At 36.4% G+C, this 72089-nt stretch overlaps 3 protein-coding genes across 8 annotated transcripts; all 3 read left to right on the top strand.

Moving 5' to 3' along the window:
* The first annotated feature begins 30049 nt into the window (after window positions 1–30049).
* Window positions 30050–32646, top strand: LOC149266351 (histone H2A variant 1-like). Its single transcript, XM_089430354.1, has 2 exons — window positions 30050–30316; window positions 31382–32646. The coding sequence occupies exons 1-2, from the start codon at window positions 30305–30307 to the stop codon at window positions 31679–31681; spliced, it is 312 nt and encodes a 103-aa protein (XP_089286480.1). The 5' UTR covers window positions 30050–30304; the 3' UTR covers window positions 31682–32646.
* Window positions 31855–32379, top strand: LOC149266352 (brassinosteroid LRR receptor kinase BRL1-like). Its single transcript, XM_089407984.1, has one exon. It carries the CDS (start codon window positions 31855–31857, stop codon window positions 32377–32379), a length of 525 nt encoding a protein of 174 aa, XP_089264110.1.
* Window positions 32647–37672: 5026 nt separating the features above from the next.
* On the top strand, window positions 37673–41774 carry LOC149266353 (putative protein phosphatase 2C 14). 6 transcript variants are annotated; one of them, XM_089430364.1, is made up of 6 exons: window positions 37886–38155; window positions 38419–38545; window positions 39201–39374; window positions 39679–39849; window positions 39939–40118; window positions 41160–41774. In XM_089430364.1, exons 2-6 carry the CDS (start codon window positions 38519–38521, stop codon window positions 41541–41543), a joined length of 936 nt encoding a protein of 311 aa, XP_089286490.1. In that variant the 5' UTR covers window positions 37886–38155; window positions 38419–38518; the 3' UTR covers window positions 41544–41774. The 6 variants fall into 6 exon arrangements, with proteins under 6 accessions (XP_089286495.1, XP_089286490.1, XP_089286485.1 ...); XM_089430361.1 differs by lacking the exon at window positions 37886–38155 and adding an exon at window positions 38192–38209; XM_089430369.1 differs by lacking the exons at window positions 37886–38155; window positions 38419–38545 and adding an exon at window positions 37673–37879.
* Window positions 41775–72089: the final 30315 nt, after the last annotated feature.

Genomic DNA, 72089 nt, shown 5'->3' on the forward strand with positions numbered 1-72089 from the left:
GACAGATTTGCCATGCCATAGTATAGCATTCACGTAGGAGAGCGTATCAAGAAATGACAAGGTAAGAACCTATTGTTTTGGAGTAAAAAACTCCGGGCAAACGATTTCTGGTGCCGCCCTGAGGTAATCTACCTGCACCCTGAAAGAGGGAAAGCACACCGGTCGCAGATTACTTTGGTTTGAACCATAAAAAACCTTCTCCTCAGCAGATCCGGCCCAGGACCAAAGGGAGATAGCGAGTTCAGAGTATCCAGCGGCCAGGCGTCTAGCCAATCCATAGCAAGTTAGATCTTTTGGGGTCGCGGCGGCGCAGAAGCTCTCCTCTGAAACCCTAAGTCCATGAAACGCCTCCATCGCTCCTGTCCCACGGTTTCAAATTCATTTTTTAATCTTATTAATGAACTAGGATTAATTATTAAAATATAATTATGTATTATTTGTATAATTTGAATGGATAATAAATTATCTCATGCGTTTAATAGTTCCTTTATCATATACTTGAATTTGAATGGATCATAAATTTACTTTTAACAAAAAAAAATTCCACATTAAAATCCCAAATTAGGCAAAATTTTAAACATCTTTACTCTTTACTAAAGTCAATACATTTTCTTAAATCAAAGGAAACATGTTAATTTGACACAATGAATAAAAAATCTCCAAAATCTTTTAATGTTTCTTTTAATTAAATATTTTCAAAATGAATCTTAAAAGGAAAAACCATATCCTATGGATATAATTAAATCTTTAAAGACATAAATATTTTCACGTCAATGTTAACATGTTTGAAAATATTAATTTGATATAGTTTTATTATAAATTTTGTTATCATGCTATATAAAAACATCATTAAATCTAATATCAATATTAAAAATATTAATATTAATATTAAATATAAATTTAGTATTATTAAAGTTGAAAACTTTGTATTAATACAATATTAAAGTTAATATAACATTCAATTTGTTATGTTATAATATATATTAATATATCATGATATATTAACTCTAAATATATATGGAGGGAAGAACAAAGACATATAGTGATAGAGATGGAGAGATAGAGGTAGTGAAAGGGAGAGATGGCGATAAAATGAAGGAGACAGGAGAAGGGGAATGAAGAGAGAGAGAGAGAGGAGGAGAAGGGCAAGAGAGAGAGAGAGAGAGATAGAGAGAGAGAGAGGGAGAGGGAGACACAAATATGGAGAGGGGAGAGAGAAAAGGAGAGAAAGAGGGAGATAGTGGCAAGGTTAGAGGGCATAGAGAGAGAGCAAGAGAGAGAGAGAGATGGGGGGAGATAGAGGGATGTAGGAAAGGGGAAGGGCTAGAGAGAGGACTTGAGAGAGAAGAGGATAAAGGGAGGGACAAAGAGGTAGTGACATGGAGATGGATTTGGGGTGGGGAGAGAGGGATTGGAGAAAAAAGACATAGAGAGAGAAAGGGAGGGAGTGACAAGGGAGAGATGAAGAGAGAGTGCGCATGTTTTTGGGTCAGATAGGGAGAAAAACAAAGAGATATGGAAGGAATGGGGAGAGAAGGAGAGAGGGAGGGAGATAGTGACAAAGTTGGAGGGCGAAGTGAGGGAAAGAGAAGGGGGAGACAAAGGGAGGTGGGAGAGAAAGGGAGAGAGAGGAAGGAAGAGAGAGGAAGGAAGAGAGAGGAAGGAAGAGAGAGAGCACGCGAGGGAGAGAAAGAGAGAGGGAGGGAGAGAAAGATGGAGTTGGAGGGGGAGAGAGAGGAGGTAAGAAGAAGGATGTAGAGAGAGAAAGGTTGAGAGAGAGAGGGAGTGATAAGGGAGATAGATAGAGGGAGAGAGGAAAGCATGAGGGAAGAGAGATAGAAGGGGGAGAGCGGGAGAGAAGGGGAAGAGAGAGGGAGAGAGAGATAGATATGGAGAAAGAGTGTGTATGCTTGGTGATATCGAGAGACAAAAGAGATGCAGAGGGAGATAGAGATATAGATGAGAGGTGAAGATAGGCAAGAAGAAAGAGATAGAGGGAGGGAGGGAGGGAAGGAGAGATAGATAGATATGGAGAGAGAATGTGTGTGTGTTTTGGGGGGTGTGAGATAAAGAGACAAGGAAGGAGAGATGGAGGGAGATATAAATATAGATGGAGGGGGGACAAAGGGGAGAATATTTCTTGGACTAGATGCATTGATTTCATAGTGGATGAAGGTTTATAATACTATTTGATTTCTTGCACTAGATACATTGATTTCAGTGTAGATGTTGATTTCTAATTATATTTGATTGCTTGTGCTAGATGCACTGATTTCAGTGTATATGTTGATTTCTAATTATATTTGATTGCTTGCATTATATGCAGTTGATTTCTAATCTTATTTGATTGCTTGCTCTACATGCATTGATTTCAATGTAGATGGTCATTTCTAATCCTATTTAATTTCTTACACTAGATGTATTTATTTCAATGTATATGTTGATTTATAATATTATTTGATTGCTTGCATTAGATGCATTGATTCAATGTAGATGTTGTTTTCAAATCCTACTTGATTGCTTGCATTAGATGGATTAGATACATTGTTGCTCTTGAGGCTGTAAATTATTAAAATTATTTTTTAGATTAGATGTAGAGGGGAGAGAGGGAAGAAGATTTCTTTCACTAGAATAATTGATTTCAGTGTAGATGAAGATTTATAATCATATTTGATTGCTTGCGCTAAATGCATTGATTTCAGTGCAAATGTTGATTTCTAATTATATTTGATTCCTTACACTCGATGCATTGATTTCAATATAGATGTTGATTTCTTATTATATTTGATTTCTAGCACTATATGCAGTTGATTTCTAATCCTATTTGATTGTGTGCTCTAGATGCATTGATTTCAGTGTAGATGGTGATTTCTAATCTTATTTGATTGCTTGCACTAGATGCATTAATTTTAGTGTAGATGTTGATTTATAATCCTATTTGATTGTTTGCACTAGATGCATTGATTTTAGTGTAGATGTTGATTTCTTATTTGATTACTTGCATTAGATGTAGTGATTCAATGTAGATGTTATTTTCTAATCATATTTAATTGCTTGCATTAGATGGATTAAATGTTGTTAATCTTGAAGCTGTAATTTTTTTTCAAGATTAGATGGAGGGGAGAGAAGGAATAAGATTTCTTGCACTAGATGCATTGAATTCGATGTAGATGATGATTTCTAGTCCTATTTGATTTCTTGCACTAAATGCATTGATTTTAGTGTAGATGTTAATGTCTAATTATATTTGATTGCTTGCACTAGATGTATTGATTTCAGTATAGATCTTGATTTCTAATCCTATTTGATTGCTTGCACTAGATGCATTGATTTCAGTGTAGATGTAGATTTCCAATCCTATTTGATTTCTTGCACTAGATGCATTTATTTCAATATAGATGTTGATTTCTAATCTCATTTGATTGCTTGCATTAGATGAATTGATTTAGTGTAGATATTGTTCTCTAATCCTATTTGATTACTTGCATTATATGCATTAAATGTTGTTAATCTTGAGGCTGTAAATTATTCAAAAAAATAATTGAAGATGTATTTAGTAATAACCAGAGGGACACTATTACGAATTAATTATCTATCAAAATTTGTGATACCTAGAGTTAAAATAAAATAGATGTGTAAAATCAATCCACTTGGAAAGTGAAACTTAATCATTGACAACATCGAAATCTCTCTTCTTCACCACCAGCTAATTACTAATAGACAATTACATATATTCAAAATATATTCAATTTGGTATATTCAAAATTTCTAATAGATAATCGCATACAATAGTGTAGTCAAAATATTGATAAGAGGAAAACATATATTTATAAACATTCAAAACAAATCAAAATATTCTTGAAGGAAATAAATTATTTCAAACATTAACAAAGAAACAAATTATTTCAAGAATAATATTGACACAATAAATTATTAAAACTACTCTTCAAGATATATTTAGTAATACCCAAAGAGACACTATTAAGAATTAATTAGTTGTGAGAAGTTGTGATACGTAAAATTAAATGAAATAGATGTACACTATGAATCCTCCCGAAAAATATTGACAAGATTGTCTCCCTTCTTCATCACCAATTAATTACTAATAGAGAATTTCATACACATATAAAAATATAACACAACAAATGTAACATTCACAAACATTACCGTCCAAATCCAAACACATAAACACACAAACCACCCAAAGCCTCCAAACACAGATGTACAAACCATTCAAGGCAAACAACAAAGACTAAATTAGAGAAGAGAATGACATGGTCATGTCAAACAAAGAAAACATAATGTGAATTTTGAAGTTTATCTCAACCATATAAATAATAATGATAATCTAAAAATGTGACATTGCTTCCCTCAACTGGAACCAGCTTAAATCCATCTAACACCAGATCTATCATGCGCCGAGAGGGATCAAATACCTCGAAGTTCAAGCCTTTGCTCAAGCTCTAAAATCCAAAAATAAAGTTTGCACCTCAAGGGATTTGATCCCTCGAAGTGCAAGCATTTCCTCAAGCTCTAAAATCCAAAAAGAAGGTTTGCACCTAGAGGGATTTGATCCCTCTGGACGCATGATAGATCCAGTGATAGATGGATATAAGCTGGTGTTATAACAAAGGACAAAATCTTTATGAAAATCCAAAAGTATTGGTTTTAGCATTATCACAAAATAACTCTTCATAGTTGAAAGTCTATATTATCTTAGAAGAATAAATGAGATAATAAAGAATTCGAGTGGATGGGGGATCAAATTTGAAGAGAAAGCTTATATTTAATATTGAAGGATTAAATTTATTCAACATTTCTATGATTACAAGTTAAAATTAATTATTTTTTTCATTTGAAGTTTAAAAATAATTTAAAATTTCAATATAAAATGATTAATTTACAACTTATTAATTGTAAAATATTTAACAACATCATTTTCAAAAAATAATTCAAATAATTCAAATGAATTTAAAACTTAATGATTCAATTTTAACCATTACGATTTGGGAATGTCTATAAATAAAAAAATAAAAAATAAATTAATTTAATTTCCAATTTTATCTAAATAAACAAATTATTTTAAATCAATTGACATAGACCTATTTTTTACAACTTTTCTATTGCAAAAAATTAGAAAAAAAAAGAAGGCGCAAACATGTAACAATAACATAAAATCATTATCATGAGAAATGTGTTAGGTGATGGTTGCAAATGCAGGTGATGGAAGCATAAATAGTGCTCTATCGGCCACCTTTATTGCGTTAATTCCCAAAAAAGACAAATCTACATCTTTTGGGGACTTCAGGCCGATCGCTTTGTGCAATTCGCTTTACAAGATCATCTCCAAAATTATTGCAGAAAGAATGAAGAAAGCCCTTAGCTCATTCATAACAAAGGATCAGCACGCATTCCTAAAGGATAGGCTCATCCTGGACGCTGTCGCCATGGCTCAGGAATGCCTCTTCTCTATCTGCACCAAGAATATTGATGCTGCAGCTCTTAAAATTGATCTAAAAAAGGCTTTTGACTGCGTGGATTGGAGCTTCCTCAGAATCCTCCTTGCAAAAATTGGTTTAAGGCCTCTGGCAATAAGCTGGATCATGGCGTGCGTCGAAAGTGTTCACTTCTCAGTGATCATTAATGGAATCCCATCTACATTCTTTCAAGCCGAGAGAGGGCTCCGCCAGGGATGCCCTCTCTCCCCCCTCCTTTTTATTTTGGTGATGAATTGTCTTAGTTCTCAGATCAATCATGCTGTTGCTGAAGAAAGATGCAAACCAGTCAAGATTTGCAGAGACATCTCTCTTTCCCACAATCTTTTCGTCGATGATATCTTAATCTTTGCAATGCTGTGCAAATCCACTTGGGTGTGTCTTTTTGTGCTCTTTCAGAAGTTTCAATCCGCCACAGGCCTCAAGATTAATAACGGGAAATCAGTGCTATATCATAATGATACAAACCCTGTAATAGCACAGTGGATTGCAGATCGTTTTGGGATTAATCTTGCTCTGATAAAGGACGGTTTCACATATTTGGGGTTCCGCCTAAAAGCGAAGGGATATCGCTGCCAGGACTGGTTTTGGTTGATAGACCGTTTCTACAATAAGATCTCAAGATGGGAAATGCGTTTTCTGTCCCTTGCTGGCAGATTCATCTTGGTACAGGCGGTGCTCTCCCAACTTGCGGTGTATTGGGGCCACCTTTTCCTTCTTCCGGCTACTGTCATGAAGAAAATGAAGTCCATTGCAGCTAATTTCATGTGGGGTGGTCGATCGTATCAGACTAAATTTCACCTTGTGAAGATGGATTTAATCACAAGACCGAAAAAGAAAGGTGGATGGGGCCTTCTAAACATGAATCTTTTTGGAAAAGCGCTTATCTGCAAATCTCTTCACAGGGGCATATATGGGAACAGTCCGTGGAGCACTCTCATCAATCAAAAGTATCTTAAAGGCAGAAATTTGGCATACTGGCTCAGAAGGTCTTCTCTCGGCATCAGGAATGGCTCCCCCATATGGCTCAGTTTCAAAAAGATCCAATCTTTTTTCTTGAAGAATTTAAAATGGACAATTTTCTCTGGTTCATGTGTCTTTATTGGTATAGATCCTACCCTATACAACTTAGAATCCATGGTCCCTCCGACTTTACTCTCCTTTTTCCACTCTAGGGGCCTTTTTACCTGGAACAAACTTATAGATTCTTGGTCCTCTTTAGAACCTATCTGGAAAAATGACCTTCAATTAGCCATCCCTCCCCCTCTCCGCCCTCTATGGCTCTCATTCACAAATAGATTCTCTCACCGAGGGATCCTTCAATTGGGCACAAAGGATGAACTGATCTGGTCTACTGATAACTCAATCCACCCCATCTCTGTCCGGAACCTCTACTCTGTCCTATCATCTGATTTTCCTCCTCCCCCCTCTATCTTTCCCGTCAAACTCTGGAAAGCCCCCTGCCCTCTCAAATCTATCCTTTTTTCATGGCTTCTTTTCTCCAACAAGAACCTCTCCTGGGAAGTTCTACAAAAGAAAGGATGGCACGGTCCAGGCAGATGTCAACTTTGCCTGGCTGAGACGGAAACGAACATTCATATGTTCTTTCAATGTTCCGCCTCCTCTGCTATCTGGTACGAGCTCTCCTTGATTTATGGTTTTCCTCACCGGTTGTTTTCTTCTGTACAGGAAGCTTTCTCATGGTGGGGCACCCAATGCCCCAACTGGCACGCTCTCTTCATTCTAACTTGCTGGAATATCTGGAAGTGGAGAAATGGTCGTATTTTCCAGGAATGCCGTTTGCCGCTTGTCTCCATTTTGTCTACTATTTCGGGGTCTATGCCCACTCTGGTCTAAGATGGCCCCTCATGTTTTCTATTATTAGTCTCTCTTTTTCATGCATATGTTTCCAGCCAATTAGAGTCATTCAGCGCATGTGTCTATATGCTTCTTTACAAACTTTTTTGCTACATTCTGAACAACATCTACAGATCTTTTGGGGATCCTTCTTTCCCATGCACAAATGATTTGCTCAATATGTTTTTGCTCAATTGGCTGAGGATTTTCGCTCTCCATGTATACTTGATCATTATATGCTCTTAATATAATCTATACTGCTTTTTCTCTCTGAAAAAAGTGTCGTTATAAATAAATACACATTAGGTAGTTAGTATGACAGTTTGTATTTTTTTTATTTGGTCATTTGTTGGTGCAATTATATGTAGTTTATTTTGAAATAATGGCCCAAAAAAAAAGAGTGGTATTTGGACAAAAATTTAAGATGTTATTTTGGTAAAAAATTAGAAATTTGAAGATTAAAATATTTTCAAAGTACTATTTACCCTCAGTTAAACATTTTACTTTTTACTTTTTCTTTTTTTTGGGATCAACTTTGTCTAAAATTATATCTATATCTATATCTATATATATATATATATAATTGTGAATCAATATTTTTTCATAACGTTGAATTTATTTTTATACTTTGTCTGGAATATTGTTTATTCTAAAAAGAGACTCTTTAAATTGTAAATATTAATGGTTAAAACTATGTAATTCAAATAAATAAATCACAACAAAAATATACAATTCAAAACTCTTCAAATTCAAAACTCTTCAAACTTTATTTCTTTGTATATTGGGTAATTAGGTAAGACTATCTTCCATAGGAGTCCAAAATTAGAAAGACTTTTTTTCCCTAATACAACTCTGATTTGATTGGATTGAATACAAACTTTTTAAGCCCAAGGACACATACGAGGCCTCTAAATTCAGCCTCTAAAGTAAATATTATAATTTTTGAATACAAATATAAATTATGATAAATTCAATTTCTATTTCTACTCGATAGAATTTTTGTAGAAGTAGATATTGCTAACAAAAAAGAGAAAGAATAAATAAATTATTCACAAAAAAATCAGACATGAAAAGTAGAAATACCGACATTATTTTGCAAGCCAACCTATCCATGATATATAAAATAAAAACAATAACAACACATTTTTGTTTTGTTTTGTTTAATTTTCGACGAAATATCTAGACAAATCGACCCAAAGGGATCACTTCCCGTCGGCTTATTAGCAAAGCCTAACCCCTAGAGCTTCAAGGAGAATTGACCCCGTGAGCTCCCAATAGTGACCTGCTTTTAGCAGCGGGACCTCGACCAATTGAGAAAACCCTCAAGGCCTAACCCCTAGAGCTTCAAGGAGAATTGACCCCGTGAGCTCCCAATAGTGACCTGCTTTTAGCAGCGGGACCTCGACCAATTGAGAAAACCCTCAAGGCTATAACAACACCCAATTTTAAAAAGTAATTGTTCAGAAATTGATGTACATGATGAACTTTTGGAAATATTTAAAATCTAAATTCTAACTAATACACATTCTCTAGTCCAAATTTCTAAAGTATATGATTTATGTGGGGTTTAGAAGAAGAAGAAGAATAAACTAATAAACTTAAATTCAGAAAACTTGAACTCAAAAATTTATAAACTTTTCTATAAATCTAGACATGTTGGTTGAGGGTTATAATTTTTTACCTTTTAAACTAATTCTAATATGACAAAAATATTTCAAAACACTAGCCTAAATTTTCATTTCACAGCTATACAAAACAACCCACTTATGACATAATCTATAAAAATTGTCAAATCCATAATTTACATAACATAATTTATAAAGATTATTGATAGACAAAGGTTGGAAATTCGCAAGGATCCAGGGGGGATGGAAATTAATCATGCAATGCTAGTGAATGCACTGTCATGGAGGTGGGGCTGGAGGAATAGGCCCACATAGGTGAAACCAAGACCATAATCAAGCTAGAGAGGCTACATAAGATTTACATGAAATAGCCTATCAAGCTTCAAAAATGTCTTAATATTTGCCTATATAACCCCCTTATAACCCTCTGGTTTACAAGCTTAGAGTCCTTTCTTTAAACATTCCCATGCTTCTTTTGTTGTAATGTTGAGAACATAAGTGTATAATTGCTTATTATTAAAAAGTGGGTAGGTTAAGCTTTAAATGGTCGAAATTATCCCATTTACTGTATTTCTAAGGTATTTAATTTATATAAGTCATTAATAAATGTGAAATGCAATGTTGTACTTAAAAAGAGGTATCTACATATATTTCAGGATTCCTACAACAGATTTAGGGATTCTTGCACTGAAGTTAAAGGCGTAGACTAATGGTTAGAAGGGCTTACTAGGGCCAACTAGCAAGTTAGACAGTCATCAGAGATTTTTTGGATCATGATGGAAGGAAAAATGTGCTTATCCTCTCTTGGTATTCAACAAGGAACTCACAGAAGAATAACCACTTTCTAAAGAAATAAGTATGACGAGGAGCATATTTTTGAGATTAGATGGAAGTATTACCTGAAGTCTATTGTTAGAAGGTTGTTATAGCTTGTTTTTATTTTATTTTGTACAGAGAATGGCTCGTCATAGCCAGATCTATACTGTAACATATATATTTTTTGAGCTATAATAGGAAATAGGTTAGTGATACTCTGGTTCCAATGTACTGTTAGTTTGTAGAATTTGTATGGCCCATAATCAGCTAGGACTGGACAACTGAAGTGACAATGTACTAAATACTGGGTTTTATAAAGAAAATTCTAGGTTCTCTTTTTATCATTGTTACATTTTGCTAATGATTTCCTTTGCTCTATAATCTATTTTTTTTTAAAAGAGGGTACAAGCTAGTTGGTAGGGGCCCAACCAACCTAAGTTATTACATCTTTGGTAAATAATATTGTGTTGTTTGGAATTTAAAGAGTGGATTATTGTGGAGTGAGCATTCATTGTTTGAGATTTACATTTTTGTGATTTGATAGTGTCTTTTCATATACTCTCTTCTTTTTTTCTCTGGAAGGATATCTTGTTTTATGAACTAAAAACATTTATTTCTTAGATATGGAAAGTTATCGTTGCATACATATGAGAACCCCTTTTTTCACTTTTATTTTAGTTTATTAGTGTGAGATCAATTCGTGGAATAATCATTTCCCTTTTCATTTGGTTACAATAAACTTTAATTCAGAGTTATCTTTTTGGGCATTGGTAGCCTCAAGTTTAAAAGCTTTGAAGGTTACAGGGATCCGTTATTAATATATGATCAAACTTTTTCTTCTGAAACTCTTGTTCCATTTTTATATGAATTGGGTTGTACGAGAACTTATCTTTGGAATGGTTGTTCTTCCTCATATGACTTGGTGATAGTATAAATATTTGGGATTGTTTTCTGGGTATTGGCAGCTTCAAATTGAAAACTTTGAATAATACAAAGATTCGATTTCATAGTTAATAAAACCCTCTTTGAAACCTTTGAATTATTCTAGATTCAAATATTGAGGGTATCTTTTTCTTTTTAAAAGGGTTTCTTTGTTTCATCATATGGTTGAAAGAGTATTGAAGCCACTAAAACCCTAAGTCTTATGGCAATGTTTGAAGTCCTGTATAATAGCTACAACATATGCTTAAGTGACTCATGATCTAGTTGGTCTATAACAAGCTTGATCTTGATTCTTTAATGTTTGCCTAAGGCTTGTTCATTGTCACAACCTTGGTTTCTTGATTCGAGTTACAAAGTCATATTGATGTGCATGTTGGTGTCACCTAGTTCCTAGAGATTTTTTATTTGCAACGAGTTCTTTATACAATGAGTATTGGCTGGTCAATATGTGTGGTTGATTATACTCTTTTGGATTTATGTGTTTGATTTTCTTAATTGGTATATGCATGGGACACATATTCATAGTGTTTCAAGTGGGTTAGTATAGCAAGGTTTTATTGGAGATTGGTTTATTATTTTATCATTAGTTATTTAAAATTAGGTTTTTATTTTGAGAAATGGTTTTATCACTTTCTCTTTGCAATGCTTTCTTTTGGATTTAAAACACATCTTTTGATCTAGGGTTTGGGGTGTTCTCTAGTACAAGGAAACATAATGTGCCTTTCTTTTTAAGTAATATCATACATTTGATTAATACAATAGTAGTACCACACTTTATTTTTAAAAGCACATCGAGAGTGAAGAAATGGGTAGTGTAGTGATAGCTTGAAGACCTGTGTGGATTTTTAAGCACATTCTTAGTATTGCATGATTTAGGTCTATGTTATTTATGAGTTTCTTAATTATTTTCCAACTTGTAGACTTAGTTTGATTGATGATTTGATGATTTGAGTAGCCATACCCTAATTTAATCATTGCTTATTTCTATTAATAAAGTTGCTAGAGTATTAGTGTGGGAATTGAGATAGGGATTTTATACCTTATTTGTAGAACTTAGAGGATTAATACTGTTGGTTTGGAGGAAGAATTAATCTTTTGTAGGGTTTCTGGAGTCTCTTGACATTTCTAGTGTTGCGTATAGAAGCTTACGAGCCCCATTTTGACACTAAGTGTTGATTCCTTTATATAGTCAATCTTAGCACCCACCATAACCTTTGTTAATGTCCTTAATGAGTTGCACCACTCGAAGGAGATGACAAATGGAGACAAACATTCCTTGTTATATTTTGAGCATGTTGATTCATTTATATAGTCAACCTTAACACCCACCACAACCTTTGTTCATGTCCCTAATGAGTTGCACCACTTGAAGGAGATGAAAAATGGAGACAAACATTCCTTGTTAGATTTTGAGCTACTGGGAAGAATTTGGTCAATTGGTTTATGACCACACCATGGGCAGAAGAAAACAATATATCCAAACCCTCTTCTTGCATTGGAAAATGAAGTCACCGTTGGTGCGAATTTTGATGCAGTGGCAAGCTGGTCAATACAATATATTTTCCAACCTAGCAGATGTAAATAGGGAGCAACAAAACATGTGATTTATGTGGAGCATATGGACAACCAACTTGCCAGGATTGAGCGACACATTTCGTGCATGGATTTTTCAACCCCTATGGGTTCTAATACAAGAGAACCAACATATGTTAACTCGTCAGATTCCTAGTTCTTTTTTATGTTGTATGCTTTAGACTCATGTTCTGATCTAGACTTTTGGTTTCATGATGATGTAATTTCCTTTGCGATACTGCACCTTTTGATTTAGCTTTAATTTTAGACTGGTTATTCAGTAAACATATGATTAACATACCTAGTTTCCACTGCGCAGGTTGAGATCATATGTAGTTAATGGGATAGAAAATGTAATATTTTTTGATTAATGGAAAGATTTACCACTTATAAAAAAAACATAATTTATAAAGAAAAATGACATGAATGAAATTAAAACAAATTAAATGAAGTCACATCTAGATTCTAAGATCACCATCCTTTACCTTGCAGGAGAAGTCTATGCAACAACAAAAGAAGATGATGTTAGGGTGGTTCTTTAGAGTAGAAAAATAGAAATGTTTAACTCAAACTAACAAATTTAACTCGTAAAGTGCACAAAAGATTTATGTAGAAAACCCCATTTAGGGAAAAACCACGGGGAAAGGGTCTAGTCAATTTTATTACAACAACAATGAAAAACATACTTCATTTCACTGCTTCCTCTTTCTTTCTCACCCACATCCTTTTTACTCACACCCTTATAAAAATAGATTTCATTACAATACCATGGGCCTAATACCATGGGTTGGTAAATCCAACGATGATCCAAACTAAACATTCATTTTTATTGTAAAGGGAAAATGATTATAATTTGAACAAAAAAGGATAATAAAAGTAATGACAAGTACAACATTTATAGAAATTTTCCTCACCCTTCAATTGAAAAAATAGAATATAATTTTTATTTCAATATTGATAAGTAATTTTTAATATTAACTTTTATTTGCATGGTTTATACACTTCTATGACAAGCTAAAGGCCTTTACCGGCAATGAAGAATTCAATTTTTATCCATGGAGTGGACCTAATGATTAAGAACATGTGGTTATTCTAATAAGCAAGATTTTAAATCTAAAGGGGTCTAAAATATGTACACCTTTGTAAACTTTAAGAGCTAAATCTATAATTAAATCATTGTGATGAGGTGGTCTCATACCATTATTCTATATATTCCTTTAACCTTAAAATTAAATTATTAATATTATTTAGAATTAAGTTGGAAAATTATTTATTATTACCTTTTGTGTCGAGGGGAACTTTACAATACAATATGGGAGAGATGAATAACTGTAAATATTTGAATGTTGGCTCAATACGAGAGAGATGTTGTAGTGTCCATAAAATGAAGCATGAATAATAATAATAATAATAATAATAATAATACCTAATGTCCATTTAATTAAAAATAATAAATAGATCCAATTCAATATGTTACATTGTAATTTTGTTTTTATTAATAAAATTACAACTAATTTTTTGGAGAAAAGTCATAATATGAATATCACATTGAAATACTCATATATGTAACTATTATATTTGAGGATTTCATGTTTAAATTTAATTAATAAGAATACAAAATTTTAATATTTACAATTTTTTTTTTTTTTGTTTTTTGTTTTAATGTATATTTTCACAACTTTTCATATTTGTAGATAGAATTCTAGTGTTTTTCATATTGTAGATAGACTTTTGACATTTTGGGTAGTCTTTTTTTGCTTAAGCAAGAGTAGTGCCTTCTATTTCAATAAAACAAGCATAATTTACAAAATTTACACCAAGCCACCAAACTGAGTGGTAATGTGCTTGCAAGGATCGGTCTCGACATAAACTAAGACTTCATCACTCTCAACCCTTTGAAAACATGCAAAAATAAACCACGGGACTCACAGGATCCACAGTCCCACTCCACAAAATCCACGTCATCACCAACCTAATCCTACCTTGAAAACACCACCAACAAAACATCTTAAGAGAACCAACCCCTGAGAAGAAAAAGGCGACAGGAAGAACCCCAAAGGATAACCCCCGGACCTTACTAAACCTTGCAATTAATTCCGACCGTAGATCTGCTAAATCCCATCGAACGGCGGAACTGAACCCTCGCACAGCTTAAGTGATCGCTCTTTAGCGCGCGATGAGGGTGGTTTTCTGGCCCAACCCTCATCCACGTGTCAAGATTTGTATGTGATCGCTGCCCGAAGTTCAAAACTGCCTTTCGTACAAAGGCGGTGCGATCGCACTTAAACCGCTTTGGAAGCGGTTTAGTGTTCCACCACTGAAACTGTTGAAAAGTTTCCTGCCGTCTTCTGTTCCCCTTCTCCTCCCAATTGAAAGAGATGACCCTGCGCTTGACTTCGGGCCTGAGCATGGGAGAGATTCCCACAGTAGCTGAGGCCGCCCCTGACCGATCTTCCTCAAAAGGCTTGTCAAACTCGGAAAGTGAAGCATGCCAAAAACCGATCATTGTTATTTAGCTTCCTGAGTTTTGTTCTTATACACTTCTTTGTCCTCTTCCTCCTGGTTATGGCAGAGTTCTTTTAGGTTGCTCGGTGGCATTGCAGGCCAATCCATCAAAACTCTGCTATCTTTACATCTGACACCTTGGTTGGCCAGAATATCTGCCAGCTTGTTAGCATTTTGACGAACATGGATGAATCTAAGAGTGCGAAGTCCCTGAAGATGTCCCTGGATTTTCTGGAGAACCTGTATTAGCCTCCAATGTTTTGAGACTTTCTCTGGCCCTGTTCCATGACTGATTCTTTTGGCTGCGTTGATGACTAACACTGAATCCGCTTCTATTATTACATTTTGGTGATTGTTCTGTTTCAGAAATTCCAAGCCTTGTTCCAATGCCATTAATTCTGCCATGTTGTTGGTGGCTTTTCCTAGATGACCGTAGAAGAGGGAGATGATGCTTCCGTCTTCATCCCTAAGAACCCCACCAAAGCCTGCCATGCCCGGGTTGCCCTTTGAAGCTCCGTCGATATTATACTTTAAAAAACCTACTGGGGGAGGATTCCAGAAATCTTTACCCGGTACCCTGATGTTTATTTTCCTGTCTATACCTTGCGGTCTCAGCCCCTACATGCCTAACCGCCTGAGAATTGAAATCTCTGCTTCTGAGGGAGGATTTTTAGGGAGGTCCCTAACTGTAGTGCTGACTGTCTCCTTAAGCTGTCTTGAGATTTGCTCCAACACGTGAAGAGAGGAACTCTTCTCGTCTTTGAATATTCTTCTATTTCGCTCTTTCCACACATTCCATATGATGAAACTTGGTAACAGAGCCCAGGCAGAGTTAAGGACTTCATAATCCGAGAAATTATCCCTCCAATTAGTCAGGGTATTTGTGATGCTGCTTTTGTCTCTATCTGACTGTTTGAAGATGGTGGCGAAAAAATCCCATAACGTGGAGGTGAAAATGCAGCTATTGAGAAGATGTTCAAAGGTCTCCTCTTGGACTTCGTAGAGTTGGCATCTGGAGGGACCCAGTATACCTCTCTTCCTGATATTATCCCAGGTTAAGATTTTCCTATGGTGAACCAGCCACATAAATAGTTTGATTTTCATCCAGCCCTTGTGCCTCCATAGCTTTTGCCAAGTTCTGTCCGTAGTTTGGGCTACCATCCCAAGGAGAATCCCTTTCGCTTCCTTAATGTTGAAATTGCCTTCTTTGTTCATGCCCCATCTTAGTTGGTCCTGCCCTTCAGAAACTAGAATCATCCTCTGATCCACCAACCTCTTAAGGGTTTCTGCTTTACTGTTCAGGGTCCTGTTGTCTCTAACCTCTATTTCCTTCCATGTTCTCCATTTTTCTGTGTTGTGAGAATGCTCCCAAAAGTCCTTGACTTTCCATAATCTTTGGTTGTCTGTCTCCTGTTTGAGGTCCATAAATTCTTCTGTCAAAAGAGTTGGTTCTTGTTGCCATTTGTCCTCCCAGAATAATGCCAGCTCTCCATCTCTGATATCCCAGAAACAGGTTTTTTGGACAACCTCTTTGTTCTCCCAATGGGAGAGCCCTTTATATTTCCTATCATTCTTATGATATCATGGGAAAGCTAGGCACTGGCATATTTTTCCTTCCAAATGCTTGCCCATTGAGTCTTAGGATCCTTAACCCACCTCCACAAAAGTTTGGCCCTTAGAACCTTACTTAGAATCTCTATATCATCCAACCCAAGGCCCCCTTGGTTCTTGGGTTTACAAATCTTATCCCATGAGACTAACACCCATTTTTTCCTTGTTTCCTCTTTGCCCCAAAGAAAATCTCTTTGGATGTTTCTAAATTGTTGTAAGACTCCTTTGGGAGCTGGGAGAGCTGATAACATGAAGACAGGGATAGCTTGTAGCACTGCCTTTGTGAGAACCAGTCTACCCGCTAGATTTAGAGCCCTGTTTGCCCATTTCTTGACCTTATCATGCATCTTAATGATCAACGGTTCCCAAATTCTTTTGAGCATTGGTTTATCCGTTAGAGGAACTCCCAAATACTTAGAGGGGAGAGAGTCTCTTTGAAATCCAAGGATTCTAGAGACATTTCTTTGGATGGCTATATGTGTATTAAAGAAAAATATTTTAGATTTGGAGAGATTAACTTCCATACCTGAAGCCGAAGCAAAGTCTTTCAAAAATTGTTTGTAAGCTAGCGCTTCCTTTACCGTGGGAATTCCTTGTAACATCTACAAACTATTGATGAGTCAACGCTTGTCCATTCTTTGAAAGTTGTAGTCCTTGAATTTTACCTGTAGATCTAGCATGTTTGATGGACCGCCCCAGCCCTTCCATCATGAGTATGAAGAGAAAAGGAGAGAGCGGATCTCCCTGTCTGAGTCCTCGAGAAGGCAAAAAAAGTTCTGAGGGAGAGCCACTAATTAAAATTGAAAAGCTGGAGGAGGTCACCAGGGCCATGACCCATCTGATCCAATTATGGTCAAAACCAAACGCAACAAGTAAGGAAGGCTATTCAACCAGACTAGTAAGATGTTGGTTCAAAGAGCGTCAGATTGCCTAATTTTTTGATTGAGCATCACTATCTATCCTAACCTTCTTGTGAAGAAAAGTTGTTTCTACTTTGGTAATTGAAATCCTCTACCTTACGGTCGAGCCATGCTGTAGCATCCTCTCCCTTACGGTCGAGCCATGCTATAGCATCCTCTCCCTCACGATTGAGCCATGCTGTAGCATCCTCTCCCTTACGGTCGAGCCATGCTGTAGCATCCTCTACCTTATGATAAGTCCAAATTACTTTATCATAAGCTTTGGCAATGTCCAGTTGCATTATCATACCCGATTTCCTTTCATTGGTTAACGAGTGTACCACCTCGTGTGCTTGTATGATGTTGTCTAGAATTTGTCTGCCCTCCACATAACCTGATTGTTCCCCCGAAACCAGTGAAGGCATTAAAGGTTTAAGTCTATTGGCCACAACTTTGGAGATTATCTTATAAACAACGTTGCATAAAGCTATGGGTCTATACTTTTCTGGAGTTTGGGCATTATCCTGCTTCGGAATAAGGGAGATAAAGGAGGTATTGAGAGCTCTCAAAATGGTTCTGTTCAGCCTGGAGTCCTCCACAACCCTTATAATATCCTCTTTGACAATATTCCAACAAGCTTTGAAGAAATCTACATTGAATCCATCCGGACCTGGAGCCTTACCATTTTTCATTTCCTTGAGGACTTCACTGACCTCCTTTTCGGTAACCGGTCTGTTAAGATTACAGTTATCCTCTCTGGAAACCAACTTGGGGATATGATTTATGAGGTCCTTGATGAAAGGGTCCCTGTCTAAAATGTTTTCCTGAGCAATACCTCAGAAGTGCTTAACTAACACTGCTTCTATCTTCTCATGAGATTGTTGTATCTGTCCCTCCTCATCCTTGATCGAAGAGATTCTGTTGTAAGTCTTGTTTGCTATAGTAGATTTATGAATTTTTTTTGTATTTCTCTTCCCTTCTTTTAGCCATTGAACTCTTGATTTCTGTTTCCAAAAAATTTCCTCTTGATGGCACAACTTTTCCCACTCTTGGTGATGTTTCTCTACTTGGTCATTTTTGTCCTTGTCATAACCTTCCTTGATCAAAGCTTGGTTAAGCTCCATTATTTTATTTTCGACTGCTTTCTTTCCTACAAAAATATTCCCAAACTCTTTCCTATTCCAGGCTTTTAGCTTCAGTTTGATGTACTTTAATCTTTTTTGAAGTAGGAACACTGATGATCCTTGGGTTTGCAAATCCTCGGCCCACCATTCTTCGATGTTGCCGATGAAATCTGGGTGAGAAAGCCACATATTTTCAAATATGAAAGGTCTATTTCTTGGGGTGCCTATGCCCTTTATTTCCATTTGAACCGGCCAGTGATCTGAGCCTCCAAATGGAAGAATTCCTGCTATTATTTCCTTATCTATGAGCATGAGATCTTCAGAGATCATGAATCTATCTAACTTGGAGGCTACCTGTGAGTCCCCTCCTCTTTTATTGTTCCAGGTGCAGAGGCCATTGTGTGTCTCAATATCAACAAGGTTCATGCTTTCTGAAAAGATTTGGAAGGCTACGGAATCTTTATTAAGAGCTCTTGTACCTCCTTTTTTTTTTTTCCGAGAGAGATCTGATCATATTGAAGTCTCCTCCTAGGACCCAAGGTAGTCCTGCATATCTGACTCGTAGATCCACCAGGGAGTCTATGAACTTGATTTTGTCATCTAACCTTTGAGGGCCATAAACATTCGTGACTAGGTAAGTGACTCTGTCTCCGACTGGCTGTATAACTATTGATAAATAATTCCTAGATGCCTCCGCATCAATTATACCAAATTTTTTTGGATTCCAGAGTGTGAGGATGCCCCTTGCTGTATTTTCTGCTTTAACTCTAGAAGCTCAAATCTATTGAGCCATTTACTATGGACTTGCCTTAATTTCTGGATAGAGCATTTTGTCTCTAGGACAAAAATAATATCCGGAGCTGCCTGTTTTATTCTATTATTCATCGTTCTCTGTTTTCTCTTGCTACCCAGACCTCTGATATTCCAAGTTGTGAACTTCATAATTAAAGATTGGTAAAGGAGTAACTGGTTAGGTCTTTCATCTTACCTGAGTTCACCATAAGCTTTCCACATTCCATTAGTAGCTCGTTTTGTTTTTTCCTCCCTCTTTTTTTCCCTGGATTTCTCGGTGCTAACCCTGGAGTCATTTTCGCTGCCTTCATCTCATCATTGCTCTGTCTTACAAAGTTATTTACACCCTCTAAACCCTTTGCCTGGGTTTTCCATAAGAATAGTTGTTGAATCCGATTGAACTCTTCTTGCGGTAGTGATTCTACCCCACCAGTTGTTCCCTGAGCCAAGAACCCTTCTAGATCTAGGTTTTCTCTGTCCAGAATCTCTTGAAGCTCATTATCCTCCATATCCATATCACTCTGGGTCATATCCTGATCCATTTCCAGCTCTGATTCACTCAACCTAATCCCCTTCTGTTTTTCGTTTTCCTGCGTCTGATCTCTTTCCTTTTCCTTCTCCTTCTTCTCATTATCTTCATGCATTTCTTGATCTTCTGCTGTTATTTCTTCCTCCTCTTCAAGAACATGGAACTGATTCTGGCTATCATTTTTTCCTTCAGCTTGATATTGTTTTGCTCTGGAATGAAGTTCAACGTCCATGGTCTCATATAGAGCCCTGCTACTGCAAAGAAGTAGGGCCCACCTTCAAACATGCTGTCCTTATCCTCAATGTTAGTGAACACCACCGTAAAAAAACCTTTGGACCCCAGATGTAGATCAATGCTACCTTTGGGCTTCCAGTGGTATCTTATCCATGTTTGTAAGGCTTTTTCAGTGGGCCATAGCCCCATGAATTTGCATATGATTGCGTAAGTCTGCATGTGCTCTCTGTGCTCCTGCAGCACTGGATTATTTAAAATTACTCTAGGAGTAATTTCAGCTCTGGGTTTGCACTGACTCTTCTGATTTTTGTCTTTTGTTCCCTGTAATTTGTCATTTTCTTCCTTGTCTTTTGTACCATCCTGCTCCTTCGCGTTGATGCTTTCTGATACCTTCTCCTTGTTATTTCTGCCTACCTCCGCCTCACCTTTTCCCTTCTCTGGAGGCCTCTTACTCTTGTTGGCCACTGCTTCCTTATAGGAGGGAGTGGAGCTCCCTCCTCTACGCCGATCCATGGAGAGAAACCCGCTGCCGCAGACGTAAACCCTGGTTACCTCTGCTCTGCTCCGTCGTTCCGCTCCCTAACCCTAATTCCTCTCGAACTCCATAACTCGTTCAACATTTTGGGTAGTCACTTTGCCCATCCTCAATTAATATTATTAAGATTTTTTAATTTTTTTGATAGGTATAAAGGGTTAAAAAGTAAATAACAAAAATTAAATCAAATTAGGTAAAAAAGAAAAAGAAAAAGAAAAAAGTCAAAAATTAATAAAAAAATTATTTGGTCAAAATTAAAATTTGGTATTAAAAAAAATAGAAATAAAATTATATATATATATATATATATATATATATATAAAGAGAAGGTAAAAAAGGTTAAAGGTAAATAATAAAAATTAAATTAATAAATTTGTTTAAATGAAAAGATAATTAAATGATTAAATTGATTTAAATTAAAAAATAACTAAATTAGAATATACTAGACCAAGGTGAATATTAACAAAGATTAAAGGAAGTTTAAAAAGTACAAAAAGATTTAGGATTTAAAAAGAAAGAGAGAAAATAACCTAAAGAAAGGAAGTGGAATTTATAAAGAAGGGATAGAATAAATAGAAAAATTTAAAAAAGAAGAGAGAAAGGAGTGGGGAGATTTATGAAGGAGGAGGGAAAGTATCACCAGATTAGAAAATAGAAGGGTGAGAGGAGGGGTTTCAGAATAAATAACCCATCATAGAGGACAAAAAATGGGATATAAGGATAAAATGAAGAAAATTTGAGGAATGACATAGAGATATTGAGAGGGAAAGAATTTACAAGAAAGGTAGGAAAGAAAGGGAGGGAAATTATAGAGATTGATTTGAAAGGAGGAAAATAATAACATGTGGGAGGAGGACAAGGGGAAGGTGTTAAATAGGGAAAGGAGGAGGGAACAAAAGAGGAGGATAAAAAGAATGAGGAGAAGGGCACGGAGAGGAGAGGGATCAAGAAGAAAAACCTAAGAATGAAACTTATGAATGGCAAGTTTCTACAATTGGCTTAACTTGTAACATAAAGGGTTGTCTATCTTGCCTTGAATGGATATGAAAAGTTGTTTTAAGGTTTTAAACATGGTTGTATTGTTCTTTTTGGGAAAAAAAATTAGAATGGTGGTGCCTTGAATATAGGGAAGAGAGACCATTGCTAGAGGAGGACAAGGGTTTGAAGTAACGTAATTAGGATTATTTGGGGTGTGAAAAGATTTCTGGATTTGGGTTGATGAATACCATTTAGATTCAGTGGCTTTATTAAGGTGGGCTTTCGTTTTATCAAGGAACTGCGACACGAAGATACAAGAGGCTTGAATAACCAAGGTTTTGAGGACAACAACTTTTTGAGTAGGGCAATGATGGGAATGAGCATGAAGATATTTATTTATATGATGAGTAAGGATGCCATGAGGTTGACGGGAAATAAGGACATCGAGGAAGGGAAGGGAATTGTTCTCTTGGATTTCCATGCTAAATTGGATGTAAGGGCATTTGTTGTTAACATGGGTAAGGAAAGAGTGTAGAGCGAGATGGCCATGAGGCCAAATGATAAAGATGCTATCTATGAAATGAAACCAACATTTGAGTATAAGGGGAGAAGAATTCAAGTTGGTCTTAAAAAAAAATAATTCTAATTTATATATCGATCTATCTATATATATCATCAATGCTATACACATCATATTAAAATAATAAATTATAAAAATTATAAAACATGTCAACAAAAATGGTGTACATATATGTAATTATATATATTGTCAGGATTTTAATAAAATTAAAAATGAGAATATTTTTGTATACAAACAGGTGAAATTTACATAAATATAAATAATATTATTAAGAATCAACATAGATTCATCTTAGTTTTAGATATACCAATCAAATATCAAGAGCAATAAACTTTTTCTCAAATTCTAGACTCAATTTTTTTTTTAGCATCTTGACATATTTGATCTTTCTTAATCTTTGATAAATTCCAAATTAAAATAAATATATACTCATTCTAATTATTTTCTATATTAAACTAATACTAAAGCTTTATTTAGATATTATAAACAATAATTTAAATTTATAAATGATAACTTAAAAAACTAAAAACAAACCTAAACCAAATAATAACTAACAATAAATCCATTCTATAATAACATACATAATCTAACCCATACAAATTATTTAAAATTTCTTTAACCATATAAATTAAAAAATAAAAACTTAAAAAACCCAAATCAAATAATAACAAACAATAAATTATTTTTATAATAACATATATAATCTAATCAATACAAATTATTTAAAATTTTATAGCCATACAAGTTAAATAATTAATAATAAATATACAAAACTTATTTATAATTACAGATACAAAACTTATTTATATTTACACCTGTAAAATATTTGTTAATGCTAATTAACTTTATCAACTTTCATAAAACTTAGCCGTTCATAAATTAAAAAAAAAAAAAACCACTTTACTGCTCTTGCTTTTGACTGATCCAAAAAGGTAATCTCCCACAACAATCAATCCCCACCACTTAACTTACAAACACTTCACCACCAATCCCGACTGCTCTAAATTTTTAATCCAAGAGCTAATCTCCTTACAAAGACAACAATCTAGGTTTGTTATGTTATAAATCTCAGTAATCCAGTAAGCTTCTTGTATGTTAATAAAATTTTTCCATTCCTTCCCCATCGATTGTAAAACTGGTAAGCCACTGCATGTTGCTTTGGTGAGATTCAAATTCCATCGTATCTGCAGCCAATGTCAACTGCCCTGTGTAGAATTCTTCTGAATCAAAATAAATTAATGGACAGTCCCGTGCAGGAAAGAGCAGATTACAGTGAGTGCTTCATGAGTTAATCTACCCATCTTGTATATTCTTGTATACAGCGAGCTAATCTACCCATCTTGTATATTCTTCTCCTGTAACTCCGGAGCTGCTATGCAGTTCTTCCTGCTCGAATTGATGCAGTCAGTCTTTGGCTAGCGAAGCAGTGCATGTGAGAGCGTTAGTTTTCTACTTTATAACTTCAACTCGCACTATTCCAATCGCAAAATTTACAGCTATATTATCTGAACTATAATTGTCTAAATCGAATGGCTGTTAGTTCTCATGGACACAGAAATTATTTCTGAAATGTGATTCACAATGCGTTTCAATGGACAGAAAAACAAAAAAAAATGTGATTCACAATGCGTTTCAATGTTTTTCTGCTTTATGGATACATAATTATGAAAACAGAACGAACTTGGTATTTTAATAACGATAGCGATGCAGCCATCAGTTACAGAGAAGACAAGAAGAAGTAATTGAACCATCAGTTCAGTTCTCATTCACAGACAAGACATGGCTGTCTGTATTCCCCATGCAAGAAATTAAACACCACATAATTTAGTTCAGAGCCGGATCATGTCTGAACTACTTCACCCATGGACTGCAGCATTGTAAATATGATATCCAGATTTTGAAACGTTTTCCTCAACTACCATATTCTTGGAGGAGGAAGCTCACCTAACGTTCACTGCTCTTATTCGTGAATGGGAATAGGACTGTGATAACATCTAATCAGGAGGTTGACTTTGGTTGACTTGAACATGAGGTAATTATCAAATTTAGCTTCAGTCTAAATTTTCAACAATTTCAACTTTCTTGGACATATTTTTTTAAAGTCAATTTCCCCCAAAATAGTAAAGTATCTGATTCCATAAAAAATAATGATAATAGAGTAACTACATAAAAATGTGAATTTAAAGGTCAGGCTTGTTAGCCTTTCAATTATCCCAAGCCTCTTTTATTTCTGTTTGGATTTTCACTTTCAATTTGTCTTTTGGTCTGGTCAAGTGAGTGAGGATGACTAAAGTCTCCATTAATTACATTGTAAATGAGATATTGCAAAATAGATTATCAGTTGAAGTTGATTTTCCAATTTGGTTTTTTTTGGCTTTTTGTTATTTTATTTTTTATTTTTGTTGCTATATAAATATTGTATAAGATATATGTATTTATATTGATTTATATTTATGTTTAATGTATTGGGTTAAGTATGTTTATAGTTATAATGAAGAATTTTTATTAGTAGTTTTGTTATTTTATTTATAAATTTATTTTTCGTTAATAATATTAATATTTATGGATATATGATTACTATCCAAATTTTTTCAAAAATCTGAGATTTTCCACTTTCATAGAAGGTTTTGAAATGGTTTATTGGATGATCTAAGATGATATGTATTTCATTTCTCTTTTCTCACAAGCTATATTTATGGAAGCTGTGATTCATCCAGTTAGGTGTTTTTTCTCTTACCTACATGCCATACAACCATTTATTTGCTAAGTAGAGGGCTGTGTGAGGCCATATGGTTGTGTCCTCACAACCATTTATTTGCTAAGTAGAGGGTTGCATGGGGTTGTGTCTTCAGATCAAGAAAACAACATTCAAGCTTTGCCTCATTGGGTTATCTAATTGTTAGTTGTGCAAACATTATGGAATTGTAGGATTGGTAGCCACAACACTCTCAATACATTTGTTTATAGTCATTTCTCTCGTACTTAACTACAATGCTGGATCTTTTCAATTGTCTATTGATTTAATATTTGATTGTAGAATAAAAATTAATAATATGTATAATTCCAATTACACTACACATCATTTAATTATCAATTTAAAATCATTTATGATATTTTGTATAAATAAAAAAAATAAATTTACTCTAACTACACTCACTAATATACAATCTAACCTATTTAGCATAAAAAGAAAATGAAAGCAATTTCAATAAAAATGGAGGCAATTTCAATGGCATATCAAATATGAAGAAAAATAATTCAACAATATTTTAAATCCCTTAAATCCCGTACTTAGTTGTTGGCACGAGCTCCTAATAACTATGCCCGTGACATTGAGAACAAGGTGATTTTATAGCGCACTTATGAAAAAATTGAAATATAAACTAAGACGCATATGACTAAAATCAATTAACGAAATGGAAAAAAATTCACTTGGTTACTAAGTGGAATTGAGAATAAGGCGATTTTTATAGGGCACTTAAAAAAAACTGAAATATGAACTAAGAAGCACATGACTAAATGTTAATGTTTTTTTTCCTAAGTAAGACTAAATTTATTATAGATACAAAAAAGACTAAATTTATTATAGATACAAAAAAGTAGTGTTACAAGGAGGTGTTGGCCTTTGCAGAAACTGTTTTAGAAAAATTATTGTGCGTTATCAAACAGTGATTGAAAAATTACACTGCCTAAGCCGGGAAACCAGTCCAAAGAAGGAGAAAGCTGCCCACGCAGAGGAAACCAACTTATCATAATAATGATTTAAGAGATTTCCAGCAAAACAAAAGCCAAAAAAACCACGTAGTAGAGGACCTGATGACTAGGAACTTGACCACAAAAAACCACAAAAAAGACCAAAGAGGACCTGATGACTAGGAACCTGGAAAGAGAAATGAAGCCTGCTAGGTGTCAGTAGGTGGCGGTGTCTCCTCCACGATGGGACACCCATAGGCATATGGGTCATCGTCGTTAGTATGCTACTGGCCACTGGTCGTGGCATCCTGCTTCTCGTTGCCGTTTGGACTGTTCGTTCCTGTTGCCACCTTCCCTTGACCATCAAGGGTGTTACTCTTCTTGTGCAAAACTTCCGAGCTGGAGTGAGCGGCTTCTGTTCCGTTCTGGTTGGTTCTGCCAGCTTTCGTTCTATTCCGAGCTGTGCCAGGCTGGTCCGCCTGCGAGCTGTCCCACTTGTTATCGCCTGCCCTGTTTCGAGTGATGTTGGCCGAGGCAATGGTGCGTTGAGGCTTCTCCCTAAAGGTAACAAAGACGGTGGCGATTATACAGGGGCGGTCCAGGGTGCATCTAAAATGGAATTGGGTGGAGTGCGAGGGGTTCAACATTGGCTTGGTGTCGGTTTGAGGGTACTGGGTTTCCTCCAAATGCCTTTGGCCAGCTCTCTGGGCATGCACTCTTCCACTTCGAGTGTTGGGATAGCGAACCCTACTTTGAGAAGTGGTCGAAGGCGAGGATGAATCCGCCTATGCCGAGTTAGACGGGGATCGCAAGGGAGGACGAATTGCTCTCCCTCGACTACTTCCCCGATGGCTTCTCATTTTGTGCCAGAGGCGAGGCATATTGACAGTGCTCTAGGAGCTTGGAGGGGCTGGAAACGGGGTGGAGTGGCTTGAGAAAACAGGGGAGTGAGGAAAATGGGTGCCAGTGGCGGAATTGAGGCCTGGAACAACAATTTTATAACAACAGAGCGGGTTATGGAGAAATGGGCACCTTCAATTAGCTCGATGCAGCAGAGAAGCTGACATCATCACCCCGTAGCTGTTCTGGAGCTTGGTTGAGCCACTGCAGGAGAGCAATTGCACGCAAGAGGAGGCAGAGCAGGGGGAGGTCGCAGGTTATTCTCCATCTTAAGGCCCAGAACCAGAAGTAGGTGGCCTCATTTCTCTCTCTCCATTAATGGTTTTTTGCTTTTTGGCTTCATTAAAACGCCATTAATAATGTCTGTGGGCATTTCGTTGGCAGTGCGGGAGGCCATGTGGCCATACGACTTGCCCGCCTGGATGGTCATCGCTGTGATGGCGCTTTTAATCACCTGCATCCGAGGCACACATGACTACAATTAATTAACGAAATGGAAACAATTAACTTGTAACAACATAAAGTAATTCAATTCACAAATATGTAAAGAAATGAAGGCATAATGCCTAACCTCATGTGGCCCCCTCAAGTTTCATCTTGTACAAGCACTTATAAAATCGTCAGAATAGAGATATAAGAAACATAAACTGAATGCTTATTATATCACTATCATGAAAGAGTTTGTTTAGATACACATTGATACTAATTATCCTCATTAGAGAAGAGAGTGATATATAAAAGAGAAGGGGCTTTCTAGAAAGAATTTGTTTAGATACACATTGATACTAATTATCCTCATTAGAGAGGAGAGTGATATATAAAAGAGAATAATTATTCTCATTAGAGAGGAGAGTAATATATAAAAGAGAAGGGTTTTTTTAGAAAGAATTTGTTTAAATACACATTGATACTAACTATCCTCATTAGAGAGGAGAGTGATATCTAAAAGAAAAAGAGAGTGATATCTAAAAGAGAAGGGGCTTTCTAGAAAGAATTTGTTTAGATACACATTAATATTAACTATTCTCATTAGAGAAGAAAGTGATATATAAGGAAATGGGCTTTTTAGTTTTATAAATAAAACAATAATTTTTTAAAATCTGATATACAATTTTAAACAAACACACAAATTTCTAAAACATTTAAAAAAATATATTATTTTAAGGTTCAGAAGCTTAAAAGTTACTTATAAAACAGATTGTTTTTTCGTAAACCCTATAACCAAATGATTCTAACAATCAACCTTTAGCTCAGTCCTTGGCTTACCAAGTTGTTGAACCCTTTTGCACTAGTTGGTCAATCTAACTTCCATTTGAAATTTCATGTGTTACCTCCAGCTGTTGAAAGTATCATATGTTTATGAAACCATGAGTTATCTCGAAATAATACTTGGTTTGGTCTCTACGTGGTGCAACTGGTATTGAATGCATGTGCACTCTCATGGGCACAACAATTATTTCTGAAATGTGATTCACAATGCGTTTCAATGGACAGAAAAAACAAAAAATAGGCTTTCGTGAAAACGGAACGAACTTGGTTTTTTTAATAACGATAATGATGCAGCCATCAGTTAGGACAAGAAAAGTAGGAGTAATTGAAGTCTACTGATCAGTTGTCATTCACAGACTCATGGCTGTCTGCATTACTCATGCAAAAATGAATTATAAGAAATTTTATAACCACCACATAATTTATTAACCACCACATAATTTAGTTCAGAGCGAGATCATGTCTGAACTGCTTCACCGATGTACTGCAGCGAGATTTTGAAACGTTTTCCTCGAGGATACTCAACTATCCTTTTCTTGGAGGAGGAACCTCACCTATCGAGATCATGTCTGGTACTGCAGCATTGTAAATATGATAGCGAGATTTTGAAACGTTTTCCTCGAGGATACTCAACTACACTTTTCTTGGAGGAACCTCACCTATCGTTCACTGCTCTAACATCCAAAAAAATAATATAAAATTTCAGACTCTTGTTATTTTTACTCTCCCTTTTCTAGCTATAGCTTTTATTACATTTATTTTGTAGAGCCTCTAAAAGACTGTATGATATTCAGTAAATTTGAAAAACATTTAAAAAAACATTTTTTGCTAACTGTTGTCGTCTTTATCAATTATGGGGCTTTCATCTGGTTCAACCTATACTGTTCCATCTAATGAGGGAGAGTCAGCCAAGGCCTGATCTAGGGGCCCATCGAGTTGTATTGTTGCTTGTAGTCTAGGAGGGGAGTTATGGGTAATCCCATGTAATTTCTTGAGGATACCTGTACATATCAGGGGATTTCCCTCATAAAAAGTCCCAATTAGACCTTACACAGTTTGGTGTAGGAGTCCCAGCAGTGGGTGGGTCATACCATAATGCCTTGAACACCATTTCGCATAGAGGCAAGTAAGATGTCCCTGTTGGTAGCAAGGATGTGACAGATGCAATAAGTCAAGGAAAGTGCATAAGAGGTTCTAACACACAGAAAGTGAGGTGGGTGTGACAGATGCAATATGTCAAGGAAGGTGCATGACAAGTTCTAACACACAGAGAGTGAGGTGAGTGCACCCCTTGGAAACCTTTAATAGTACACATGAGCGAAGATGCATCACAAGTTAGAAAGCAAGTTAGTGAGCAATCCAAAGTGATGGTTAAACCAACAACACATTTTAGAAAGATTCATACATACTTATATAGAATAGTCCATACATAAATGTGTAACTAGTACCTGCTCCTTAGTTTAAATATACCTAAATTAAAGTAAAAAAACATTAAAGATTTGTTGATGAATAAATAGATAAATGAGGAATAATACTAATTTTTGTAACGTTTTAAAATTTCAATGAATGATGATGTAGAACCATGAGGAGACATTTTCTCTAAAAAGTAAAAGGATGAAAAAAAAGTTTTTAATCTATTTTTTAAATATAATTATAAAATTTTCATAAAATTACTGAAAAAAATTAAGTTTCTTAAATACTAATTGTATAATTTATTTGATGTTTTAGTCACTATCATAAATTTTTGTTCAAACAGATATACTATATCACTTAGATCTACTATATTATTTAGATCTGAATTGTATATAATCTTTATTATTAACCTAATATAAATAATCATCAAAATTATTATAATATTGGATAATTTTGAATTCATCGATAATAAAAATATTAATATTATTAGTTTTCATAAATTATATAATTAGGCCGATAGGCCTTCCTATGAGTGAGACTTTCGTCGTCTTTTTCCTTCAGAGGTTGACACCTGGCGTCCTTCAGTGACGAGAGTACGTCTGACATCTGTGCACAATGTTTTATTTCTGAGGTTGACACCTGGTCTGTGCGCAGTGTTTTAGGGCCACCCTTATGCTCTGTACTGACATCTGTGCACATTTTCCTGATATTCATCATGGTCTTCCTCCTTCAGTTACTCGTCATGGCCCCGGAACATGGCGGAACATGGCCTTCATTTCTGTTATGGGCGGAGGGTTGTTATGGAAGTAAGGGGTTCATAATTATGCTTTCCATATTTTGATGTATTCCCAAACATGGTGGCAGGGACCAACCCACGTTCTCATCACGACTGAGTCTTTGCGATTTGTTTATGAGCATCCTGGAACTCTGCCGCAATGGTTAGCCAGGTAGGTTTTGTTCAATGTTGGATGCTGTTTAGCAGTTAAGCAGGTAGGTTTTGTTCAATGTTGGATGCTGTTTTTGAAAAAGAGAGTGGGGACCGAGATTGCAGTGTTTGCTTCAGAAAAAAAGGCGTTGTCTTCAGCTTGCTTGGTACGGATAGAGTGTAGAATGTGGGATGCTTGTGAATGAATGTACCGCTGTTCTACTGTTTAGTCAGTGATTTTGGGTTACGGAATGAATATGGGTTTGCGTGTTTTGTGTTTTTGGAGTAATGCTGTTAGGTCCTCATGAAATGTATTTGGGATTTTCCTGGTTTTTCTTCAATGCCGGTGGATTAGAGCCTGGTAAAGCTGGGATTATGCATGGGGGACTTTTCGGTTCAGTGGAGGGAAATGCAGAGTTAGGTTTGTAACATCTTCAAAGCTGAGAGAATGAGAGTAAATGCGTTTTCTTAGTTCGGGCCTGTTGTTGAGATGAATTTTTGACGTGGGTTTTCGCTTTTCTTGATCGATTTCTATCAAATAGAATGTCTGCTATTTATGAGAGATGAAAGATGCTGCTGGTTTGTGATGCATCGTGAGATGGTTTTGTTGAGTATCGGGGTTACACAAACACATTTACTTGAGGTTTTGATTTTTGGAGAAATGGAAGATTTTTATTTCTGTTAAATTTTTGAACTTGGAATTCCACAAATCTTTCCCTTTTTACATGTCCTTGTAAATCGTTGAGAAGTAAATTTATAGAAACATCTTCAATGAAGCTTTGTAATAGTTCAAATACTCCTTGAGAAAGAACTCCATAAGGTTTCTGTAATATCTTGAATTCTGTGAGACTCTGTTTTATGTTGAACTCTCTGGGACTCTGTTTTTGGTTGTTTGACTTACAGTTGTATCTATTTATTTTCTATAAATTTTCTTGTCAAAATCTTGAATCAACTGAAGTAATTCTAGCTTCTTTTTTCCCGGGAGAAACATCTTCATTGAAGCTTTGGAACAGTTCAGAATTCCTGTGAGCAAGAACTCCATAAGATTCCTGTAATAGGTGGACTGAATTGTTTGTTCTTGTTGCAGTTTCCTGTGGGACGGATCCACTGTCTGTTGAAGTCTCGAGTATCTGCAAATGGAAGGGTGGGAGCAACTGGAGCTGTTTATTCTGCAATCATTCTGGAGTATCTCACTGCAGAGGTTTTAGAACTTGCAGGAAATGCCAGTAAAGATCTCAAGGTTAAGCATATCACCCCAAGGCATTTGCAGCTCGCTATTAGAGGAGACGAAGAACTTGATACTTTGATCAAAGGTACCATAGCAGGTGGAGGTGTCATCCCTCACATCCACAAGTCACTTATTAACAAATCCACAAAAAAAGATTAGTTCTTTGTGTGGGGATTGTGTCAAGCGTTTTATTTATTGTAGGATGTGGGCTGAAATGTTTAGCTCAACGGAGTGCTGGGATCAGTACATGTGGATTTAGGAGTGCACTATATTCTGCAAGAGGATTAGCATTTCTTCACCACAGTTGCATTCCCCATATCATTCACAGGGACATGAAGTCAAGTAATGTCCTTCTGGATGAGAATATGGAGGCTAGAGTTTCTGACTTTGGAATGGCCAGACTCATGAATGCACTGGATCCTCATTTAAGTGTCAGCACTCTGGCTGGCACTCCTGGTTATGTGCCACCAGAGTACTATCAGAGTTTTCGCTGCACAACAAAAGGAGATGTTTACAGCTACGGGGTTATTTTGCTGGAACTTCTCTCAGGGAGAAGACCTATAGACCCTGTTGAGTTTGGGGACAACAATCTAGTTGGATGGATGAAACAAAATGTGAAGTTAAAGAAAGCTTCAGATATATTTGATCCAGTGCTAATAAAAGACAAACACATAGAGATGGATCTGTATCAACATCTTCGAATCGCCTGCGAATGCCTTGATGACCGTCCATGGAGAAGACCCACAATGATCCAAGTCTTGGCCATGTTCAGAGAGCTTCAAACAGATGGGGAAGCCGAACTAGATGGATTCACTCTCCCGGAGGATGTGGATATCCATGAAGAAAAATCATCCTGATTGGTTCTCCATCTATTCTAAGCTCCTTGTCTTATTTATTTTTCTGTATAATGCATTGCATTCCTATCTTCTCATTGTTTTGTTGAGTGGATGTGTAAATAATATAATAGAGAAATGAAACAGACATCTGCTAATCCTGATAATTGCATCCATGCCCCAGCACTTGTCTTGTTTGTTGAAAAATGCAGGAGATATGCAGAAGAAAATACACTTTGACTACCACCATCCATGAATTATTTATGGGTGGAATGTTGGGCAGAAGAGGAATGTGCACAACAAAAGGAGATTGATTGACAGCAGATACCAGGCTATGATGCTTTGGATTCTCTGATTAATAGTGGTGAGAATGATATTGGTAGCTTACTGTCCATGCGAAAATTTTGGATTGGGAAGGCATTGGTTACTCAATTCATGAAAATTAAAAATGAAGATGGTTATTATACTATGTATATGATGAGGCAAAACATATACAATGTATATGTATCAGTCTTTCTTCCCATTGAATACAAGTCAATGTAATAAGAATGCATTTAGTTCTGTTATATTCAATATATATTCAGACACGAGAAGATGTGCTTATGTCCAAATATTAACATTTATTTCTCACGTGGAATCAATTTGTACAATTATAGCAGAAGTAAATGATTACAGAATATATAAATGAAGAATATAAGGATGGAGGATCCATCGATTTACCTCCAATTTATTAATGGGTGAATGGATTTACATTGCATAATTTTCTTATGTTTCTATCATTTATTATGTTGGATTGGTTAAATAAAGTTCTTAAATGTAATTCTATGTTTTAGGTAATATATAAGCATATCCACGTTCTCTCTTTGGGTGGGAAGCTTAAAGTGTCTATATGGCTTTGGAGGGTTACTGACCATTTACAAATTGTCTCTGGGACTTGGAAGTTGTTGCTTGCTGCTTATAAATTGTATCTCTGGTTTGTGTCTCTGCTTGTAGATTGTGTCTCTCGTTTCGATGGCTGCCTTTATGGCTTAGGAGGTCCACATTAACCACCTTTGTAGCTTGCGAGGTCTTCATCAATTGCCTTTGTGGCTATGGTGGTCTGCACCATTACTAGAATATCAGTAGTCATGTGACTTTTACCATGTACTGTAATATAATTGAAGATAATATACTTTCCAGATTGTATTTTTGATATTGATAAGTTGTTTGCAAATGAATTTTCTATTATGTGTTTCTTTGATTGTATAACTGATGGCTGCCTTTATGGCTTAGGAAGTCCACATTAACCATCTTTGTAGCTTGCGAGGTCTTCATCAATTTCCTTTGTGGCTATGGTGGTCTGCACCATTACTAGACTATCAGTAGTCATGACTTACCGGAAAGCTAAAGCTGAACCACTGTTTTTAAGTCATAAAGCACAACTTATTCCTTTTAATTGCTTCTGGGCAAGTAAGTTGTGATGCTGGATTGATCAACCTCTGTGAAACTTCCTGCCTCGTAGATAGCACTGTTGGGCAGTGGAGGAATTACATTGTAAAGGTAGAGGAGACAACAACTGATAATCCCCTGAACCAATATAAAGCCAAGTCTCTGTTCAGCCAGAAGGAAAGATTATTGCAGACGTTCATTGTTGAACATTGGAATTAGTGTAGGAAAGAAAAACACTACTAGAAAAGAATATAGAATGCATGAATGAACTGGGTAACCTTCCCCTTGAACCTGCAAATTATTTGACCAAAATCGGTCTTCGCTATTGTTTTGATGCTGTTTATTTGATTAGCATTTTTTAATCATTAAAGATTCTCCAATTGCGGAGCATTGATGATTTCGGAGCATTGATGATTTTGGTTATTTGATTCCCATTTCTTAATTATTAAAAATTAGTCCAATTGGAGAGGACCGCTCACTTCCCACGTATTTGAATGAGATTTTCGTACACAGGAAAACTTGCATTTTTATGAAGTATATTTATACCAAGAATGAGATTTTGATACACATGAAAACTTGGATTTTTATCAAGTATATTTATATCAAGAAAACTTTTAACTTTCGCATGTGTGCTTCAAAATATCCATTAAGATCTCACATTTGTTTCCAAATGTGATGTGTGTTTCAGATCTCACATTTGTTTCCAAATGTGATGTGTGTTTCAAAGATGTGTGCTTCAAAATATCCATTAAGATTTCACATTTGGAAACCAATGTACGAATGGGTTCTTTGTCCAATTTAAAAAATCTTTAGAATTTTTCTAATTTAAAAAACATCCATTAACTTCTCACTCTCACAGTCGGAAACCAAAACCAATGTACAAATGCGGTCCTTGTCCAATTTAAAAAACAACCTATCGGTATGTTTTGCACTTTTTGGAGCAAGGGCAATTGCAAGCAATAATTAGTCATGCCGGTTTACCCTTTGTTGCTGATTACATCTTGTCAATGTTACCTATCGGTATGTTTTGCACTTTTTGGAGCAAGGGCAATTGCAAGCAATAATTAGTCATGCCGGTTTACCCTTTGTTGCTGATTACATCTGTCAATGTCATTGTGTTACATCTCTCAGTTCATCGTGTACCTTAAACAATCAATTATTATAATATAATGGATTAATTTGAATTAAAATTTACAATTTTATATTTATTTTATTTGATTTGATGAAAAAAAACATTTTTATAACTTATTATTATAATGGATTAATTTCAATTAAAATTTACAATTTTATATGTAAATTTTAATTTATTATATTTGATGGAAAAAAAAAACATTTTTATTACTTATAATTATAATGAGTTAATTTCAATTAAAAATTACAATTTTATATTTATTATATTGATGAAAAACACATTTTTTAAATAAAATTATAAATTAATATATAATTATAAAAATAAATATCATATAATTCAATATAAAAAATCAAATTTCTTAAAAAAATAATATATTTAAATTAATTTGAAATATACATTATTATATATAATACTAACATAATAATAATATCTAAAAATATATTATAAAAATATAATAACATTTATTATATTCAAACATTTAATTTTTTTTATTTTTTTAATGGATAGTTCAACTTATGATTTTCAATTTAAAATTAAAGATTTTAATTTCATACAATGAAATGCAAATGTTTGAGTTCATGTTTTATTGATGATGATGGTTAAGGTCCACTGAAACCAAACTTTCCATAAAACTTTCCATTACACACCTCGCAAATGCCAATGAGGATGTTAGACTTTAAGCTTCTCAATATTATTGAAGTGAGGCTTCTGTGATCCATAATAGTTGTAATAAGAACTTCGGCGTAAATCAAAGGTCTTTCTACATGTGATTTACGCCGAAGTTCTTATTACAACTTCTCAATATTGTCAACTAACATCTCCCATGCCACATCTTATCTATAAAGCATGGCCGGCTAATTATTCTATGTTTTTCATTTGATTTGGTTGTGTTGCTGGGTTTTTTTTGAAGTAAGATGTTTAAGAAAAGTAGGGTTTCTTTTTAGCTTATTTTTTTATTTTATTTAACATGTCTCTAAAATTAGATTCTTATTTTTATACAGTTTATTAAAAAAAATTATTTAAATTTGAAAATATATAAATGATTAATATTAATATTTTCTTTTCTTTTCTTTATTTATAAATATTAATATAAAAAAAATAATTTGATATATCAATTTGAATAGTTAAATATTATAAATTATAAATAAAATCTTCCACTGTTTAGCAAGTTCTTTTCCCTGTGCTGAAATTTTTTAATGTTGACATTTCCAATGTTTGATTTATTATTAAAAATAATTTTAATTTGGGTGAAAAAAATGTGTTCCTATTATCTTAAAATTTCCACTGCTTAATCATAAATAGTAATTTTTAATTTCAGTGGTTTTAGATTTATTTAAATCAATTAGAATTTTTTACTTATTTTTTTTGTAACATATAAATATATATTTTTTTATTGGGTTATACATATATATTCCCAAATAATTTTTGATTAGTTGGGATTTAATTTGGGAAATTTATTGATTTGATTTATTTTAAATGATTGATTGGATTTTATTATATAAATAATTGAGAGAAAAGAAGAATAATAACTTGTATAATTTTGATTAAAGATTTATTTTATTTTGGGCAATTTATTGATTAGGTTTAATTTGAATGATTGAATTATTATAACATTTATTATTTTAAACCAAAATACAATTCTTTCAATTTAACACTTCTATCGGCCTCTCTTTGCACCTTTTGGGGCAATTGCTAGTATATATAGATATATTAAAAAAATAATTAGAATATAACTTTTAAAAATTATGTTAAAACAAAGAAAGTAAAGATGACTTCAAATTTAATAGGATCTCCACTTGTTAAGAAAAACGATTTAAATTTAATAGAATCTCTACTTAAGAATAAATCTATATTTTTAGGCCGATTGGCCTTCCTTTGAAAGGGACTTTCGTCATCCTTTTGACTCTCACGCTGACACGGCGGACTGGGCAATTTGCTTAGTGTTTGTTCAGGCTTGATTCTCACGCTGACACCTGGTCGATCGCCTCTTCTCGCTCCATCGTTTCAATTCCCTCTGCAACGGCTTCGTTCGCATAAGCAGCATGAATTCCCGTAATTTTTCCGATGTTTTCGTTGGGAGTGGGCGGCGGTGGACAGTGGAAAGGGATATGGCACATCTGGAACATTACAGAATTAATTGATAAACCATTTGGATGGCTACCTTCAGCGGAGGCAAAGAGATAATGTGCAGACTTACAGTATAGCTGGCTCTGTTTTTGCTCCTCCGTTTTACGGTGTGCGGATAAACCGCTGGATTTACCGGTGAATTCCGCGGAATTGAGGCCGTCGTCGCTCTGCAGCTCGCAGGGCTTGATTTTTGGTTTTATTTTCTGTCAGGTCTGCTCCTCGTACAATTCTTTGGCTTTGGCGGCAGAAAATGCAAGTTTCTTTGTCGGTTTGGCATTTTCTTTTTCTAAATTCTGCAAAAGATCAATCGGAAGTTGAGCTGTCGGTTTAATTTCTGAGGTAGAGCTATCGTTTTGATTTGTGAGGTCGAATGCTCTTCGTACCGCAGGAGCTGCTTTAGTTATTATTTTGTCTGTTTATTGATAACGATAATGGTTAAAGATTTAAACGTGTCGATGGGTTTCTTGCAGGTTGCGGCTGGGGTTCAATGCGGGCGGTTCCCGCAGGATGGACTGCTTTCTTTAATTGCCGGTACATTGAAGCTTTAAATAAAGTGTAGAAAGGCGTTTCCTTTGAAGTCTTCTTTGGGCTTTGTCTGAAAGGTAATTTACTTTATGGCTGAGAATTTGGTAGGTTTTCTGTTAACATTTTCGAGATTTTGAAGTTCAGTATGTGTTTGAAGCGACAGCTGGTTCCGGTCTCTTGAAGGCACTGTAAAGAATATTTGGCACCGCTTTTTACTCTGTGAAATTTAAGAAGCTTCGGTTCGCGAACCGGCTTGAGAAATTTTGCCTTGGGAAAATTGCTGAAGGCTGTACACGCATTCCTGGACTCTGTGTATGCATCTTTTTCATATAATTTTATCACGAAGTTGGCTGCGGTGCTTTGACATGCCTTTGAATATTGTTGTAGGTTAGAAGACATTTCAGGCCAGAGTTATTGAATAGACTTGATGAGATAGTTGTATTTGATCCTCTTTCTCATGATGAGCTCAAGAAAGTTGCTAGACTACAGATGAAAGATGTAGCAATTCGTCCTGCAGAGAGAGGTGTTGCTTTAGGGTTTACAGATGCCGCTCTGGATCTTGTTGTTCACGAAGCCTATGATCCTTGGGTAATAACATTGAAATATGTTTATTATGGCTGTTGTTGCCATTTACATTAATCTGTAATCTGTAAGTGAGAGGTACGCATGGTCATAACAACTTACAAGGGCATGGTCATTCCATGCCAGCTGCTAAAAGTCCTCTATTTAGCCCTGCTGATCCTAATGACCCGAAATTTCTTCAAATCGCACACAAATATTTTTTCTTATGTATCTGATGAATGGATGCCTGGTGAGACTTATATGTCAAATGTACACTCTGAACTTATTAGGTTCCCACATTCCAGTTTGGTTGGATTCTGATTTTGACTCAGGGCTCAGATTCAACAAGTTTTCATGTTCTCTCGGTGACTTGGGAGGCCTACTCATGCTATGCTATGTAACACGGGCATCATAATGGTGAGGATAATGCCAATGATTAGAAGTCCTCTATTTAGCCTTGGTGATCCCAATGACCTGAGAATTCTTTACATTACTTTTTTTCTGTGTTTGGCGGAAGCATACCTGCATATTCACCTAAGGAGATCTGCCATTCTCATCATTTTGAACTGGCGAGACTCATGGTTGAAATGCATGAATGCAGATCTGACATTTAGGCTCCTATTTAGTCCCAGCAATCCCAGTGGATTAAAAATTTCTGCAAACCAAACTTGGATACTTTTCCAAGCATTGACTTGATGCGGCTCTAAATTATTTTTGTAATGGATCTTACTTACTCTCTTACTTAAAAGTGTTCTTTGCAAATTTATCTATGCAGCTCTGATTCATGTCCTGCAATAACAGAAGAGCATCCTACAGAAAAGCACCTATAAATTTTCTTTTATTTTCCTAAAAGACTATCCAGTTACTTTATTTAACCTGCTATCCAGTTACTTTATTTAACCTGCCTCAGTTCTCAAGTTCTCAACAAACCATCAGTTCTACCTTGGATTAGATAGATAGAACCACATTTGCAGGTCGACCATTCACAATCAAAGATATTGCAGATTGGCTTTTAACTGTTTTGAGACGAACCTAAATGGTTTCTATTTTGGGGTAATGTTGGGTTTTTCAGGCTTTCTTTGGTGTGTATGCCGGACACGGAGGTCGTAGAGCTGCTGATTTTGTTGCTGAGAAACTTGGACAAAAGATTGTGGATTTGATGCTCAAGTCAGAAAAAGAAGATTGTGAGATAGAGCAGGCAGTTAAAGCTGGGTACTTGGAAACAGATAAAGAATTTTTGGAGCAGGTAAAGTCATAGAGGTTGCAATATTTGAGTGTAGTATGGGTTCTTGTTTAAAGCTTATTTGATTGGTGGACAATTTGGTATTCTAACCATTTGATGCATTAAATATGCTGACATTTTTTTTAATGATTCTTTATGTTTATTTCATTGCTTGACAAGTTGGGCAAGGAAATTTCTTAGGCCTAAATAGGAAAAACTGATTTTTTAGGATTGAATCTCGTTGACTTAACAAAATCCTCAGGCTTGCAATTTTGGAAGCCATGAGTTTCTTGTTATGAATTGAATCTGACTGAGTTATTTGACACAGGGTGTAAGCAGTGGGGCTTGTTGTGTGACTGCCTTGATAAAAAATGGTTGCTTAGTTGTGGCCAATGCGGGTGACTGCCGGGCAGTTCTCAGCAGGAATGGTAACGCTGAATCAATTACCTGTGATCATAGACCTGGAAGGCAGGAAGAGAGGGAGAGGATTGAAAATCTGGTTATGACTCAACCAAATGCTAGACGCATCATTAATCTATTCGTCCATTCTTTAACGAGTTTACTAATATACTTTTGGGGCTGTGGCAGGGTGGTTACGTGGATATTCACGGGGGAGCTTGGCGAGTACAGGGAACCTTAGCTGTGTCGAGAAGTATAGGAGATATACACTTGAAACGGTGGATATCAGCAGAACCGGAGATTAGAAAGCTGCCCATTACATCTGACTCTGAATTTTTAATAATGGCATCTGATGGACTTTGGGAGAAGGTATGCTTAAGTTTTTCAAATTGCTTTCACACTTATGTTTCAATTTCAAGGCACATGAAAGCTTGTTAATCCGGCCTCAAAGTTTGCACTCTTATGAATTTTCTATGAAGAAACAAAATTGTCAAACACTGCAAGTGGATTTTTCAGAACAGACTCTCTGTAATTTTGATTTTGCATACATTCAAAAGGGACCAATTTAGAAATAGGAGCTCATGGAGCTTTTTCAAAACTGGCACTTGGAGGGAACGTGGTTTCCCAACTTCCTAGTAAGCATGGATTCCTTTGAACAGAGTTGCGCCACCAAAAAACCAAAAAAAATTGTATCAGAACTGACACATTTCTCCATTAATTCTGTGTGAATTTTAGCTGAATTTTGTTCTTCGTAGGCAGGGCACTTTAGTAATGCACATTATTCATCTAAATCTTGATGGGAACATGGGTTCCCAGTAACATGAGCTACCTTTGAAACCCTGAGTCTTCACCAGCTCAAAACCAAAACAATGTTGTGTCAGAACTGACACGTTTCTCCATTAATTGTCTATGAACTCTAGCTGCCTTTTGTACTTCTTAGGCAGGGCACCTAGTATTGCACATTCTCCATCTAAGATCTTGATGGGAACATGCGTTCCCAGTAAGCACGAAGCTATCTTTGAACCCTGAGTTTCACCAGCTCAAACCAACAAATTTGTTAGAACTGACACATTTCTCCATTAATTCTGTATATTTGCATAATCAGGGCACTGTAGGAAAGTATCTTGCCTGTTTCCTTGCTTTCTCTTTTAGTAATGTTTGTTCATCATCTAAGCTCATGGATTGTGTTTACACGTTAATTTTATCTTCACATACTCGCAATATGGAGTCCCTTGTATCTTCTTCCCCTGAATTCTGTAGTGGACTTGAGCACTTCACAAAAAAGTATTTTTTTTCCTCTGAATTCTGTACTTTCATAAACAGTGAACTTTTTAAATGTATTTCTTCATCTAAATTGTAAGCATGACTGTTTCAATCAGCTGATTCTGTTTCCCCTAATACTTCTATCAGGTCACTAATCAGGAGGCAGTAGACATTGTCAGGACTGTTTGCACAGAAAAAAAGCAAGGAGCTATTAGTCCTCCTGAACTTTTCGAAGGAGGAGAAGCATGGGATGAAGATGCTAGCCCACCACCTAAGGCAAGGAAAATTTCTTTGGGAGACGTACCTAAGGTCATGAAAGTCAGGAGTCTATGGGATGGAAACTTTAACACTATGGGATGCTATGACAAATATTTCAAAGAGAATACAAAAAGCCCCGGGTTGCAGTACATGCCTTTGCGACGTCCCATGGCAGCATGCAAAGAGCTTGTGGAGCTTTCTGCAGCTAGAGGCACACGAGATGACATTAGTGTAATGATTGTTGACCTCAGGCATTTCTGCCCAAGTGGCTGATGTAAGAGGAGCCCAAATGTTCGCTTAATGCACCATTTTCAACACCATCTTGCACATACCCCCATGTCAAAGACCCTCTGCTAAGCTGATCATGGTTGGAATTTCAAAACAAAACCATTTGTCAAATTTGACGGTTCTCACACAACCCCACCCATCTTCACACTTTCAACAAAAGATCTGGAAGATTTTGCAAATTTTTTAACTATATTGGCCCTCTATTCCATCCCTGAAGCTGATTCACTAGTCATATTGTTATTACAAATCCAACAGGTTGGACTGGTTCAAAGTCAGGAGGTAAGAGGAAAAAGAAATTGAGAATAACAGGAAAAAATAAGAAACAAAGGGACCAGTGTTGGCACATTTGATGTATGATAATAAAATTCCCATTCTTAGATTTGTGTAATTCGTTGGATGTTTTTAATAGGTTGTCATGGTTGGATACACCATGAGTTTTGTATATAGGAGAGCTAATTCAATTGACTGTTTTGTTCTAACAAGAAGTTATAAATATATCTAACACTGAAGCACTGAAGCATTGGTGGGTGATCCTCATCACGATTAGAACGAAGCCGAGATGTCAGTATAGAGCTCCTTGAAGGTGAAAGACCATGGTTGGCACTGCTCAAGCCCAGATTCTCCTGAACTTGCTGCCTGAGACAGGCTTGGAGAAACTGTAACATTGCTCAATGGAGATATCATCACTAGTGACCCTGCATGCATCTCTTTTCCTGATTCCACTTCACTGCAGTGAAGGGGATCTGCAGGAACCCAATACAGGGGAGCTGACAATGGCAGCCATACAAAATGCAATGAGGGACTAATAAACACTGCAAAAGTACAATGAGGCTAAGGCCTTACACAACTGTTAAGGCCTTACACAACTGTTCATTTGCACTATGATAAAAAAACTGTAGTTTGTGAACATGTCAGAGACAATACTCTGTGCATAACATTGGAAATATCAGGTACTGCTCTGTAGATGGGACAAAGCGACTGGTGTAACGAGTCACCCACCCGTTAAGCGTTAATTTAGCATACAATATTGATGGGTGCATGAGACCCTTTATAAGTAATATAGCCGTTTGTGAAACGGTCCAATAACTCACTAATTTTCTGCATTTGACTTTTACCAATAATTGGGAGGGTGCTAAAGCCTATGGACTATATTAATATTTGAAGTAGTGTTTGATATTTTGTTGGTAAAAGTCATTAAAATGTTAATTTTATTATAATTAGTTTAGATTTTTTCTATATTAATATTTGAAGCAGTGTCTGATATTTTATTGGTAAAAATGATTAAAATGTTAAGTTTATTATAATTACGTTAGATTTATTTTAATTTGAGATTTATTAATTTTAATTTGAGATTAATTTTAATTTTAACGTGAGATTAATTTTAATTTGAGATTTATTAATTGTTGGGAGGGATCAAATTTCAGCGTAATTTTTTTTTTGAGTGTAAAATTTGAAGAAAAATTTGTATATAGAGATCTGATCCTTTTCAGTATTTGAACCACACTGGTTGGTTCGAAACGCGTCGACAAAAGATTGGTGATGTGATTTTGCCGAAGATTATCTAAACAGATCCAGAATTATTAAATTCATTTTAAATTAAAAATAATAAATATATTAATTTATATTCATAAATTTATTAATTTGTAATTATAAAAGTAATAAGTATTTATATGTTAAATATTGTTATAATTTTATTTAATTAATAAAAACTATAATTTTTTAAATATTTTAATAAATAAATAAATTTTCATAAAACTTTAACCTATAAAACTTAAAAAGTAAAACTCTTTCAAAATTTGTTGTCATTTTATTTGTTTAATCATTTTATTAATATATGAGAGAAAAAATTTAGTCGTCTACTTGGAATATTCTTATCAAATTTACGTCGTGAAAGAATGTTTGTTTGTTATAAACTTAACTTAGATCCACTAATATTTACTATAGAGAAATTCAACAACTCTAATTTAATAATCCTATCGGCCTCTCTTTGTACCTTTTGGGACAATTGCTAGTAAATAATATTTTAAAATATACACAATAAGATGTTCGGTCTTTCATCTAACTTTTTCCTTAACTCCTTGTAAGTGTATGTGTATAATAATTATGCTTTAAGGAATTTCTCTCTGAAAATTAACTATTCTCACTGCTTTCGTGTTCATTACCGGTGCTACTCGATATTTTGTTAAATGATTACGTTAAAATGATCCGTTGATTTGAATTTGATGACCGCTGTTAGCTTTCCCAACTGCATAAAATACTCTGGCTTGTGAGTTAAACGTGTTTATTTTTCCTCACGTTTGATTGTGGATAGTTAATTCGTTGCAACTGCTCTGGAGATGTCCAGGCGCCACGTGGTTGGACTCTCACCATCATGGCCAGCGACAAATCTACGGCCAATTTCACTGCTCGAATTCGAGCGGAGAGCCTGGTCGAGGGTTAATGGATTCTTCTACGGCGTAGTAGCCAGAGGAGCTGGCTCAAATATTTCTGTTGGAAATCGGCCCTCCATGGTGCATTAGAATGAAACCCAGGAATTGAATGATGTAGCAAATTTTCTCTCATAAGTACCCAGGAACTGAATGATTCAGGCTTCCGTAAAGAAAGAGACCACTCTGGTTCCGGTACATAGCATTGATAACCTTCTCCTGTTCTTTTAGTATCTCTGTGTAACAGTGGTTGAAAGAGAATGTAATGGTTGTTGGCAGGGTAATTTGGGATGGGTATATATGATGCAGCATGACTACTGTTCTGCAGAAATCGTTTACAGGTGGATTTCAATTGAAGTTGAATGATTGACTTTCTGTTATTCAATTACAATGTTGGAAATTGGAATAAGTGGTGCGTTAATGAATAATTGCAAGCAAGAAAGCACATTGGAGCCAGAGGACAATGAAGCCTGTAATATAAGCCTCTGCATGATGAGGCAGGGGAAGGCAGAGGCGGCCTTGGGTCTTCTACAAGGGGTGCTGAACAACAACAAGAGAGGAAAATCGAGGAGGCCTTGTGTCACGCCCCCAAGCCGACGGTAGTCTTTCAACCGCTCTTAGCAAGGTGCGGCACCACCGAACACTTTCTTTTCACCAATACTTATGTTCGTGGGCTATGCCTAACCACTTACTCCTACTTAGTTTGTGTTTCGCAACCAAGTATTATTATGTTATCCTTTATACCAATGAACACCCATACACATTCATTATCATCAACAATTATAAATGAAGAACACAATTGCACAATATAAAGGGAGGGGCAACTCCCTGAACAATAAGTCTGCTCGAATAATATATTATACAATCTTTTACAAGTTACAAGCTTTACAAGTATACTTGGAAACCCCAAGTTTCATACTTAGCCAAATTTACAATCTTCGGCAAACTCGGTTGCCCAGCTCGTTGGCGCCTCTGCACGGTCGTCGCACGACTCACCAACCCTTCGTTCACCTCGTCGCATGATCGTGTTGTTTTCCCAACTTGGGCGTGCCTCCAAGTCGCCACACACGGGCGCCTCCACCCGAGACACACCTTTGTCCACAATCTCAACACTTCACCAAGTCACCGTGCACACTTGCACGACGGGCGGGCGCTCACCTGAGTCACCCAAGAACCCGTGCCAAGTCGTCGCACAAACCGGGTGCCCACACACACTGTGCACACCTTTCTCCAACCGGCGGGCGACCCTGCCCACGCCCTTCACCCAAAACCAAGATATGCGTTCACCTCCGTGCGGCCTTGCCCAAGAACGGGCGCATCACTCAAATCTACGCCTTTCTCCTTAGCTTCCATGCACTTAGATCTGCGCCTTTCTCGCATGAGCGAAGATGCTTTGATGGTTGAGCGATTGTGTCAAATGTCATCCACGCACTTCCAATATATACCAAAGTTAGGGCGAAGTCTTAGCTGCCCAGCCGACTTGCCCAACGCCCATACTCCATCGTAATCTCACCCAAGATGTATGTCAGCTTGCCCATGTTGTAGGTCAGCCGTGGGTTGAGCGCTCATGCTCCCCATGCATCTATAAACCCGTCGCTCTTCCCTCCTATGCACTTCATTATACCTTTGCGTGCTAAGGTCGAGCTCGCACTTCAATTTTCCTTCGTCGCACTTCAAGTCGGGAGTGCTCAAGGACTGCAGGTCCTTACATCCTCCTCCACCTGAAGTCGTTGTCGTCCTCGACAACATACCATCCTGGTAGCCATCCACCAAGATTAACATCAATATCTGTCTCCCCTTGGTCCATGATGTCAACTCCTCCACACACTGCAAACATCCCTGCAACATATGTAGAACTTCCATCTCCATCATGTGTCGTCCTCATCCTGTGAACTATTATCCTTCGTCTGCCTGATGTCAACATCTCTCTGGTACACTGCTAACCCTCATGACTTGAACTAGTCGGGTGATTAGTCTAACTGTCATGCTCAAATCATAAGAATGTCCCTCCTTATGCCTTCACTAGTCTATCTCGGATTCTGCCACATCCCAGACTCACCAAGAATCTCTCCCATGCTCAGGTCCATGGAAATTCCATTCCATATGCAACATGTCATGATGCTTGATGCCAAGCCATTCCTGCACCATATATCATACCCGCTCAAGATGTTTTAAGGACTCACTACCATGAGCAGCTAACAATGAGCCCCATCTTCTTGTCATCTAAGAAGATGTGGAGGGGGTAGAGCCTGAAGGCTCACCCTCACTAATCATCTCAATCCATCTATCAGGATCTTCTAGCTCCATCCTCTGTAGATAAGTGACCTGATCCTCCCCACGGACATTCGACCTCACATATGCCTCATCATCATCATCATCCTCAACCACTTCTAGCCTTCTTGATAAATCTAAGATACTATCTGAAAGTGTCCTGATGACCAATGAATGCTCGGTAAGCTTCGTCTCAACCATAGACAACCGCTTACTCATGTCTTCCATCCGCTTTTCATCCTCCATTTGCATCAATGCCAACTTACAATCAGGCCTTGTCACACCAATGGGTACATCTTCCCTTCCATCGTAAATGTATAGCTTCCTCAAATGTGGAGCAATCATAGCATCGAATTGTTTTATGAATTCCGTTCCCAGCACAGCTTCGTAGTCATCAATCCACACTATAGTGAAGTCGACTTTCCCGGTCCACTCACCTAGTGTTGTGTCCACTTTTTCAGCTATACCAAGAACATTGTCAGGAGGAGAATTGATTGTCTTCATCTGTGCCTTCACCGGTACAAATTTTAGCCCAATTCTTCTCGCAGTATCTTCTCCCATGAAGTTGTGAGAGGCCCCACTATCCACCATAGTGAGTATATCAACACCTCTAACCTTCATCCGAACATACTCCAAACTGTTCCTCTCAGGATCCCTCCGAGAGACCTCCTCTGTAGCAGCAGCAACACCAAGTATCTGCATCCCCCACATAAGCTTCTTCATTCCTCGCATTAGATTGTGCAATCGCAACCACTTTCGGTCTAGAAGGACAATTCTTCACCGTATGTGGTCCAACACATATCCAACACTTCAAGGCATTCTTCGTCTTCGAATTATCATCCGATTTCGAAGCATTGTCCTTCTTCTTATCTTTCGGCTTATCAAACTTCTTCTTCATATCATCAAAAGTCTCATCATAATGCTCCACCAACCTGTCCACAACAGCAAAAGCTTCCTCAAGTGTTCTAATCCTCTGCCTCTTCACTTCATTGCGTGCCTAAGGCTTCAACCCAATAATGAAATTCAACACCTTGTCCCTCTCCGCCATGTCAGGAAGTTCCAGAACCGCACTTGCAAACTCCCGCTGATATGTCTGAAGGTTCCCAGTCTGCTTTATGAATTTAATCTTCATCCTTGCTTCCCATGTTTCATCCTGAGGACTGAAATGAGCCTGCAAAGCTTTCTTCATGTCATTCCATGAAGTAATGTCACCAGCACTGCCATTGGCAATCTGATCCATCCTCCTTTGCCACCACATCTTAGCATCCTTTGTCAAGAATTGAGCAGCTACCTTGACCTTCGTCTCATCATTAGATAGACCCAACCGTTCCAAGTACTGCTCCATGTCCCATAGAAAGTTGCCAAGAGTCTTTGCACTCCTTGTACCATCGTAAGATTCCGGTTCCTTGACTTTCACATGAGGCACTCCTCCACCTGAGTTATGCCTCACGGCCTTCTTCAACACCGCGATCTCATCTCTGGCTTCGTCAAGAGATTTTTGCAAGCCCACGATCTCTGCAAGACCTTGGTCTCTTGCCTCTTCAACCTCCTTGACCCTTACTTCAAGTTGTGTACACATAAGATCAGTGTACTCATGTTGAGTCCGGAGTTCCTCAAGCTCTTCCCTCATCTTCGAATTGGCCTCTTGATCTCTCTCGATCAAGTCCATCTTCTTAGTCCAGAAAGCTTCCAAGTCCTCCATCTTCTCCAACACTTTTTCCATGAATTCCATAGTAGCATCCTTCGCACCGTGACTAGACCCAACCTGAGATTCAGCTGCCATTGCTAACAGCTTCCTTCTTCTTTGCGATCTAGTTTCGACCATCCAATAGCTTCACCAAGATGCCTGCAACCTGAACCAGCCCTTGTTCCACTCGTATGTGAAACAACTTCCTTCACCTGCAAGAACCTGCTTCATTGTCACCAACTGTTAAGTGTATGTACACCTGCTTCACCCAGCTTCCTGCAAGACTCCTCCAAGTCTTCAGACTAGCTCTGATACCAATTGTCATGCCCCCAAGCCGGCGGTAGTCTTTCAACCGCTCTTAGCGAGGTGCGGCACCACCGAACACTTTCTTTTCACCAATACTTATGTTCGTGGGCTACGCCTAACCAATTACTCCTACTTAGTTTGTGTTTCGCAACCAAGTATTATTATGTTATCCTTTATACCAATGAACACCCATACACATTCAATATCATTAGCAATTATAAATGAAGAACACAATTGCATAGTATAAAGGGAGGGGCGAAAAATGTATAGATTACTTTATATTAATCTTGGTTTTATGATTTAGGAAGAATGAAGCAAATGTGATGAGGGAGCTCTGCAACGGCGATGGCGGAACCCTAGTGCGGGAACTACAGGCCTCTTTCAGCTGGCGCGCTAGTCGACAATGGATGCGGTCAGCTGGGCCCTCCAAGGTTTTACAGATGGGGCCACTGCCATAGGGCAGGGCTGACCACCTGCCGCTCGTCAGTTTACTTTTACTTGTGCTTTGCGGTTTGGTTTCTTGGCGTCTGCCTTCTCCCCCGTGGTTTCCTCCCTGCTCGCCAACACCTGACGCCGACCTCCGTTATCTGTTGCCGCCGTCCCGGTTTCGAACCACCTAGCGCTGACCTCCGTTTCCCGCATCCGACGGATCCGGTCTCGAACCCTTCTGTGCTCCCACCGACAGTTAACATGGTTGAGGAGGACCTGTTAGATTATGGGGAGGACCCCATACCCAACCAAGAAATTTGGGCTCACACCACCAGACCGTTGATGATTCCGCGTAGCGTTGCTCTTGGGGTAACGGCTGGCACTTCCTCACGGCCTCAGCACCAGCTGCCTACTGGGAAAGGCAAAAGGCCGGAATATCCTACCCCGGGCGCCGCACTTGATAGCCCACCCCTCTCTCCGGCGACTCTTCAGCTCTTGGGTTCATGTTTCCCTGCGTCGCCATCTCTGGACGCTCCTCTCCATCAACCTTTGCGACCTCCCCTCCCTCCGCCCCCGTCCCCTCCCCCTCCATCTAGCTCTCACTCCCTCTCGGTCTCATTTATGCCGCTGAATCAGCGTATGCCCCCCCTTACTTCCGGCCCGAACCTGCAGGGTACCGTTTCCTCGGCCCCTCGCTCCCCTATTCGTTCTGGATGCTTTACCCCGCCATTCCCTGTTCAGTCGGTACATTCTGCTCAACAAAGCTCCTCGGACCCGTGTCGCAAGTTACTCAGAGAATCCCTCTTGGGTAAACGCTCGGAGAAGGTTACTAAAGGAAGATGCCTTAAAGCTAATTATTCTGGTTTCAAAGTAAATTTTGGGCCTGAAGCTCCGCTGCCGGACATTATGGATGCCGCGGGTAAGGTTCTTGTTGGTCGTGTTCGAGGACGAAATTATACGGCGGAGAGACTTAAGGCGTGGGTGGAGGAGATATGGGGACCGTTGCTTAAAGAATTACCCGAGGTGATGGTTCTTACCAGAGGATGGTTCGCCCTGCACTTCTGCCACCATCAATTCGCTGAATGGATTCTGGGCAAATATTGGCACATTGAGCTTATGCCGGTATTCCTTAAACGCTGGGATCCCTTATTTGATCCTGAGCGCGAACAACTTGGGGCTGGCCCTATCTGGGTGCGCTTACCAGGCTTGCCATGGCAATTCTGGTGTCCATACGCTTTCAAGAAAATTGGTGACGCCCTAGGCACCTACCTGGAGCATGATCGCTCATACGAGAAGTCTGGTAAACGCTCCATGGCTCGCATTTTGGTTCATATGGATACTAGACCGGGTCTGGAGGAGATTATAGAAATCTATCATAACCATGTCACCAGGAAGCAGATACTGGACTACGAAGGTGTTCCCTTCCGTTGCCGCAGATGCCACAAGACTGGTCATCTCTATAAGGACTGCCCATTGGTTACAGGGGGGGTCAAGGAGAGCATGCATGGTCCCAGAAAACAACCTCCTGTTACTCCAATGGCAGATGTCAATAATGCGGAGGGTGATCCGAGACAGCAGGAGACGACAACTAAGGGGCCGAGCGAAGGGGGGAAAAAGAGATCATCCAGGAAATTTGCTGTGCCTTCAACTGAGCCGCCGCGTACCAGATCCAAGACTGCTGAAGCCGCAGCAAAGCCGATGGAGACGGCATCTTCACATTCAGGTGATAACTCCATTCCTACTTGTCAACCTTCTATTTCGAATGAATTGCAATCCATTATGCACCATGCATTCAGAACTTCCTTTTCTGAGAGTGTCTCCTTACCATCCATCCATTGCCCCATCGATCCCCCCCTCCCTACTTTCTCAACTACCCCCCCTTCCTATATCCCGGAGACTGGTCTCCCGGATTCCCCTCCCTCCCCGATGGTATCTGGTGGGCACCATTATCTTTTGAGATCCAGAACTCGGCCTAAAATATTAGGACTGGGATCCTCCCCAGGTCGGCATCGGAAACAAAAGCGAGGCCGGCCATCCCAAATTTCTTCTGCAAAATTATCTGCGGTGGCTGATGTGGCTTCGGGTCGACAGATCACTATTGAAAGGGCACTTAGAGCGAATGAGCCCCAGAACTGGGTGACCCCATGATTTGTCTCTCCTTCAACTGCAGGGGTTTAGCCAGCCCTAAAAAACGATTGGCTCTCAAGAGACTGGTACTTGAATCCAGATGTGATATCATTTTTCTTCAGGAAACACTATGCTCCTCTGAACTTGCAGTTCGTTGTCTACACTCTTTTCTCCCTGGATGGTTCCTGCATGGGTTGGATGCCTGTGGTAGATCTGGTGGACTACTCATTGGTATCAATCCTAAAATACACAGACCTCTTTCGGTATGGGGAGGGAGAGGTTTCCTTGGTATGGACATCACTTTGGGTGAATTGGGCCTTCCCATCAGAATTCTCAACATCTATGGACCCAATCAAAACAGGCTCGACTTTTGGCAAAACTTTCTATCTGAAGGACATATTACACAGAGCACCATTATCGGGGGTGATTTTAATTTCTCGTTGGGATCTGGGGAGACATGGGGGATATCTTCACAAGGGGATCCTATCGCGGAACAAATGTCCATGCTCCTCGATGCCCAGCATCTTGTGGACATCCCCATGAATAAAAAACTTCCTACTTGGCACAATCAGCGTACAGGAGAGGCTGCTCTTGGAAGGAGGCTGGACAGGTACATGATGCATGAGGCGCTGATACAGAAATTCCCATTATATAGACAGTGGGTCAGCAACGGGGGTCTGTCTGATCATCACCCTATCCTTCTTCAGATCAGTGGCAACTCGCCAAAGCCGCGCTCCCCCTACAAATTTTTTGCTGGCCATCTTCAAGACCCAGAATACATCAAGTTGGTATCGGATTTCTGGGCCTCACAGCCCCAGTTGAGAGAAGGGAGGAAAGCTTCGGACTTCTGTGACAGGCTTAAAAAGCTCAACAAAATGTCAGAAACCTGGGCTCGTCTGAAGCGAAGCAGAGAGGAACAGAACCTGAAGGATAAGGAAGATAGAATAGGCCAATTAACAGACGAATGGGGAACAGGTTATCAATCGGATGAAACAAAAGCTGAACTCTGCCAACTGATTGAGGAAAAATCGAAGATCTTAATGGAAAGGGAAGAACTCTGGCGCCTGAAGAGCCGAGCCATCTGGCTTAAAGCAGGGGACAACAATACAAATTTTTTTCATAATATTGCCAATGGCAGAAAGGCCGCTAACACTATATGGCAGCTTCCAATGGAGCCTGATGGTTGGGCAACCACTCATCAACAGCTGGCTAGATTGGGGATCACTCATTTCAAGGGACTCTATACGGCCCCAAATTCTGTAAACCTTCCAGAGATTATCAGACTTGCTGGTAAGTTTCCAAGGTTCGTGGCACAGGAGGACATTGAGGATCTCTGCCAACCAGTCAGTGAACAAGAGCTTGAAAGCACGCTTAAGTGGTTCAAAAAGGACAAGAGCCCGGGACCAGACGGATGGCCTGTGGAATTCTACCTGGCCTTCTATGAGATGATGAAGGAGGACCTATTGGCGGTGGTGGAGGAAAGCAGGATCACGGGTCACATTCACCCACCCATGAACCAGACCTTTATAGCCTTGATCCCCAAATCTGACGAGCCCACATCCTTCAATGACTTTCGGCCCATATCCCTCTGCAACTGTCTCTATAAAATCATAGCCAAAATCATTGCCAACCGTATAAAGCCAATCCTATCCTCGCATATCTCGGCAGAGCAATTTGCCTTCCTCAGGAACCGACATATTCAAGAGGCTATTGGCACTGCCCAAGAAGCTTTACACTCTATCAAGCTAAAGAACCTGAAAGGCATCTCCCTAAAAATTGACCTTGCCAAGGCATTTGACAAAGTAAATTGGTTATATTTGAAGATGATACTTACTCATCTAGGTTTCCCTCATATTCTCATTAATTGGATCATGGGCTGTGTTACTTCGGTATCATTTGCTATACTCATCAATGGTGCGGCTTCGGAACGATTTCATATCTCCAGGGGGATAAGGCAAGGCTGCCCTCTATCCCCATTACTTTTTCTCATTGTTATGGAAGGATTGAGCAGGCTTATAGCTGAAGCTAGAAGGACGGGAGACATAAGTGGTCTCAAAATAACGGAGCAGTTTGTCCTAACCCACCTATTGTTTGTGGATGATATATTAATCTTCCTGAATGGCAGTATCAGGGACACCGTCGCCCTTAATGACATTCTACTCCTCTTTTGTAAAGCCACGGGCATGGAAATAAACGAGCAGAAATCCACCAGGTCCATGATGCATTGCTCACAGCAGGAAGCTCTACTAGCTGGACAGTTTTTCCCTTTCATAGAATGCCAGTTGATGGATGGAATCAAATATCTGGGATTTAGACTGAAGCCGGATGGGTATAAAATTACTCACTGGTATTGGCTTATAAACAAAATTGAAAGGAGGATAACAGGTTGGCAGCATCGGCTATTGTCTAAAGCAGGCAGACTCCTACTGATCAAGACAGTCCTGGAGGCCACCCCTGTTTATTGGATGTCTCTGACATGGATCCCTAAAGGCATTTTGAACAGGATTCAACAAATCTGCTCCCGTTTTCTCTGGAATGGAAACAAAAAAGGAAGGATTTTTGCTTGGACCAGATGGACCACCATTGCACTGCCAAAGCAATGGGGTGGATGGGGTATCAAGTCCCTACAGGAATTTGCACTTGCTCTCACGGCCAAACAGGGCTGGGCCCTCACCAAGATGGACAGTCTATGGGCTAAGATTATTCATCACAAATACATATGGCCATCCTGCTTCACGGAATGGCTTCGCAGACCTTCTTGGAATCAACAAGGTATTTCAGCGATCTGGCGTGCCACTCTCAAGGCGATGCCCCTTATTAGAGATAATCTACTCTGGAGGGTGGGTAATGGGGCTCAGATTCGTATTGGACTTGACCCTTGGCCTGGTTCGGGGAATGCTCACATACTGCCCAGAGATCTGATCCATCACCTCAATCACAGGGGCATCAAATATTTAGCACAGATCGGCGATCGGGAGCGCTCCACTATATTTTCTCAAGCTTGGATTAATGTTGGGCTCGGACAGTTCCCGGAGGCTTGGACAGAACAGTGGAATGGATACATACGAGCTCTTATTGAAACTCATATCAAACTTCGGGAGGATGAAGATCAGCTTATATGGGCCCCTGCTAAATCTGGGACATACTCACCCAAACTGGGTTATATCAGGCTTATGGAAGTCAGAAAACCTGCAAACCTGCTAGGCTGGTGGAAAATTGTGTGGAAGCTCCAAGTGCAGCCCAGAAACAGGCTTCTCCTGTGGAACATAATCGCAAATAAATTACCTACAGGGGATGCCCTCAAGAAGCGGGCCATAGCAGGACCATCTTGGTGCGTACTTTGCCAAAGAAATGAAGAATCGTCGAACCACCTGTTCCTCCACTGCGAGACAACAAAAGAAATCTGGCAACAGGTCACACAGGTACTGAATATCAGAAAGAATTGGCAGGGCGAGGACATACCGACTGCCTGGACAAATTGGTGGGAAGCGGTTGCCACAGAAAAGGCCTTAAATCTCCCAGCAGTGATATCGAGTTTCATTTGGCGGAGCAGGAACGCTTACATTTTTGAGAACTGTAGAATCAACAAACAGTTACTCTCGGCATCCATTTGTGCTGCCTACAATGAAATACCTTTTGAGAGCAAACCTACCCGACCTAGAATTATTCAGCCTGAAAACATAAATAAGGATATGCCTTGGGCATATTTTGACGGGGCAGCGCCGCCACAAGGATGTGGTGGGGGGATTGTTTTTTTCCTATCGGATACTCATTTTTTTCACCTAAGACTGGGTCTGGGTTCGGGCTCAAATAATTTTGCGGAACTTATCACTTTGAGACACCTTCTTTATTTTGCCCATACTAAACATTGCAGACAAATTCAAATTTTTGGGGACTCAAAGATTGTGATTGATTGGACAAACAATAAAACTATCTGTCATGCATATTCTTTGAAACATATCTTGGAAGAAATTGTTTTTCTAAAAACACATTTTGACCAGATCACTGTTTCTCATATCTACAGGGAAAGAAATGCGATTGCTGACCAGCTTTCGAAAGAGGCGGCGGATCGGCCTCTAGGAGACTGGCTGATCGAAGAACACACACCAGCTGGGATCCACAGGTTCTATCATCGTCCCTACATCGACGGCCTGCTGATGGGGGGTCCTCCCCCTTACTAGTTTTTTGCAACTGCTACTTGGGAGCTTCTTTTTGTATAGCAGCAACTAGTTAATCGGGTATATATTTTGTATGGACATATGGATGTACATATTCCTGTATGGCCTTGGGCTTTATATTTTGAGAATTTTGGGGTTTCTGTATCTTCTGGTGACATACAGCTTCATGTATTCACCTGGACACTCTCTGGATATTTATATCTTGCTTACTTCTTTGTAACGTGGCTCTGGCCACTCTACAGCATATGCCTCGGCATCTACAACATGTAATATCTATTAACAACTTTTTAATAGAAATTACGAACTCTATTTTCCGCGAAAAAAAAAAAAGTATAAAGGGAGGGGTAACTCCCTGAATAATGAGTCTGCCCGAATAATATATTATACAATCTTTTACAAGTTACAAGCTTTACAAGTATACTTGGAAATCCCAAGTTTCATACTTAGTCAAATTTACAATCTTCGGTAAACTTGGTTGCCCAGCTCGTCGGCGCCTCTGCACGGTCGCTGCACGACTCACCAACCCTTCGTTCACCTCGTCGCACGATCATGTTGTTTTCCCAACTTGGGCGCGCCTCCAAGTTGCCACACACGGGCGCCTCCACCCGAGGCACACCTTGTCCACAATCTCAACACTTCACCAAGTCACTGTGCACACTTGCACGACGGGCGGGCGCTCACCCGAGTCACCCAAGAACCTGTGCCAAGTCGTCGCACAAACCGGGCGCCCACACACACTGTGCACGCCTTTCTCCAACCGGCGGGCGACCCTGCCTGCGCCCTTCACCCAAAACCAAGATATGCGTTCATCTTTGTGCGGCCTTGCCCAAGAACAGGCGCATCACCCAAATCTGCGCCTTTCTCCTTAGCTTCCACGCACTTAGATCTGCACCTTTCTCACATGAGCGAAGATGCTTTGATAGTTGAGCAATTGTGTCAAATGCCATCCACGCACTTCCAATATATACCAAAGTCAGGGCGAAGTCTTCGCTGCCCAGCCGACTTGCCCAACGCCCCTACTCCATCGCAATCTCGCCCAAGATGTATGTCGGCTTGCCCATGTTGTAGGTCGGTCGTGGGTTGAGCGCTCATGCTCCCCACACATCTATAAACCCGTCGCTCTTCCCTCCTATGCACTTCATTATACCTTCGCGTGCTAAGGTCAAGCTCACACTTCAATTTTCCTTCGTCGCACTTCAAGCCAGGAGCGCTCAAGGACTGCAGGTCCTTACACCTTGGGTCTTAATCAACATCATTTTAAAACAGAATTATTCAAAAAAATTTAACATATATTTTTTATTATTTATAAATTTAGTTTCACTAAATATTAATAGAATTTTTTTATTTTTATTTTTATTTTTAGTTTTACAGTCAAAATGTGTATAAACTTTCCTCAGTTTTAAGTAAACATTATAGATTACTAAAAACTATAATCTATACATAATTTTATAGATAATATCTTTTTACTAGTAAGAAATCAAAAGTTGATTTTGAAAATCAATTAATATCTTGAAAAATTATTTTGTTATCAAGTTAAAAATGAAACACCTTGTCCAGGTAAGATTTTACTGATTAACTTGTCAAAAGTAAAATTTTACTAATAAACTTGTAATTTAAAAATTCAATTCATGTAGCTACATAAATAAATTGAACCAAATGCGTTTGTAATCACTTGGGTCTGTCTAATAATTAAGTAAAGTAAAGAAAAAATTGCAAATTTTTGTGGCTATATGGCAAAGAGTAGCACTTATTTGATAATGATAAATGACCTTGTCACAATATCTATGCTATATTGGTACTTAAAAAAAAAAAATGATTAAATATAATTAAAAACCAAGTGAAAGTTATTTTATTCATGATTTCTTTGTGAAAGGTCAAAGTAATTGGAATTTTGGGGATACAGCTTAGGGAGAAGGATCCCACTGGTGCCATATTATGGTCCACGTTAATGCCGGAGACCGTGCCATCTTATGGTTCATGGAAGCTATTAATGCCGGAGACAGTGTTGACAACGCATTGAAGGATATGGCCATCTAGCATATGGCCATCTCGCAGAACCAACCATTGGAAGCCATCTAAGGCCATAAAATCCTTAATACTAGAAAATACCCAAAGGATCCTGCTGGAGCCATCTTATGGTTCAGGGAAGCTATTAATGTCGAAGACCATCGTGATGAACCAACAGAACTAACCATTTGAAGCGATCGAGGCCATAAAATCCTTAATACTAGAAAATACCCAAATTAATATCCAAGTTGGTTGATCTTGAAACCTTCAACCTTATTAAAATGTGTGTATCTTTTAAAACATGACTTAATTCTCTATGTTTTGTGGGTTGAATAATTGTGATTAAGTTTGGTTAAGAAAATAGCATATATTGATGTTTTGATATTTTTTTGGTCGAAAAATAGTGAATCCATCCTTGTTCCTTAAGTTTTAGAAAATACTAGAAAATACCCAAATTAATGTCCAAGTTGGTAGAGAATCCTTGTTCCTGAAGTTTTAGAAAATACTAAAAAGTACCCAAATTAATATCCAAGTTGGTCGATCCTGAAACCCTCAACCTTATTAAAATGTGTGTATCTTTTACTTTCTTTTCCTATAATGATATCTTTTATGAACACCTCAACTTTATGAAATTGTGTGTATCCTCTACCTTCTTTTCCTACAATGGTATTTTCTATGAACACAGAAAGAATGACAATGGGATCTAATGATTTTTTATATGCCACGATTCTTGAATTTATGCGTGATCTAGTGATTTTTTCTCATGATTCTTCTTCAATTTGACAATGGGATCTAATGATTTTTTATATGCCATGATTCTTCTTGAATTTATGCGTTACAGCGTTTCCTTTGCAACATATGATGCAAATGCTAGTTAATACTGCAATGCAATTTTTCATGTTTGATTAGAATTTAATATATAACTTCAGTGTTTATATTTCTTCTCCGACTATCTTCAAAAGGATGAACACAATAGATTGCGAAGCTAAGACACCAATGTCCCAAGAACCAGAAGAGATGAAGGAGATGCAAGATAAAAGAAGTTGGAAGACCGTAGAGAAAAAAAAGAAAGCTACGACACCAATCTCGCCAAGAAAGACGAGGAGCCAGACAATTAAAAACTAAAAATATTATAGGTCCGATAGACCAATTTGGTCTCAGTGGACGGTAACCACTATCATCATCATCATCATTAATTATTATTGTTATTTATGATCTTTCGAGTTATCGCTTCCCTCAGTGATGTTTCATTAGAATTAATATATAGTTTTGTGGTTAACATCGCGATAGACTGGCCATAAATAAAAAAAAGATAAAAAGATAAAAAAAAATTATAATTTGGGAATGTCCATAAATAAAAAGATAAAAAATTACAAAATAAATTAATTTAATTTCCAATTTTATTTAAATAAATTTAATTTATTTTAAATCAATTGACATAGACCTAATTTTTTACCAACTTTTTCTATTGCAAAAAAATTAGGCAAACATGTAACACTAACATAAAATCATTATAATGAGAAATGTCTTGGGGGATGGTTGCAAATATAGTGGAACTCACAATGTTCATAAGTGTTGTTATAAATAAATACACATTAGGTAGTATAATAGATGAAAATAATAATTGTTTGAATAATTTCTACATGTTATATAAAAAGTAAGGAAAAAGAGAAAAGTTTGTATTTGTACTTTACCCTTAATGTTACTGTAATTATGAGAGAGAATTGACTATTTGTACTTCTTTTATTTGGTCATATGTAGTTTATTCTGCAAGCGTGGCAAAAAAGGGAGTGTTACTTGGAGAAAAATCTAAGATGCTAGTTTGGTAAAAGATCACCAGTCAAGATTAAAATCTTTTCAAAGTACTATTTATCTTCAGTTAATTTTTTTTTTGGATTTGTCTAAAATCCTTTTCATATATATAATTGTGAGTCAATTTTTTTCTTAACACTGAATTCATCTCTATATTTTGTCTAGAATCATGTTTGTTTTAAAAAACGACTCTTTAAATTGTAAATATTAATGGTTAAAATTATGTAATTTAAATAAATAAATCACACCAACACTCACAACACTTACATATATATTTGAAAATATATAATTCAAAACTCTTCAAACTTTATTTGTTTGTATATTGGGTAATTAGGTAAGGTTATCTTAAAGTGTTGATTGACAAGAATTCATATGGAGAATTCACTTTTGTGTTGATTGACAAGAATTCATATGGAAAATCCATTTTTACCTCAATAAGAGTCCAAAATTAGAAAGAGTCCTAATACAACTCTGATTGGATTGGATTGGATTGAAAACAAACTTTTTTTTAAGCCCAAGTACGTTGGATTGAATACAAATTTTTGAAGTCCTTTTTAAGCCCAAGTACACATACGAGACCTCTAAATTCAACCTCTAAAATAAATATTTACAAAAAAGAGACCACTATTAGCAAAGCCTAACCCCAAGATCATTGAGGAGGATTGACCCCATGACCTCCCAATAGACCTCAAGAAGAAGAAGAAGAAGAAGAAGAAGAAGAAGAAGAAGACGACTTTAACTCAAAAAACTTAAATTCAGAAAACTTTAACTCAAAAATTCATAGACTTTTCTATAAATCTAGACATGTTGGTTGAGGGTTATAATTTCTTACCTTTTAAAATAATTATAATATGAAAAAAATATTTCAAAACACTAACCTAAATTTTCATATATACAAATCAACCTGCTTAAACTTAAATTCAGAAAACTTTAACTCAAGAAGAAGAAGAAGAAGAAGAAGAAGAAGAAGAAGAAGAAGAAGAAGAAGAAGAAGAAGAAGAAGAAGAAGAAGAAGAAGAAGAAGAAGAAGAAGAAGAAGAAATTTTCATTTCACATATATACAAATCAACCTGCTTAAACTTAAATTCAGAAAACTTTAACTCAAGAAGAAGAAGAAGAAGAAGAAGAAGAAGAAGAAGACTTTTCTATAAATCTAGACATGTTGGTTGAGGGTTATAATTTCTTACCTTTTAAAATAATTATAATATGAAAAAAATATTTCAAAACACTAACCTAAATTTTCATATATACAAACTTAAATTCAGAAAACTTTAACTCAAGAAGAAGAAGAAGAAGAAGAAGAAGAAGAAGAAGAAGAAGAAGAAGAAGAAGAAGAAGAAGAAGAAGAAGAAGAAGAAGAAGAAGAAGAAGAAGAAGAAGAAGAAGAAGAAGAAGAAGAAGAAGAAGAAGAAGAAGAAGAAGAAGAAGAAGAAGAAGAAGAACTACTCAAAAAACTAAAATTCAGAAAACTTTAACTCAAGAAGAAGAAGAAGAAGAAGAAGAAGAAGAAGAAGAAGAAGAAGAAGAAGAAGAAGAAGAAGAAGAGAAGAAGAAGAAGAAGAAGAAGAAGAAGAAGAAGAAGAAGAAGAAGAAGAAGAAGAAGAAGAAGAAGAAGAAGAAGAAGAAGAAGAAGAAGAAGAAGAAGAAGAAGAAGAAGAAGAAGAAGAAGAAGAACAACAACAACTCAAAAAACTAAAATTCAAGAAGAAGAAGAAGAAGAAGAAGAAGAAGAAGAAGAAGAAGAAGAACAACAACTACTCAAAAAACTAAAATTCAGAAAACTTTAACTCAAGAAGAAGAAGAAGAAGAAGACTTTAACTCAAAAAACTTAAATTCAGAAAACAAGAAAACTTTAACTCAAGAAGACGACGACTTTAACTCAAAAAACTTAAATTCAGAAAACAAGAAAACTTTAACTCAAAAAACTTAAATTCAGAAAACTTTAACTCAAGAAGAAGAAGAAGAAGAAGACTTTAACTCAAAAAACTTAAATTCAGAAAACAAGAAAACTTTAACTCAAAAAACTTAAATTCAGAAAACTTTAACTCAAAAATTCATAGACTTTTCTATAAATCTAGACATGTTGGTTGAGGGTTATAATTTCTTACCTTTTAAAATAATTATAATATGAAAAAAATATTTCAAAACACTAACCTAAATTTTCATTTCACATATATACAAATCAACCTGCTTAAACTTAAATTCAGAAAACTTTAACTCAAAAATTCATAGACTTTTCTATAAATCTAGACATGTTGGTTGAGGGTTATAATTTCTTACCTTTTAAAATAATTATAATATGAAAAAAATATTTCAAAACACTAACCTAAATTTTCATTTCACATATATACAAATCAACCTGCTTAAACTTAAATTCAGAAAACTTTAACTCAAAAATTCATAGACTTTTCTATAAATCTAGACATGTTGGTTGAGGGTTATAATTTCTTACCTTTTAAAATAATTATAATATGAAAAAAATATTTCAAAACACTAACCTAAATTTTCATTTCACATATATACAAATCAACCTGCTTAAACTTAAATTCAGAAAACTTTAACTCAAAAATTCATAGACTTTTCTATAAATCTAGACATGTTGGTTGAGGGTTATAATTTCTTACCTTTTAAAATAATTATAATATGAAAAAAATATTTCAAAACACTAACCTAAATTTTCATTTCACATATATACAAATCAACCTGCTTATAACATAATCTATAAAAATTGTCAAATCCATAGTTTACATAACATAGTTTATAAAGATTATTGGCAGATGGGAGTTGGAAATTCATAAGGATTGAGGGGGATGGAAATTAATTATGCAATGCTAGTGAATGCACTCTTGTAGAGGTGGGGGTGGAGGAATACACCCACAAGGGTGAAACCACAACCATAATCAGGTTAGAGAGGCCACATATGCTTTCCATGAAATAATGTGTCAGGTTTCGAAAATGTCTTAATCTTTTCCTATATAAACTCCTTATAACCCTCTATCTTACAAGCTTAGAGGCCTTTATTTAAACACTCCCGTGCTTATTTTGTTGTAATCTTGAGAAAATAAGTGTAGAATTGCTTATTATTAAAAAGTTGGTAGGTTAAGATTTAAATGGCCAATATTCTCCCATTTATTGTATTTCTAAGGTCTTTAATTTATATAAGTCATTTATCAATGTGAAGTGAAATGTTGTACTTAACAAGAGGCATCTACTATATTTTAGGATTCCTACAACAATTTTAGGGATTCATGCACTAAAGTTAAAGGCATATACTGATGGTTAAAATGGTCAACTAGGGCCAACTAACAAGTCAAACAGTTATCATAGATTTTTTTTGGATCATGATTGAAGGACAAATGTGCCTATCCTCTCTTGGTATTCAACAAGGAAATCATAGAAGAATAACCAGTTTCTAAAGAAATGAGTATGACGAGGAGCAGATTTTTGAGATTAGTTGGTAGTCTTACCTGAAGTCTATTGTTGGAAGGTTGTTGTAACTTGTTTCTATTTTATTTTTTTACAGAGAATGGCTCATCATAGCCAGATCTATACTGTAACATCTATATATTTTGAGCTATGATAGGAAATAGGATAACGATACTCTGGTTCCAATGTACTGTTATTTTGTAGAATTTGTATTGCCCAGAATCAGCTAGGACTAGACTACTGAACTCACAATGTACTAAACAATGAGTTTTATCAATAAAAATGAAAATGCCAGGTTCTCTTTGCAATGCTTTCTTTTGGATCTAAAACACATCTTTTGATATAGGGTTTGGGGTGTTCTCTAGTTCAAGGAAACATAATGTGCCTTTCTTTTCGCGTAAGCTCATACATTTGATTAATACAATATTAGTACCACACTTTAATTTTAAAAGAAAAACAGAGTGAAGAAATGGAGTAGTGCAGGAATAGCTTGAAGAACTGTGTGGATTTTTAAAAACTTTCTTGGTATTACGTGATTGAGGCATGTGTTCTTTTTGAGTTTCTTGATTTTTTTTCGAACCTGTAGACTTTGTTTGAATGATGATTCGAGTAGCCAGAGCCTAAGTTAATCATTTCTTATTTATATTAATAAATTTGCTATAGGATTAGTGTGGGAAATGAGATAGGGATTTTATATCTTATTATTAGAAGCTAGAGGATTGATACTACTAGTTTGGAGGAAGAAGTAATCTTTTGCAAGGTTTTTGGAGTCTCTTAGCATTTCCAATGTTGTGTATAGAAGCTTACAAGCCCCGGTTTGACACAAAGCATTGAGTCAATTATATAATCAATCTTAACACCCACCACAACCTTTGCTAATGTTCCTAATGAGCTGCACCACTCGAAGGAGATGACAACTAAAGATAGACATTCGTTGTTAGATTATGAGCTACCGCGAAGAATTTTTTCAATTGGTTTTTGATCGTGGCCACACCATGGGTAGAAGAAAATAACATATCCAAACCCTCTTCTTTCAATGATTAATGGAGTCATTATTGGTGTGAATTTTGATGTAGTCACAAGTTGATCAGTACAATAAATTTTCCAACCTAGCATATGTAAAGAGGGAGCAACAAAACATGAGATTTTATGCGGAGCATATGGACAACCAACTTGCTAGGATTGAGCGACACATTTTATGCATGCATTTTTCAACCCCTCTGGGTTCTAATGCAAGAGACTCGACATATGTTAACTCTTCAAATTCCAAGTTTTTTGATGTTATATGTTTTAGACACATGTTCTAATCTAGACTTTTGGTTTGACGATGATGTAATTTCCTTTGTGATAGTGCACCTTTTGATTTTTCTTTGCTTCAATTTTCGACTCGTTATTAAGTAAACATATGATTAACAGACCTGGTTTCCCACTAGGTAGGTTGAGATCATATGTAGTTAATGGGACAGACAACATGTAATATGTTTTGATTAATGGTAATATTTACCACTTATCTTACAAAAAAACATAATTTATAAATAAAAATGACATGCATGAAATTAAAACAAATGGTTTCCCACTGGGTAGGTTGAGGTCATATGTAGTTAATGGGACAAACAATGTAATATCTTTTGGTTAATTGTAATATTTACCACTTATCTTACAAAAAAATATAATTTATAAAGAAAAATGTCATGCAAGAAATTAAAACAAATTAAATGAAGTCACATCTAGATTCTAATATCATCATCCTTTACCTTGCAGAAGAAGACTATGCATCAAAAAAAGAAGATGATGTTAGGAGAAGACTATGCAACAAAAAAAAAAAAGATGATGTTAGGGTGGTCCAGTAGAGCACAAAAAATAAAATGAGAAATAAAAATGTTTAACTCGGGGGACATGAGATTTAACTAAAAAATTTAACTCATAAAGTGGACAAAAGATTTATGTAGAAAACCCCATTTAGGGGAAAACCATGGGGAAATGGTCTAGCAGATTTTATTACAACAACAATGAAAAACATATTTCATTTCACTGCGTCATCTTTCTTTCTCACCTACATCCTTTTTACTCACACCCCTATAAAAATAGATTTAATTACAATACCATGGGACTAATACCATGGGTTGGTAAATCCAAGGATCATTCAAATTAAACATTCATGTTTATTGTAAAGGGTAGATGATTATAATTTGAAAAAAAGGGTGATAAAAGTAATGACAAGTACAACATTTATAGAAATTTTCTTCACCCTTCAAATGAAAAAATAGAATATATTTTTTATTTCAATATTGATAAGTAATTTTTAATATTAATCCATGGAGCTGACCTAATGACTAAGAACATGCCTGTTATTTTAATAAGCAAAATTTTAAATCCAAAGGAGTGTAGAGTATGTACACCTTTGTAAACTTTAGGAGTCAAATCTATAATTAAATCATTGTGGGGAGGTGGTCTCATACTCTAATATAATATTAAGTTGGAAAATATTTATTATTACTTTTTGTGTTGAGGAGCACTCTACCACACAATGCGGGAGAGATGAATACTTGTAAATATTTAAATGTCATGGGAGAGATGTTGTAGCGTCCATAAAATGAAGCATGAATAATAATAATAATAATAATAAAACCTAATGTCCATTCAATTACAAATACAATTCAATATGTTACATTGTAATTTTGTTTTTATTAATAAAATTACAACCATTTGTTTTGGGAAAAAATCATAATATGAATCACATTAAAATACTCATATATGTAACTATTATATTTTAGGACTTCATATTTAAATTTAATTAATAAGAATACAAAATTTCAATAATACACTTTTTTGTTTTCTTGAATGTATATTTTCACAACTTTTCATATTTGTAGATAGACTTCTGGTACTTTTCATATTGTAGATAGATTTTTGGTGTTGTGTAAGTAGGTTGACATTTTGGGTAGACACTCTGCCCATCCTCAATTAATATTATTAGGATTTTAAATTTTTTATATAGGTATAAAGGGGTAAAAAGTAAATAACAAGAATTAAATCAATAAATTGGGTTAAATGAAAACAAAAAAAGGGTAAAAAAACTAGTGAAAAAATTATTTGGCCAAAATTAGCACTTGGTATTGAAAAAATAGAAATAAAAGTATATATATATATATATATATATATATATATATATATATATATATAAATATATATATATATATATATATATATATATATATATATATATATATAGATATATATATATATGTATATATATGTATATCTATATATATATATATATAAGGTTAAAGGTAAATAATAGCAATTAAAATAATAAATTCGTCTAAATGAAAAGAAAATTAAATGATTAAATTGATTTAAATAAGAAAATAAATAAATTAAAATATACAAGACCAAGGTGAATATTAACAAAAATTAAAGGAAGTTTAAAAAGTACAAAAAGACTTAGGATTTAAAAAGAGAGAGAGAGAAAATAACCTAAAAAAGGAAGTGGAATTTATAAAGAAGGGGAGGAATAAATACATAAATTTAAAAAGAAGAGAGAAAGGAGTGGGGAGATTTATAAAATGGTATATAAGAACAAAATGAAAATTTGAGGAATGACATAGAGATAGCCAGAGGGAAAGAAAGCTAGGAAAGAAAAGGAAGGAAATTATAGAGATTGATTTGAAAGGAGGAAAATAATCACATGAGGGAGGAGGACAAGGGGAAGGCATTAGATAGGGAAAGGAGGAGGGAACAAAAGAGGAGGATGAAAAGGATGAGGAGAAGGATTAAGAAGAAAAACCTAAGAATGAAACTTATGAATGAGAATTTTCTACAATTGGCTTAACTTGTAACCATATTCCCTATTAAAGTTGTTTGGGTGCTTTACAATTTCAATAACTTCCCAAATGATACGAGTATAGAGGCCAAAATTTTGCCTCAGTCAAGGCAAATTAGGTGTTTAGAATTATGAGAGTGATCAACAATCACTAATTTGGAGTTATGGTTATGATGAGTGTCAACAATGTGTTCTTTGAGATGAGATTTGAAGGAATGACTTGTTTTCCAATGTGAGATTTACTATAGGAAGAAGGAATTTTGTATACACCAAGAACTTGTATTGTGTCTATCTTGTCCTTAATGGATCTGAAAATTTGTTTTAATGTTTTAAAGGGTTTAAACATGGCTCTTTTATTAATTTTGGAAAAAAACTTTAAATATATAAATGGTGGTGCCTTGAATATAGGGAAGAGAGACCATTGCTAGAGGAGAAAAAGGGTTGGAAAGAGCATAACTATGATTATTTTGGGTGCGAAAAGTTTTTTTGGATTTGGGTTGATGAATACCATTTAGATTTAAAGGCTTTATTAAGGTGGGCTTTCACTTGATTAAGGAATTGAGACACAGAGATATGAGATGCTCAAATAACCAACTTTTTGAGGACAACAACTTTTTGTGTAGGGAAATGATGGGAATGAGCATGAAGATATTTATTTATATGAGCCTTCTTTCTATAAATTTTATGAGTAAGGATGTCATCGAGTTGATGGGAAATAAGGACATCAAGGAAGGGAAGGGAATTGCTCTCTTGGATTTCCATGGTAAATTGGATGTAAGGGAATTGGTTGTTAAGATGGTTAAGGAAAGAGTCTAGAGCGAGGTGGCTATGAGGCCAAATTATAAATATGTTATCTATGAAATGAAACCAACATTTCAATATAAGGGGAGAATAATTCAAGTTGGTATTTAAAAAAAAATATAAATTATATATCCATCTATCTATATATCTCATCAATGCTATACATATCATATTAATAAAATAAATTATTAAAATTATAAAACATGTCAAAGAAAAATTGTGCATATATATGTAACTATATGTATTATCAGGATTTTAATAAAATTAAAAATGATAATATTTATGTATATAAAGAGGTAAAAATCACATAAATATAAATAATATTATTAAGAACCAACATAGATTCATCTTAACTTTGGATATACCAATCAAATCTCAAAAGTGAAAAACATCTTCTCAAGTTTTACACTCAAAAAAAAAGTTTTCATCTTGACATATTTAATCCTCTAAATATTTTGTAAATTTGAAGTTAAAATAGACCTATACTCATTATAATAATTTTCTATAATATCTAGATGGTGCTCCACTCTGAAGCACCTCAGGGTCTAGGTTAGCAGTTGGTGTTGTGCATTGTTGTCACCATCGTTGCTATCTTCCTTCTTCTATTTTCTCCACTACCACTCCCTTTGTTACTGGAACAACCTCCATCACTTCCCTTAAGCCCTCATCTCGACTTTCTCATCCATATAACCTCCACTCCCAGATATCCATCCCTCCTAAACCACCTGGCATAGGTCTCTCTCCCCTACCAAAAGAGACCAAGCCCCCTCGAGGGCGCTCTTCCAAGTTTTCGAGAGTTATTCTTCTTACTGGGGTAGATGTGGCCCTAGGCAGAAAAGCCACTATTGATAGGGTTCTTAGAGCAAAGAACACCCTTACCTGAGATCATCCATGAAGTGGTTCTCCTTCACCTGCAGAGGGTTGGCTAGCCCTCCTAAAAGCTAGCCCTCAAGAGGCTCCTGGATTCAGAGCCGTCTGACATTATTTTTTTACAAGAAACCCTTGGGAAGGCAGAGAAAGTTGCCCAGATCCTACACACAATGAAGCCTGACTGGTTCTTTCATTCCCTAGACGTCAATGGATGCTCTGGAGGTATTGCACTAGAAATTAATACTCGATCCATCAATCCTATTTTTGTTTGGGGGGGGCCTGGATTCCTGGGAATGGATATATTTTCCTCGAAGATGGGCAGGAACTTCCATATCATCAATGTCTATGCTCCATATCACAACAGGGTAGAGTTCTAGAACCAACTCTTGCAACTATCCTTGTTAAAATCTAATAATATAATTATGGGTGGAGACTTCAATTTCACTATTGGTCATGAGGAATCTTGGGGTCATCATGCCCAGCCGGATCCCCTATCAGATTATATGAATCACCTCCTTGAACAACATCATATGATAAACATCCCCATGAATAAAAAACAACTGACACGGCATAATAGGAGAATTGGTGATGCTGCTCTAGATAGGAGATTGGATCGCTTTCTCATCAAGGAGGAATTGCTTGCTTCCCTCTTTAATTTTTGCCAATGGGTAGGATCTGTGGGTATCTCTGATCACTCCCCCATCTATATGGAATTAGTTGGTCCATTCCAAAAACCCAGAGCACCTTTCAAGTTCAACTCAACCTGGTTGTAGGACCCTGAATACCACAAAATGGTCATTGATTATTAGAGAGATCACCCTCCTTCCCATGGGTGGAATCTAGGAGAAGGTTTTTGTCAAAACCTCATTGAACTTAAAAGTGTCTCTATTCAATGGGCTAAATCTAAACGATCCAAAGACGAACTCTCACTATGTACAATTGAGAACCAACTTGCTGACCTTATGGATGATCATGGCTGGGGATTCACCTTAGTAGAAGCTAAAGCTACCCTCACCGAGATGGAGGCCCAGAGGTCCAAGATCCTACAGGAATGAGAGGAGTCATGGAGACTTAGAAGCAGAGCCATCTGACTGAAGGAAGGGGATGACAATACTAAATTCTTCCAAAATTATGCCAAAGGAAGGCAAGCTTATAACACTATTTGGAAAATGCCTAGTGATCATGGACAATATGCTCAAACATTTTATCAATTGGCTCATTTGGGAAATTCACATTTTCAATAGCTCATCAAGGCTCCACTTGGGACTTTGCTTGCAAAAATCATTCTCATTGCTGGTCTCTTCCCTCGATATGTAGACCTTGACATATATGAAGACCTCACTAAACCCATATCTATGGGGGAATTGGAGAGTACCCTAAAATGGTTCAAGAAGGATAAAGGTCTAGGTCCCAATGGATGGACTATAGAATTTTGTCTTGTTAGGATATTCCGACACATAGGAAATAGTTAAGTATAACTTGGTCTAGTGTAGAATTAGGTAAAGTGTGTTTCTTTACTATTTACTTTTGTAACTAACAATTTGACGATCATGATATGTAGTGATCTGATGATTCATTCTCTCCTCGGTATTACTGACACTTGATCCGTGGCTTAACACCCGATTGGTCCATGATATCTATTTAAAGAGCATGGCGGGTCATTTGTAGGGTAACTGTTCATGAGAGAATCTTATGTAAATTTTCATTCTTTTATTAATAAATTGCTTGAAGTGGTCACGTTGGCTTAGGCCGTGGACTGTTTCCCTCTTTGAGTGTTTTAACCACATCAACAATACTGGTGTATTGATCTGTGATCTGTTTGTGAGCAGTGTCCTTTGTTGTTCTGTTTGAGGAACTTACCCTGTAAATTCCTACATGGTATCAGAGCCAAGTTGAGGGCCGCATCCATTGTTGATCCAAATCTGAAGCCAATAGAACTGCATCTGACTTCCGTTTCCTAGATCTATTGTTTCTTACTGCTTTCGGGCCGAGAGGACTGCTCTATTGTGTTAGGAGAATTTTTTCTAGTGAGGAACCCCTTTCGTTTCACACGAAAAGGTTTCCGGTAGCCCTAGGTACGTCATTTTTAAGATATGGAGGTATACAATATTTATTTGCAGTTTTTAGTTATTTTCTCTTTGTTTATTTTAGTTTATTTTAGTGTAGATGTTAATGTCTAATTATATTTGATTGCTTGCACTAGATGTATTGATTTCAATATAGATGTTGATTTCTAACCTCATTTGATTGCTTGCATTAGATGAAATGATTTAGTGTAGATATTATTTTCTAATCCTATTTGATTACTTGCATTATATGCATTAGATGTTGTTAATCTTGAGGCTGTAAATTATTAAAAAAAATAATTGAAGATATATTTAGTAATAACTAGAGGGACACTATTACGAATTAATTAGCTATCAAAAGTTGTGATACCTAGAGTTAAAAAATAATAGATGTGTATAACAATCCACCTGCAAAGTGAAAATTAATCATTGACAACATCGATGTCTCCCTTCTTCACCACCAACTAATTACTAATAGACAATTACATATATTCAATTTAGGTATATTCAAAATTTCTAATAGATAATCGCATACAATAATGTAGTCAAAATATTTATAAGAGGAAAATATATATTTATAAACATTCAAAACAAATCAAAATATTCTCAAAGGAAATAAATTATTTCAAACATTAACAAAGAAACAAATTATTTCAAGAATAATCTTGACACAATAAATGATTAAAACTACTCTTCAAGATATATTTAGTAATACCCAAAGAGACACTATCAAGAATTAATTAATTGTGAGAAGTTGTGATACTTAAAATTAAACGAAATAGATGTACAATATCAATCCTCCCGAAAAATATTAACAAGATTGTTTTCTTTCTTCATCACCAATTAATTACTAATAGAGAATTACATACACATATAAAAATATAACACAACAAATGTAACATTCACAAACATTACCGTCCAAATCCAAACACATAAACACACAAACCACCCAAAGCCTCTAAACACAGATGTACAGACCATTCAAGGCAAACAACAAAGACTAAATCAGAGAAGAGAATGACATGGTCATGACAAACAAAGAAAACATAATGTGAATTTTGAATTTTATCTCAACCATATACATAATAATGATAATCTAAAAATGTGACATTGTTTCCCTCAACTAGAACCAGCTTAGATCCATCTAACACCAGATCTATCATGCGCTGAGAGGGATCGAATACCTCGAAGTGCAAGCCTTTCCTCAAGCTCTAAAATCCAAAAATAAAGTTTGCACCTCGAGGGTTTTGATCCCTCGAAGTGTAAGCATTTCCTTAAGCTGTAAAATCCAAAAGGAAGGTTTGCACCTCGAGGGATTTGATCCCTCTAGACGCATGATAGATCCGGTGATAGATGGATATAAGCTGGTGTTATAACAAAGGACAAAATCTTGATGAAAATCCAAAAGTATTGGTTTTAGCATTATCACAAAATAACTCTTCATAGTTGAAAGTCTATATATTATCTTAGAAGAATAAATGAGATAATAAAGAATTTGAGTGGACGCGAGATCAAATTTGAAGAGAAAAGTTATATTTAATATTGAAGGGTTAAATTTATTCAACCTTTCTATAATGACAAGTTAAAATTGATTATTTTTTTCATTTGAAGTTTAAAAATAATTTAAAATTTCAATATAAAATGATTAATTTACAACTTATTAATTGTAAAATATTTAACAACATCATTTTCAAAACATAATTCAAATTATTCAAATGAATTTGAAACTTAATGATTCAATTTTAACCATTACACTTTGGGAATGTGTATAAATAAAAAAATAAAAATAAATTGATTTAATTTCCAATTTTATCTAAATAAATTTAAATGTCTATCAATAAAAAAAATAAAAATAAATTAATTTAATTTCCAATTTTATGTAAATAAATTTAAATTATTTTAAATCAATTGACATAGACCTATTTTTTACAACTTGCTCTATTGCAAAAAAGTACAAAAAAAGGCGCAAACATGTAACAATAACATAAAATCATTATCATGAGAAATGTGTTAGGTGATGGTTGCAAATGCAGGGGAACTCACAATGTTTATAAGTGTTGTTGTAAATAAATACACGTTAGGTAGGTAGTATGACAGTTTGTACTTTTTTTAATTTGGTCATTTGTTAGGTGCAATTATATGTAGTTTATTTTGAAATAATGGCAAAAAAAGGAGTGGTATTTGGACAAAAATCTAAGATATTATTTTGGTAAAAAATTAGAAATTTGAAGATTAAAATATTTTCAAAGTACTATTTATCCTCACTTAAATATTTTAAGTAATATTTTACTTTTTATTTTTT

The sequence above is a fragment of the Pinus tabuliformis genome, chromosome 6, assembly GCF_031772625.1.
Source record: "Pinus tabuliformis cultivar Carrire ecotype Pingquan chromosome 6, CPIR1, whole genome shotgun sequence".
In the NCBI taxonomy this organism is placed as follows: Eukaryota; Viridiplantae; Streptophyta; class Pinopsida; order Pinales; family Pinaceae; genus Pinus; species Pinus tabuliformis.

Coding starts and splice junctions, on each gene's coding strand:
- LOC149266353 (XM_089430359.1), top strand. CDS start 38,057: ATGAAAGATGTAGCAATTCGTCCTGCAGAGAGAGGTGTTGCTTTAGGG. Junction 38,156..39,200: donor ACGAAGCCTATGATCCTTGG/GTAATAACATTG, acceptor TGGGTTTTTCAG/GCTTTCTTTGGTGTGTATGC. Junction 40,119..41,159: donor CTGATGGACTTTGGGAGAAG/GTATGCTTAAGT, acceptor TACTTCTATCAG/GTCACTAATCAGGAGGCAGT.
- LOC149266352 (XM_089407984.1), top strand. CDS start 31,855: ATGAAGTCAAGTAATGTCCTTCTGGATGAGAATATGGAGGCTAGAGTT.